General features: G+C 45.4%; 4 protein-coding genes and 3 pseudogenes across 13 annotated transcripts in view; 3 read left to right on the top strand and 4 right to left on the bottom strand.

Moving 5' to 3' along the window:
* The window catches only part of Prr14 (proline rich 14), a 16,553-nt gene extending 6,863 nt beyond the window's left edge, over window positions 1-9,690 (bottom strand). For 4 of the 6 annotated variants that reach the window (XM_087593496.1, XM_087593434.1, XM_087593494.1 and 1 more), the window contains exons 1-2: window positions 8,764-9,690; window positions 6,129-6,194 (exon numbers count right to left, since the gene is read on the bottom strand). The gene's annotated coding sequence lies outside the window, so the exon portion shown is untranslated. Of the gene's footprint in view, window positions 1-1,990; window positions 2,133-3,342; window positions 3,513-6,128; window positions 6,195-8,763 lie in introns of all 6 variants that reach the window. The other 2 variants (XM_087593455.1, XM_087593445.1) reach the window with 2 other exon arrangements.
* Zfp689 (zinc finger protein 689) lies at window positions 9,192-16,573 on the top strand. Its single transcript, NM_173330.2, has 3 exons — window positions 9,192-9,671; window positions 9,862-9,975; window positions 13,448-16,573. Exons 1-3 carry the CDS (start codon window positions 9,467-9,469, stop codon window positions 14,629-14,631), a joined length of 1,503 nt encoding a protein of 500 aa, NP_775452.1. The 5' UTR covers window positions 9,192-9,466; the 3' UTR covers window positions 14,632-16,573.
* A 20,240-nt stretch (window positions 16,574-36,813) lies between these two features.
* Window positions 36,814-36,995, bottom strand: LOC147996976 (ATP synthase subunit ATP5MPL, mitochondrial pseudogene; annotated as a pseudogene).
* A 2,425-nt stretch (window positions 36,996-39,420) lies between these two features.
* Zfp688 (zinc finger protein 688) lies at window positions 39,421-43,090 on the top strand. 4 transcript variants are annotated; one of them, XM_087557277.1, is made up of 4 exons: window positions 39,449-39,674; window positions 39,787-39,837; window positions 39,968-40,081; window positions 41,834-42,532. In XM_087557277.1, exons 1-4 carry the CDS (start codon window positions 39,479-39,481, stop codon window positions 42,349-42,351), a joined length of 879 nt encoding a protein of 292 aa, XP_087413403.1. In that variant the 5' UTR covers window positions 39,449-39,478; the 3' UTR covers window positions 42,352-42,532. The 4 variants fall into 4 exon arrangements, with proteins under 4 accessions (NP_001388699.1, NP_001388700.1, XP_087413403.1 ...); NM_001401770.1 differs by lacking the exon at window positions 39,787-39,837 and having other exon boundaries at window positions 39,421-39,674; window positions 41,834-43,090; XM_087557205.1 differs by having other exon boundaries at window positions 39,449-39,863.
* Window positions 43,091-58,735: 15,645 nt separating this feature from the next.
* Odc1-ps5 (ornithine decarboxylase 1, pseudogene 5) lies at window positions 58,736-60,361 on the bottom strand (annotated as a pseudogene).
* A 4,220-nt stretch (window positions 60,362-64,581) lies between these two features.
* LOC103695040 (eukaryotic translation initiation factor 1 pseudogene) lies at window positions 64,582-66,985 on the bottom strand (annotated as a pseudogene). Its single transcript, XR_015652597.1, has one exon. The product of XR_015652597.1 is annotated as a eukaryotic translation initiation factor 1 pseudogene (transcript).
* Window positions 66,986-69,286: 2,301 nt separating this feature from the next.
* The window catches only part of Zfp764 (zinc finger protein 764), a 4,168-nt gene continuing 3,138 nt past the window's right edge, over window positions 69,287-70,316 (top strand). Inside the window, exons 1-2 of the mRNA NM_001408810.1 lie at window positions 69,287-69,699; window positions 69,855-69,968. Of these exons, the coding sequence (NP_001395739.1) occupies window positions 69,516-69,699; window positions 69,855-69,968 (298 nt within the window). The 5' untranslated portion in view covers window positions 69,287-69,515. The remainder of the gene's footprint in view (window positions 69,700-69,854; window positions 69,969-70,316) is intronic.

Raw genomic sequence — 70,316 nt, 5'->3', positions numbered from 1 at the left:
GAAGTCCTAGAGAGCTGCTGGTCTTCAGTCTGTGTTAGAATCCAGAAGTAGGTTCTAACATCAGTGAAGGGATGGCTCAGGAACAGGACAGATGAAGTCCTTCTCCCGTGTCCTTTTATGTAGGCTGCCACTAGAAGGAGTGGCCCAGATGGAGGGAGTCTTATAACTCAATGTAACCAAGAAAAAATCCCTTAAAAGAGGTTGTTGTTGTTTGGAGACATGCCTGGCTTGGGTTTTAGTTAGTTCTAAATGTAGTCAGGTTGATAACCAAGATTAGCCATCCCGTGTGCCATTATGTATATAGGGGCATGTATGTGTCATTGCGCATGTATGGAGATCAGAAGACAACATGTAAGAGTTGTTTCTCTCCTACCATGTGGGTCCCAGGGAGAAGACTCAGGTTGTCAGGCTTGGTGGCAAGCACATTTACTCACTGAGCTGTCTCCTTCAAGGTGACAAAATGTTAATGAGTGAGGAACTTGATTTTTCAGCAAAGGGTGAAAAAGATGGTCCCACACTGGCAGTGGTGGTGCACTGCTTTAGCTCCAGCACTTGGGAAGCAGAGGCAGGGGAATAGAGTCTGAGGACAGCCTGGGCTACACAGCGAAACCGTGTCTCAGAACAAAAAAGATTTATGACATATTTTTTTCCTTTTTTTTTTTTCCCCGGAGCTGGGGACCGAACCCAGGGCCTTACACTTGCTAGGCAAGCGGTCTACCACTGAGCTAAATCCCCAACCCCGACATATTTTTGTTAAATACACTTTAGAGCTGGGGAGATAGCTATCTCAGTGGTGAGAACACCTGCAGCCCTTGCAGAGGACCTATGTTGGATCCCCAGTGCCTACATGGTTGCTTACAACGCTCTGTAACTTTGAGTTCCAGGGGATCTGGTGCTGTCTTCTACCCTCTGTACTAGACATTCTTGGGCACACACATACACATGGGCAAAACAGACGTGTAAAGAAAAGCACACTTTTAAAAGTATACTTTTGAGGAATTAAGTTTTTTGGCAATTTCACATGTATATAATGCATTCTGGCTACTGTCTCCCTAATCCTCTTACATCTTCTCCCACACTTAACTGGTCCTTTGTACCTGTCACTTTCTCAGTGACTCTCGAAGCCCTTCTATGCCAGGCTATTCCGGGCCCATTTTTTTTTAAAATTTATTTATTTCATGTGAATACCCTGTTGCTATCTTCAGACACACCAGAAGAGGGCATCAGATCCCATTACAGATGGCTGTGAGCCACCATGTGGTTGCTGGGAATTGAACTCAGGACCTCTGGAAGAGCAGTCAGTGCTCTTAACCACTGAGCCATCTCTCCAGCCCTCCAGGCCCATTCTTTTTTTTTTTTTTTGGTTCTTTTTTTTGGAGCTGGGGACCGAACCCAGGGCCTTGTGCTTCCTAGGTAAGCGCTCTACCACTGAGCTAAATCCTCAGCCCCCCTCCAGGCCCATTCTTGTGCAGGACAAATACACCTTCCTAAGGAAGAGTTTCCTTTGTTAGCAGCACAGACCTAAGTACTCACTTTTCATGAATGTTAGCTGAAAAAACACACACAGAGGAGAAAAACCCACACAAAACTCCAGTCGTTGTAGTCATACAAAGACGATGGCATGGAGGCAAGCAACTATTTTGCCAAATTTGTCCTGTTTGCATAATGAAAGCTCCAAGGGAGAAAGGAGATGCAGATGTTTTTGTCTGTTTGTTTTGGACAGAATCTCATGTAGCCCAGGCTGGCCCTAAATTTGGCATGTAGTGAAAGTTGACCTTGACTTGCTGATTTTCTCCATCTCCCGTTCAAATGCTAGGATTACAGGCATGTGCCACCAGAGCCTGGGAGACAGCGCCTAGCTGTGGAGCTATATTAGCCAGGGTTCTCTAGAAGAACAGAACTGATGAGTGAATGTCTATGCAGTGGCTATTCTTGGCTGTCAATTACATCTGTAATTAACTAAACCCCCCAAATGGAGGGGCATACCTACCTGTGAGGGATTTTTGTTGAATCTGAAGTTGAAAGATGTACTTCTAATCCAGATATTTGAAATAGGTCGATGCACTTTTAATCCAGATCTTTTGAGCTTTGAAAATCCACTTCTAATCTGGGCCATGCCGTCTGCTAGAAAACTATATATGGACAAGGAAGAAGGAAGCTTGCTCTCTTTGCCTGTTTGCTCTAGCCTCACTAACAAATCTATTCTTTCATTGGCACTAGAGCCTACTTCTTAGGAATTCTGGTGTCTACTGCAGACCTGCTGAGACATCCAGCCTCCATAATTACTGGATTCTTGGACCTTCTATTCATAGGCAGTCATTGTTGGATTAGCTGGGACCACAGCCTGCAAGTTATTCATACATATTCATTCTATAAAGATGTACAAGATTATATGTTCGTATAGTACATATTCATCCTATAAGCTGTTTCTCTGGAGAACCCGAATACAGTCTTTGTATATAGAAAGAGGATTTATTAAAACAGCAATGACTGTCATAACAGAAGGTTGAAGAATCCAGTAGTTGCTCAGAGCTGGATGTCTCTGCTAATTTCATTTAGTGTCCACAGTATTCACAGTGTTCAGTCGAAATTAGGTTCTATTTTGGATACTGCTAGATAACATCTCGCTGTACATTTTATTTTGATAATACGATCATCTATTGATGGGCCCTAGGTTGACTCCGTCTTCTTCTGTTTCACATAATGCTGCTAAGGACATAGATATAAGGATCCTTCCGAGATTCTGTATCCAGCTCCCCTCCCCCACTCCAAAGGCTCTCCCTGTTTGTCCCAAGATGGCCTTGACTCAAGATTTTCCTGTCTCAGCCTCCAGAATGCTGTGATTACAGGCATGGGATACCATGTCCTGTTCTTGTGATGTATTCTCAGTAGAGGAATTTCAGGGTAGATGCCAGCAAAATGGTAGAGGAACCTCAGAGGGTAGTGGTACTTACTTATGGGACTGATGACCTAAGTTGGATCCCTGAATCCCACAAGGTAATAGAAAAGTTCTTCTATGTCTAACCCCCAAAACAAAACAAAACACACCAAAACACACCAAAACACACATGCATACACACATGTTGTAAAAATATAAAAAATAAAAATGTTTTCTTTTATTCCGCTCTAGGTCTAGCACTGCAGTGCCCCATATTGCCAGAAGCACACACCCCAGTTACGTGGTAGCCCAGTGTCTTGCCGCCACACATCTCTTACACTTAAAGTTAGTACAAGAAAGAACACACAACATGATAACCTCAGATCCAATCGATAAGATATAATTGCCCACCTAAACATACAAAGCCCTGTACACATCCATCCCTTAAGAACATTCATAACAACCTGTAAAGGTGCAGCGTGAAATCTTAACGTCAGCCTCCACGTTCTCTCTGGGCGGCTTCTCAGCCGTCACTCCTCCGTTTCCATCTCCTCCTCTTCCTACAAACTTTTCTCCTGCCCATCCTTCCTTCTTGTCCGATGACAGGCCTCGTTCTATCCTGTACCTGCCTCACCTGTATTTTACAAATTAAATGGGGAGAAGGTTCTGGTGAAGTCACCTGAGTCCTGAGTACATGACTAGGCAGCCTTCCTTGAGGCAGTGGAATTAAAAAACAAAAACAACAAAAAAACCAAAAACAACAAAAACCAAAATCACTTTAGAAAAAGAATCTCAGGGTAAGCCAGTATGAAACAGAGTCAAAGTTTATAAAAGATAGAAAGGTACCCAGGAGAATTATAAGGCACAGCTGAAAGAGGAGGAAAGTCACACAGTGGCCACACACAGCCCAAGGGGTTGCTGAGAAGCCTTTCACCAGTCTTGGCAAATGAAGTCATAGGTCATTGCTGAGGTCTGTTGACATCTGAGAAGTAAAAACTGGATTGAGGCGTGTGGGGACTGGCATGGATCTGGAGGACGGCTCGGCAGTAGGAGCACTGGTTGTTCTTGAGAGGACCTGAGTTCAGTTCCCAGCACTCATGTCAGCTCCAGACTCAGGATATCTGATGCCCTCTTCTGGCCTCCCCAGGCACTGCATGAATGTGAGTGGTGCACAGTGTAGCCTTTATCCTTTATTTTTCCTTTATTCACTACATTGTGAGTTATCCCTGGGTTCTTCTCCTGTCTCCTAACAATATCTTCTCCTGGCTAAACTGCCATCTGGTCTCCTACTCTCTGACCCTACTCAGAAGAAGTGTCCTGGGTCCTTCTCCTGCCTACTTCCCTACTTCCTACTGCCCAACCATCTTTTTATATCCAAACCTGTTCCCAGAATTCTAAGAGGCAACTGACACAGGAGAGCACAGGGTCCTTTAAAGGGCCAGGCACATAAAATAAATCACACTACAGCACAGACAAACATACACAAAAAAAATTAACTAAGTTGGATTTGAATCAGAGATCCTACCTTTGCCTCCTGGGTGTACATGACCTTGGCTGGGATATATCTACATAAAAGAAATAATGTCTCCCTGTTTTGGCAACTGTGTGTTAAAGAACTTTTTTTTTTCTTTTTTTTTCGGCGCTGGGTACCGAACCCAGGGCCTTGCGCTTCCTAGGCAAGCGCTCTACCACTGAGCTAAATCCCCAACCCCTAAAGAACTTTTATTTGCCTGATGTAACTGTCTTCTCCAAAGCTTACAGCTTCTAGCCTCCATACAGTGTTATTCAGGCCTAGAATGTTTTCAGCCTCTGAGACTTACTGCTGAATATGCTCACCCTTTCTTGTTCTTTCTGACCTCTGTTGGCTGGTTCAACTTAGCTGCTCTGGCTCAAATCCCTTTCTAGCTGACTGAATTGCTCTGCTTGGTCACAAACTAACTCTGGCAATCTGGTTCTAGTCGTCTCTCGCTCTCCCTGCAACCTGTCTATAACTGCCCCTGTAGAACTGTCTTCTCTCTCTGCCCTGCTTTCTTAAGTCACCTCTCCTTTCTGCCTTGTTCTGTTGTGAGTTGGGCGTATCCTATCTCTGACTCATTCTGTCAAATCTTTCTCTGACTCATCACTGTCCCTCAATTAAAAGTCACTTTCAAACATGGGTGCTTCTTTCTACTATCTAACTTTACCTTCACTGTTTAGCATTCAAGCTGTGTGCTAAGGGCATGTCTGTATTCCAGCCAGGGTAACCTTGGCTGGATTAAAATCCCTCTACAACTGTGATGGTTTGAATAAGAATGGCTGCTACAAACTGAAGTGTTTGAATGGTTATCCCATAGGGAGTGGCACTATTAGGTGGTGTGGCCTTGTGAGAGGAAGTATGTCACTGTTATGGTGGGCTTTGAGGTCTCATATGCTCAATTTTATACCCAGTGTGCTACAGTCTTTCCCTGCTGCCTTTGGATGAAGAAGTAGAACTCTCAACTACTTCTCCAGCACCATGTCTGCCTGCATGTTGCTATGCTTCCTGCCATGATGTCAATGAACTAACCTTCTGGAACTGTAAGCCAGCCCCAGTTAAATGTTTTCTTTTATAGGAGTTGCCATGGTCATGGTGCCTCTTCACAGCAATAAAACCTAAACTAAGACAGAGACTTTTGGGGTTGGGGATTTAGTTCAGTGGTAGAACGCTTGCCTAGCAAGCGCAAGGCCCCGGGTTCGGTCCCCAGCTCCGAAAAAAAGAAAAAGAAAAAAAAAAAAAAAAAGACAGAGACTTTTATAGCAGATCTTTTTTTTTTTTTTGGTTCTTTTTTTCGGAGCTGGGGACCGAACCCAGGGCCTTGCGCTTCCTAGGCAAGCGCTCTACCACTGAGCTAAATCCCCAACCCCTTATAGCAGATCTTAATTCTTGCATCTCAGTTAACTAGAGGCTTCGGTCAGACTCAGATGTGAGGACTTTTGTATTCCCTGTGCAGCAGGCTGCAGGAGCTGTCAAAATGGCAGAAATTCCTTCCTGCCCCAGCCTGCAGCCTGTCAGGTAGCTCCACAGGAGCTGTCCACGGTGGCCGTGGCGGTGGCGGCAACTCCTTTCCTGCCTCAGCCTGCAGCTGTCTCAGGAGCTGTCCACGGTGATGGTTCCTCCTTTCCAGCCTCCCCAAGCACCTCAGCTGTGATGACCCCTCAGTCATAGCTGCCACAGGAAGGTCTCATCCTAACCTACAGGCCTGATGCAGAGGGTAGGGGGTGAAAAACTTACCAATCTCCGAGCAGGAAATCCCACCAGTCCTCACTCTGGAAATCTCTGCCCTGAAAAGCTCTGCCCCTAAAAAAATAAAAAATCCAGTATCAGCCCTGCCCTTTGTTCAAGTCGCTGCTGTCCTCTCCTGGGAGTAGAGGCAGCCATTCCTGAGTTTGTCCCTCCACACTTTGGACCCTTCCAACAAATCTCTTTTATGATTTGGTGTGACTCTCTTATCAGAGGAAGCAAAGAAGAGAAGGAGGGAAGACTGGAAAAAATAGCATGAGGCTGTGGTTCCTCAGCTCAGGCGGGGAAACCCTGTCCTAGGAGCTGTAACACCTCTGCTGAGGACGCTTCCTCTCAGAGCTGTGTAGTTCCCAGGATACCCTGTTGTCTGAGCAGGAACACTTCACCATTTCCTCCTGTTGTATCCTGACCCAGTTGTCATTGTCATCGCCGTCTTCATCTTCTTCCTTAAATAGAAAACTGCTGCTTCTCCTGTATCAGATGGGGCTTCTGGATAAAGATCCCCACATAAGTCTGTGCTCTTCGGGGTTCCCACAGCTGCCCAACTCGCTACCCAATAAGGACACTTTCTTTCTTTTTTCTATTTCTTTTTTGGCCTTTTCAGTTTCTTTCTACATCATCCTGGCTATTCTCAAAATCACTATGTAGACCAGGTTGGCCTCAAAAAAGAGATCCAAACTCTTGTTTTATAAAAGCAAGAGTAAGATATAAAACCAGAAAGAGACTCAAAACCTTGGTGAAATCAGATGTGGTAGTGCATGCGTGAGTTCCTGTCCTGACCCCCTTCAATGAGGAACGATAGGATGGACTAAACCCTTTCCTCCCCAGCTGGGTTTTGGTCATGGTGTTTGGTCACAGCAATAGAAACCATGACTAAGATACCTAGTTTGCAGAGTGCCCTGGGTTTCATCCCAGCACCAAATAAAACTGGGGATGCTGAATTTGAGCATGCAGGAGTTAAGAGGTAGAAGAACCAGGAGTTCTTGGTCATCCACAGCTACATAGTGAGTGTTGAGGCTAGCCTGGACAACATGAGGCCCTATCTGGAAAAGAAGAAAAGGCGATTATTGTTTTCATTAATAAGTAGTTTTTCTACTACTCCCTAGGACTGATATTGCTTGTCCTTGTCTGGGTTTATTGTGCAGTGACCCCTCAGGCAAAGGTCAGAGTTCAGGCAGTCTGTAAAATCAAAGGATGTTAACATCTAAGCTTGCATTTCTAGGCATTGGCAGTCACTGAGCATGAACGGTGGACTGAATATTTTAAAATATATTTATTTTGTGAATATGGGTGCTTTGCCTGACTGTATATCCGTGTACTACAGTTGTACCTACTACTGCTGGAAGATACAGTGTCAGATTTTTGGCTTAGAACTCCAGATGATTGTTAGCCATCATGTGAGTGCTGGATACAGACCTTGGGTCCTCTGTGAGAACAAGTGCTCCTAAGCACTGAGCAGTTCTCCCGCTGTGGAGAAATCAGACAAGGCTTTCCTCCCAACAGAGTTGCTAGTGCCACAGAGATGATATTCCATGTTTGGATCTCAGTCTAGTCACATATTTTGAGCAAGCTGATCCAGTATGTGGGGGTTTTGTTGTTCATTTGTTTTCTTAAGGCAGGTTGTTTTTGAGATAGTCCTGGGGGACCTGGAACTCACTCTGTAGACCAGGATGTCCTCAAATTCAAGAGATCCACCTGCCTTTGCCTCCCAAGTGCTGGGAACCAGAGGTGTGTGCCACCACGCCCAGCCTTCTTACCATTTTTGTTATAGTTCTCTTTGGGAGGGGTAGTACAGATAATCAGATCCAGGGCTTTGCACTGTGGCACAGTGGTAATTATTCTCATAAGGTCTCTGGACATTAGGTGTCAGACACATCGACTCTAGTATTCCAGGTGTTCAGTTGGCTCTCGAAGGCACAGACTCTTGGCGTGGCCTCTTGTGTGAATCATCTCCACACTCTGAACAGTCTTCCTTGTTGGTCTTCTGGTATTTATTCAGAAAGGAGCAAAGGGCTTGGTTTCATACCCAGTCCTGGTTGTTTGTTTTTAAAAATATCTTTATAGAATGTTGGGTCCCATGCATGCTAGGCAAATGCCCTACCACTGGGCTATATACTTTTCATTTAAAAACAGGGTCTATGGACTGGAGAGGTGGCTCAGCGGTTAAGAGCACTGACTGCTCTTCCAGAGGTTCTGAGTTCAAATCCCAGCAACCACATGGTGGCTCACAACCATCTGTAATGGGATCTGATGCCCTCTTCTGGTGTGTCTGAAGATAGCTACAGTGTACTCACATATAATAAATAAATAAATCTTAAAAAAAATTAAAAACAGGGTCTATGTTGTCCATGCTATCCTGGACCGTGTTGATGACACAGCTGTATTATTTAGGAAAGCAACAGTATTGAGGTGATTTCCCTGCTTCCTTACAAATAAAAGGATCAGCTAGCCATTTGCCTTTTGTTCCCTCTGGTAGCTTAAATGTGCATTTCGCTGTACAAAAAAAGGGTAAGCCCAACGCTATTAGTCTCACCACCATACAACAAGCAAACAGCCTTGGAAGGTAGGTCATTCATTTCTATAGACTACTTAGGAGCTGCCCAAGGTACAAGATCAGTCAACTTACCATTCTAGTCATTCAGTTTTACCAGATGTGCCCTTTATGCATCAAAACATTTTCATTGCTCCCTTCTCAATTCCTGGCTGTGACAACTTTATCATCATGGGATGCTGCTGTTCAAAAATCCATGTTGACATTGTGTGACTTTCCCTAGGAAGACATATAGAAATGTCTTCTCCAACTAGGGCAAACAAACATTGGAGAACACAAGAGTCTTCTACTCATAACACATCTCACAACCTGCTTAAAAACACACCATCCACCTTCTTGCCCTTAAGAATCCGTTGGCTTCATTCAAATGGGCCGCCTTCGCGGATACCCAATCAGAATGCCCGGTCTTCAGCCACCGACCAATAAATGAATGCAATAGATAGGAGGAAAGTAGGCATGAAGCCATCTCACCGCGCCATTACATTTTAGGGCAGGGAGGTTAAGAAGTCGGCATGGCGTTTGGGTCAATAAAATCGATAGCTGGAACCTGCCTGTGTTTTAGGCAGCGGTGGTGCAGGAGCGGCGCCGCCATCTTCCCCGAAGGCATCTTCCGGTGCTTCTCACCCAAGTTCCAGCAGGAGTTCCCTGAATAACGGGGCGGTCTGTGTCTGGCCGCCCGGCCCCTCAGGCAGCCGATTCAGATTTCCTCCCGGCCGAAGGCCGGGCTTCTAAGTCTCGGGGTACGCGGTGCCCGGGGCAAGGCCGGGGAGCAGGTCCAATGGCGCCGCCTTCGGCCCCGCTGCTTGAGCAGGCACCCGGAGAGGTTGGACCTACTCGGAGAAGGGGCAGGAGACCAAGGGCCTTGAAGTTCGCGGATGTGGCCGTGTACTTCTCCTCGGAGGAGTGGGGGCGTCTGCGGCCCGCGCAGAGGACTCTGTACCGGGATGTGATGCGCGAGACCTACGGCCTCCTGGGCGCGCTCGGTGAGGCCCGGCCCAATCTGCTTACGCGGGGCCTAAGGGATGATGGAGCTTGAGGGCGGGGTAGAGTGGGGGCAGGGATCCCGGGGTCCTGACCTGCGATCGGTTTGTTCGGGGTTGGGACACAGCATCGGCATATATTCTTTAGCATCATCTCTCGAGGCCAGCCCGCTGACTGGTTCTCCTTCCCCAGGATGCGCAGGTCCCAAACCAGCTCTCATCACCTGGTTGGAACGAAATACTGATGATTGGGAACCCGCAGCCCTAGATCCGCAGGAGTACCGGAGATGGGTAACATTCCAGAGAAGTGAGTGAAAAATACCCACGGAGACCATGCTGCCCTCCTGTGTAATGCCCTGAACTGTCGACCCAATCTAAAATTTTGATCTGATGAGAGTTAACCAGGTTGCTTGTACTGTGGGCAAGCGAACTACAGGCGTTACTCCATTGACATAAATGAATTACTGGGCTTTGAAAAAGATACTGCTTCCCAGGATCAGAGACTTAGCCTCCATTGAACTCCTCCAATTTCCATTGGTCCTGGGAAGACTAGAGCCCTTAACCACTGAGACATCTCTCTAGCCCCTGGTTCACTCTTGACTTTAAAAAAGAAAATGCCCCGTTAATATGAATGTGCATCTAGGGTTGTGAACTACTGGATGAATTACAGTCCAAGGTTTAACCCCGTTCACAACTCTCTCAAAGTGCCTCATGACCAGCGGCTGCATATTTGGGAGTTGTCTTGGTCAGAGGTTTCTATGTTGTGTTAAACACCGTGACCAAGAGCAGCTTGGGGAGGAGAGGGTTGATTTCATTTACATTTTCATGCAACAGTCGAAGGAAGTCAGGGCAGGACAGGAGTGTGAAGGCAAGAACTGAAGCCGAAAGCCATGAGAAAGGCTGCCTCCTGGCTTGCTCCCCTACCTTCTTACACACCCCGGAGCATCTGCCTAGGAATGGCACCACCCACGGTGGGCTGGGCCCTCCCACATCAATCTTAATCAATCACTAATTTAGAAAATGTACAGCAGGCCAGTCTGGTGAAGGCATTTTTCTCCATTTAGGTTCCCCTTTCCCAAATGAATCTAGCTTGGTTCACGTTGACATAAAACAAGCCAGCACAATTGACCCTTTGTCAGCTTGACACACAAACACATCCCTGTTCACCATAACCTTTGTTTCCTGTTCATTTCAAGATCTCAATCCAAACACTCTAAAAGTTGGGTCTCCTTAAAACAGCTAAAGCCTCTTTCAAAGTTTCTCTAAATTATTCAAAATCTCTCTCTCTCTCTCTCTCTTTTTTTTTTTTTTTTTTTTTCTGGAGCTGGGGACCGAACCCAGGGCCTTGCGCTTGCTAGGCAAGCGCTCTACCACTGAGCTAAATCCCCAACCCCTTCAAAATCTCTTTAAAATTAACTATGGGTTCCTGTAAAACAAACAAACAAAAAAGTCACATACTTTTTTTATTCCAAGAAGTAATAAGCAGGACACAGCTACAGTAAAATCAAACCCGAAGTCTAACTGAAGCTCAGTGTCAGACTTCTCAGACTGGGTGACCTTCTAAGCTCCAGAGGGCTTGCCAATGACACTTGTCTGCCGTCCACTGCACACAGAGCACGTTTCCTAAGCTCAAACTAGCTCCACTCTACTGTGAGTGGTGGTCATCTGTGGTAACGCTAGCTCCAAAACACGGGAGCAACAGGTTCACCAGTAGCCTCTCTCGGGATCTCTTTAGAGACACTGACCCTGCCACACGGTGCCAAGCCTTAATTTTTCTCCAGGACCCCTTCAATCCTGAGGTTTCTTTTTCAACTGAGGCTATACATTCACTAATAGTCCGGGCTTTTCTGTCACAGAACCAAGCCTCAGTTGTTCTCCATGACCCTTTATGCCTTCAAAACTAATACAACCAGGGAAACTTACACATAAGTAAGTTCAGCTGCCAACACGAGCTACAGCCCTGCCCCCATCATGAACCACAGCTTCTGTGTGCTGATCCAGAGAAGGTACTCCCAGATGTATCATCCTTACTGATCCTGGTGGGTTTTGTTTTGTTTTTTAAATTGTGCCAATTTCTTAGATCCAGCTGATGGTATCAATTGTCCCAGTTAAGCAAAGGTTTCCCTTTAGTGGTTTCTAATAAAATATATCACATAAATGGCCTTGAAAGAATCTTAGAGCATCTCAAACTTCACTGGGCAACTTTAGAAGCTATGCATCAGCCATCTGCACTGTTCTCAGCTTTATCTTCTAAGTTCCCACAGAATAGCCCACAGAGCCTTGAGCACTCAAAAGCTTTTCCAGCTCAAAACTTGCCATCACACTCCTCCCCAAAACAAATGGTAAGGTTTATCACAGTAATACCCCACTCCTGGTACCAGTTTCTGTATTTGTTCGGGCTTCTATTGCTGTGGCAAGAACATCACACTCCTCCCCAAAACAGATAGTAAGGTTTGTCACAGCAATACCCCACTCCTGGTACCAGTTTCTGTGTTAGTTAGGGTTTCTATTGCTGTGGCAAACACCATGACCAAAAGCAGCTTGGGGAGGAAAGGGTTTTTCACTTCCACTTCCACATCACAGTATATCATCAAAGGAAGTCCAGGGCAGGCACTGAAGCAGAGACCATGGCTTACTGACTTGCTTCTTTTAGTTTGCTAAGCCTGCTTTCTTAGCTGTCCAGAAATGGCACCAAAAATGGGCTGAGTACTCCCACATCAATCACTGATTTAGAAACTGCTCCACAGGCCAACCTGGTGAAGGCATTTCCTCCACTGAGGTTCCCTCTTCCCAGGTGACCCCAGCTGTGTCCAGTTGACATAAAGGCAGTACAGGAGTGCTTCTAAAAATGCAGCTTCTGGGCTGGAGTAGTAGTTAAGAACACCTGCAGCTTTCCCAGAAGCTCTGAGTTTGGGTCCCAGAGCCCACATTGGGGCAGCTATCTTGTATGTAGGAAAGGTATGGGGAAACCATGTATATTTGTGCTGCATCATAAAATTCTGTAAGGAAGGCTTGGAGTGCTGCTCACTGGGTAGAGTGCTTGCCTCACACTCACACAACTCAGGGTTTGCTCCCCAGTGCTGCATGTAAAGAAGGTGTGGTGCCTTCTTGTATTGTTAGCCCTTGGGGAGTGGAAGCAGCAGGATAAGAAAGAAGCTCAGGGTCACCCTCAGTTACACAGTGGGTTGGAGGCCAGTCTAGGATACATGAGACCCTGACTGAAAAAACAAAAACCCAGAACGTTGGGAGAAACAAAATTTCTACAAAGTAGGGACAAAGGTTTCTGTGTACCCCTGAGGTACCCCCCCCAGTACTAAAAACGTTCAAGGGTTTTCTTTGTCTTTCCATCTTAGTAAAGCCTCAGGTGTGCTGTGTAGCCAAGGATGCACCATGGGCCATTACATGTGGTGCAGGAGGCAGGCAAGCACTCTGTCAACCAAGCCAAACCCTTAGCCCCCAAAACACTGTTTTAAAAGACAGTTTGGGGGCTGGGGATTTAGCTGAGTGGTAGAGCGCTTGCCTAGCAAACACAAGTCCCTGGGTTCGGTCCCCAGCTCCGAAAAAAAGAACCAAAAAAAAAAAAAAAAAAAAAAGACAGTTTGATATCCTTTACAAAAGTTTATGTGAATGCTTGAGGGGCTCTAAATACTCCCACAGCACACTTAGCTGCCTCTCAAACTAATAATTAACAGGCACTCGGTGTATTGGTCTTGGTTAATAACATTGTTAATAGGCAAGCATAGAAGTCCAGTGTTTGCTAATTCTCTGTTTTCTGGTAGAAACCAGGACCAGGCAGAAGAATGAAGAGAAGGAAGTATTCCCACCTAAGGATGTACCCCGAAAGGGGAAGCGAGGGCGGAAGCCCAGCAAACCCCGGCTGATTGCCAGGCAGACATCCGGCGGCCCCATCTGCCCTGACTGTGGCTGTACCTTCCCTGACCTCCCCGCCCTGGAGAGCCACAAGTGCGCCCAGAATCTGAAGAAACCCTACCCCTGCCCGGATTGTGGGCGCCGCTTTTCCTACCCATCCCTGTTGGTCAGTCACAGGCGGGCACACTCTGGTGAGTGCCCTTACGTTTGTGACCAGTGTGGCAAACGTTTTTCCCAGAGGAAAAACCTGTCTCAGCACCAAGTCATACACACAGGAGAGAAGCCCTACCACTGCCCTGACTGTGGCCGCTGCTTTCGACGGAGCCGGTCCTTGGCCAATCACCGGACCACGCACACCGGTGAGAAGCCTCATCAGTGCCCTAGTTGCGGGCGTCGCTTCGCCTATCCATCTCTGCTCGCTATCCACCAACGGACACACACAGGAGAGAAGCCCTACACCTGCCTAGAATGCAGCCGTCGTTTCCGCCAGCGCACTGCCCTGGTCATCCACCAGCGCATCCACACTGGAGAGAAGCCTTACCCGTGTCCTGACTGTGAGCGGCGTTTCTCCTCTTCCTCTCGCCTGGTTAGCCACCGGCGTGTGCACTCTGGGGAGCGGCCCTATGCCTGTGAGCACTGTGAAGCCCGCTTCTCTCAGCGCAGCACCCTGCTCCAGCACCAGCTTTTGCACACAGGGGAGAAACCCTACCCCTGCCCAGACTGTGGCCGTGCCTTCCGAAGGAGCGGCTCCTTGGCCATCCATCGCAGCACCCACACGGAAGAGAAGCTGCACGCCTGCGATGACTGTGGCCGCCGCTTTGCCTATCCCTCGCTGCTGGCCAGTCATCGGCGTGTGCACTCAGGAGAGCGGCCCTATGCCTGTGACCTTTGCTCCAAACGCTTTGCCCAGTGGAGCCACTTGGCTCAGCACCAGCTTCTGCACACTGGGGAAAAGCCTTTCCCTTGCCTTGAGTGTGGCAGGTGCTTCCGCCAGAGGTGGTCCCTGGCTGTCCACAAGTGCTGCCCCAACACCCACAATGGCAGCCCTAGACCACTTATAGGAGGGCCCAATCAGAGGAGCAGTGCTCTTTAGCATGACAAAGATTATGGAAAGTCACTTTATGGGGGCGTGCAAAACTCAGAGGAGAAGACCTAAAGCCCTGGCCCCCTGCTCCACACCCTGAACTCCACCACACTGGCTGCCCTATAGCATGTCTGAAACAGTTATCAGGAGACATGATGCCATTTGATTAAAGTTTTCCGAGCTAACTTGTCTTAAAATAATGTGGGTGTGTTCTTCCCGCAGTCTCTTTTAGGGCCTTCTTTGTGTATACAGATTACCTTCAGTCAGGAGAATCTCATTTATAGAGGCAGAATCTTCCCTGCTCTGCCTCTATCTCCATATCATGTGGAAAACCTGAGTTTGGCTCCATATTTGCAACACTTCTGCCAAGTGATTGGCTATTTCTGAAAACTGACTGGAGTTCACTCCCTCCTTGTGGGTGGCGTTCAGTTTTGGAAGGCTGCTTATTGCGTTCTCCATGGTAAACCCTGTCTACAGTGCATTCAGTATTCTACCCACAGGAGCTCGTAGGAAACCTAATCACTTTATTTTGTGCCCAGGTTGTGTGTGTGTGTGTGTGTGTGTGAGGGGGGGGTGTTCCCCCACTTGTGGGGTTCAGTGATTCCCCCACTGTAGTCTTCTGAGTAATTGGAGCTACCACATCTAGTCAATGGTTCTTTTTTTAAGGAGTATGTATATATTTGAACTATTTTTATGTTTTGCCTACATGTATATCTATATGCCATGGTTGGTCCTGGTACCCAAAGGAGGACAGATGAGAGCATCAGAAACCCTGGAACTGGAGTTACAGATGGTTGTGAACCACCATGTGCTGGGAATTGAATCCCAGGTCTTCTGGAAGAGCAGCCAGAGCTCTTAACCACTGAGCCATTTCTCCAGCTCCTAGTCATTCTTGGAGGAGTGGTTCTTAGTTCCCACAAGTGAAATCTGTCTCTTCTTAGGGATCATACAGAAACAACAGAGTATCACACTCTGCACTGTGTACCCCTCCAGTCTTAACTACTCTAGGTTACACTGATTTGGGGGTGATTCCACTGTGATTGTTGGGTTTCAGACCTCTAAGATTTATTTATTGTGTATATAATGCTTTGCCTGCATGGGCAGAAAAGAGCACCAGATCTCATTTCAGATGGTTATGAGTTACCATGTGCTTGCTGAGAATTGAACTCAGGACCTTGGGAGAAGCAGTTAGTGCTCATAACCTCTGAGCCATCTCTCCAGTCCCAGTTTCAGACCTCTAAACACTCTTACCTTTCTTTTTAAAGATGTAATAAAACCAAATCTTCACCACTTTTGGAAAGTTGATTCAGGCTGGGTATCCAGCACAGTACACTGAGAGGTTTATTTAAGAAAAAATGGGGGGTGGAGAGACGGCTCAGCGGTTGAGAGTACCCACTGCTCTTCCAGAGGTCCTGGGTACAGTTCCCAGCAACCACATGGTGGCTCACAACCATCTGTAGGGAGATCCGATGCCCTCTTCTGGTGTGTCTGAAGAGAGTGACAGGGTACTCATATATAATAAATAAATCTTAAAAAAAGAAAGAAAGAAAGAAAGAAGGGGTTGGTATCAAGCAGCAAGAGGGGGAGATGGAACTGGTAGATGTGAGTTTCCTACAGTTGACTAATGGCCGGAAAAATGACACCCACCTGGCTAGGTGCTCAGTAAAACTTTACTACCTTTCGCCTTGGGCAGCTGTACCAAAGTGGTATTTCCAAACGTGACTTATCTTTCAACAGCTGAACTGGGTCATCCTCCCGCATTTGCTTCTTCCTGTGGTGCATCTGCTCTCAGCTCTAAGTGGGGGCAGATGGGAAACATTAATTTGTAATTACCTCTGTTTAGGTGTTTAGCAAGTTGATGTAACCACTTGTTTGTTTCTTCATGGATAATGAGTACCCCCTGGTCAGGGGCAGTGCCAGATAGGATTTCATTAAAATATTTAATGGAAGATTTCTGCTCCTTCTGGAATTGCTCTTCACAAAACATGAATCTAACTCTTTGAGAAGAAATTTAATCTTGTGATGGAGATTGAACCCCTTAGACCAAGAACCTGCCTTTCCTTAGCCAAGACCTTGGATGTGTGGGAAGCCTCCAGTGTTAGGACAGTTTCTGTAGGGGTTGGTGATTTAGCTCAGTGGTAGAGTGCTTGCCTAGCAAGCGCAATGCCCTGGGTTCGGTCCCCAGCTCCGAGGGAAAAAAAAAAAAAGGACAGTTTCTGTTACCATCTGCTAGCGAAGTAGTTCCTCAGACAGGAATTTTACAGTTGCTTCTGGGTCCAGGTTGTAACATAAAATGAAAGCTATTGTAGCTAACTTCCATCATGTCCATGGAGAGCAGAGATGGGAACTGTGTAAACTTCCTAAGGTTCTTCATTGCCAGGGTCCATTCCAAATGTGATTCTGGTACTTTAGTCAGTGAGGATACCATCATGTTTCTAACAATCTCCTCTCTATAAACAATATGGGAAAAATCACACTGCTGGTGAGGAGGGCTGTGGTCCATGCACGATTCCTTTCTTAGCCCTAACCTCAGTTGCTCCTCCAATATTTCAGATGTCAGATATTCTTGGCAATGAGTACCTATTGTTCACCGAAGGACCACAAAAAGAAACTATCCACACCCCGCTGCCCTCTCCCAGTCCCCCAATGGACCTACTAAGTGTCCTTGTTTCCCACTGCCCTCTCCCAGTCCCCCAGTAGACCTACTAAGTGTCCTTGTTTCCCACTGCCCTCTCCCAGTCCCCCAGTGGACCTACTAAGTGTACTTGTTTCCATCAATTCTTGGGAGAGTCCTTCATGTGTGAGGTTCCTCAGTGAAGCAACATTGGGTTTTGTCCATCTCTACACCCTCTTGTATACTCTTCTGGGGTCTCTATCCTGCCTTGATCATTCAGTCCCTGGACAAAAGAGATACATTTATTATTTACAATAAGCCTTAAACAGCACAAGAGCTGGGCAGATATCTACTCTCTATGCTATTAGAATCTACTTTCCTATTGATAACCCCTAGTTATTACTATGTTTCATCTGGGATGCTCTTTACTCCAATTGGCCAGCCCTCGGGGATATGTTTTCATGACTCCTAACCCATGGTAGCTTCCCCATTCACCTCTTCCTCCCTCATGGTTCTCCTCTGGTCCCCCCTCCCAGCTTGGGAACCCTAAACCCTGTCTATATCTTTTCTGACCAACTATTGGATGTTGGCATCTTTATACACCAATCAGAAATAACTTGATGTCTTTATACACCAATCAGAAATAACTTGGGAGCAAGGTGATATAGCACCACTTGGGTCTGTGGAAGAACTCGAACAGGTCTTGGGGACCAGTATTAACATTAGAATACCAGCAGCATCAGGCCACTCTTCTAGATTTCTGAGGGTCCTCTTGTCTTGCACACATATACTCTAGCCTATAAACATACTAACATCTGTCTTTAAAACAAGAGTTATCCTTCTGGCCTGTCTCCATTTAGTTTCTGATAAATTTCGTATGCGACAGTGCATCCTGTTTTCTACACACTACATTCATGCATGCACTGTGGTCTGCAGCCAAATGTAGTGGTTGTAGGCATACATTTTTGCAACCTACTTTTAATAAATGTTTAACCTCTCCTCTTGCCCACTACCCACCAGAGGTAGTAGAAGAGAAAAGTTATTAGGATATGGTAGAAGCATGATTTTTTTTTTAAATTACATACAACAGACCTGTTCAGCAATAGTTCTCTGGGGGTGGGGCAAGCTCAATCTTCTTTGCCATCAGTTCATTCTCATAGCAAACACCAAATACAAACCAGCAGCTGCAGTCCAGTCCTCTGAGCAGGAAGACACCAGGCACAAACCAGCAGCTGTAGTTCAATCCTGAAGAAACCACAAGGTTCGCCAACTGGCCCAAGGCCACTGAAGTGGCAAAAAGCCACAGGAACCTTACAAGAACTTCACTGGCAAGTTTCTCTCAATGGCTATATTACAAGACTTCAACATTGCTATCTATGTAAGGCAAACCAATACATGTGTACGTGTGTTGTTACTGAAGAATCGTGAAGCAGAGCAAACCAAACAAATGCTTGAGCTCCCACTGTCTGTGGGGCCAAATATTTCTTCATCATGGGCCCTCCCATGTGTCTGCTTTAGCAGAACATCCTTTCCCACGAGTCTGCTTCAGGAAAACATCATTTGACATAACTGACTTTCCAGACACACCAGAAGTTTCCACTTCAAGTAGTAGTACACTGAAGAGGCTTTTCCTGTGTGCCATGCACTGTGTTTAGCACAGTGCATCTAATGTTTAAGAACACTAAGAAAAGACAGGTATGGTGGTGGATGGACTGCTGCAATCCCGACACTCCCAGCTACTTTGAGAGACAGAAGGAGAAGAACCATCAGTTTAAATCCAGCCTGGGCTATATAATAAAACTCTTGTCTCAAAGTGGGGGTGGGGTGGGGAGGGTGGCTAGGGGGAGGGAGTAGTGATATGGGTCCTGGGTTCCATCCCCAGTTCTGGAAAAACTGAAACAAAGTACATTTAGGAGATGTTCTTCTATGCTGTCTCCACACCTCTGAGTTTGGGGGAAAAAAAGCAAGGCCCTGCCCTCAGCAAGTCTCACACTTGAGCCATTCACAGGTCTAGAATGTCGGGTTCCCACCTGTATCTTTAATTTTTTTCAAATCTTATTATTATTTTTTTTTTGGAGCTGAGGACCGAACCCAGGGCCTTGCACTTGCTAGGCAAGTGCTCTACCACTGAGCTAAATCCCCAACACCTCAAATCTTACTATTAATGATAGTTCTTAACTGCATTAACCTTCCTTATAGCCCACCACCCACTGAAAGACCACCGGCATGGGGAAACCCCCAACTCAAATCTTGAGACAACGCAACCCCCAAGAACTCACGAGAAACCAGTCTTGATGTAATAAACAAGAGGTGTATTTGAGGAACCAGAGCTCTGGGGACGACACGTATCTCACACAGGAGACAGAGGAGTCGACCCCGAGCCCAATTAGGGGAAGGGATTTATTGGGAAAATTACATAGGTAGTTGGCAACAGTCACACAAAGCAATTTCATTGGTTTGTAACTTGGGCTCAGTTCAACTCTAGGCCACCCTCCTTCTGGGGCAAGCTGACCCTAATTCTCATTTTTCTCAGGACTGTTGAGACAGGCCTTATCGAGGCCAGATGGTTTGTGGTGGCTATAGCCAGGCTACATCCCCAAAACATGTTATGTTATTCTTTGCTGTGAGGTGCACTTGTCCTCACAGCAGGGTCAGTGGGGGATAGTTTAAAATCTTTATTCTTTCACCACCAGAGGTAGTGGATAAGAAAGGATATGGGGAAGCAGACCTGTTTAGAAAGGGTCTTTGGAGCAACTCCCATCTGTGTTGTCTGGAAATCAGCAGTTCCGTTCACAGGTCAGCAGGCAATGGCAGCTCGATCTACTCACAAACACCTCACAGATACACCAGTAATCCAGGTTAGCAACAGCAGTGACACAACCTAGCAGAGACAGCCAGGCCTCAGCCTCGGTTTGAGTCAGCAGGAGGGACCAGCAGGAACACTGGGACAAGTTCTTGGCTGTGCCTCTCTCAGGGAAACAAGGTCACTCCATCGAGTCCTATGTATGCCCTCCAAACAATACGTGTCCTCTATGTGCTTTGCCTCAGCACGGGTCTTGCCTTAGTTAGCACGTGCATCCAATCAGCCTGAGTCCCTGGAGCCCTGACAAATGCAGCTCAACTATACAATGTAAGGTGGACCAATACATGCGTGTTGATAGCAAAGAATCCTTCATCACATGTCCTTTCGCATGTTCGCTTTCGTAGAACATCCTCTCTCCTGTGTCTGCTTCAGTGAAGCATTCCTTCACGAGTCTGCCTCAGTCTTTCACCTGTGTCCACATCAGGAACACACTCCTTCACATGTTTGCCCCAGCAAAACAGCATCTGACACAACAGACTCTCCAAAGGACCCTTAAGTTTCCACTTCACCCACCTTTCTATTTTCTGTCATGCTTGGAATTAACCCAGCACCTTGTGCAAACTAGGAGGGCATTCTATACCTGAGACTCATCCTTAACTCTGAGTGAAGGGAGGCTATGAAGGCTGTGGATCTCCCCAGCTTGACAAGGGCACTGCAGCCCACCTACTAGGTGACCAGGCATTGGTTGAGATCTCAGGGATTCTTGGGCATCGGGTCCATCGAAAAGCTCCCAAGTGCTGCTACCTTCTACAGGCACAGGGGACTATGGATCAGGTGCCCGCAGCAAAGAGCCAACTTGGCAATGTGGGTTGTTAAAGCCTGAACCTTCCGATGAAAGCTCACCCTTAAGACTAGTACTCAGCCTGCTCCTGGGAGTGACTTTTGAATTTTTAGAATATTTTATGCGGGACTGGAGAGATGGCTCAGTTGTTGAGAACACTGGCTGCTCTTTCAGAGAACTTAAGTTCAATTCCCAGCACCTACATGGTTACTCCTACTGTTAACTCCAGTTCTAGGGGACCTGATCCCCTCTTCCGGCCTCCACGGGTACTGCATGTATATGGTGCACAAACATACATGTAGACCAAACACACACATATAAAAATAATAAAACATTTCCTGGGTAGTGGTGGTACATGCCTTTAACCCCACCACTCTGGAAGCAGAGGCAGGCGGATCTTTGTGAGTTCAAGGCCAGTCTGGTCTACAAAGTGGGTCCAGGACAACCAGGGCTACACAGAGAAACCCTGTCTGAAAAAAAAGGAGAACAGAGAACAACGAGAACAGTTCTGTGTGCTGAGATTCTTGGCTCATGCTGTGCTAACTTGACTGGATATCCTAATGAAACTTATTGCTCACAGGGGTCAGAGTACGGGCACTGTGGTCTAAGAGGCTAAGGGTCAACAACATGGGGACACGGTCATGTAGCTGGTCACTACGTCGTGGGTAGTTTGTACAAGTTGTCACAAATCACTACTGGGAGAGTTAAGCACATCTTTGTATAACTCACTGAAGAGGAAGGGCACCTCAATGTCAATGTTTCTGCTCCCCTCCCCAGACTCCAGTCTTACGTAGATAGCGTTGTTGAGTTCTGCTTGTAATACAGCCATTGAGAGAAACTTGCCAATGAAGTTCTTGTGAGGTTCCCTCCATATGCCTTTCCCTTTGTTGGTTTTAAACTGTATTTTAAACTGGCTGGGGTGACATATGCCTGCAACCCCAGAATTTGAAATGCAAAGACAGAAGACCCTGTTTTCAAAAGTAAAATCGAACAAAACCACAAGAAAATAACTGAGAATAAGAAGAAAGAGGAGGAAATGATAAAGAAGAAAACACACACACTCACACACACACACACACACACACACACACACTCTCTCTCTCACACACACACACACACTCTCTCTCACACACACACACTCACACTCACACACACTCACACACGCACACACACTCACACACGCACGCACACACACAAAGGGGAGAAATAGATGGGAAGGAAGGGAGAGGGGCAAGACAGGAGCGAGGAACAGTTTATCAGGAAATGGCAGGTCCAACAAACCCATTTTCCCATCCTAGTAGTTGGTGTTCTGTGCCCAGCGTCTGTCTGGATTCCTCCATGTCGCAAACAACAAAGGTGGGTTTTGTTGTCTTCAGATCTCTAACCTCCCTGCTAGAAGGGATTTCCACTTAACAGACTCAGAATCTGAAGCTCGGTGATGTTCAACAAGCTGCTCAAGGCCACATGTCTGGTTACTCTGAGGGCCTGGATCTCAAGTCAGATCTGGCATCCTATTACCTGACATTAGCACCGAGAGAGAGGTGAGCATTCCTTCCAGGCACAAACGCCTTCTCCTTCCAGGCACACTCAGGGGTCTGTCCAGATTCCTCTGGCCAAAATTAATCCATTAATGGCCTGTCCTTTTCTTTTTTGAGACACAGTCAAAAAGAGTCCATGCTGGCCTTGAGCTCATGATCCTTCTGCTTCATCTTCAGAAGGGCTGAGATTATAGATGTGAACCACCAAGCCCAGCTTGCCCCAAATTTGTAGCTAGTTTTCCAGCCCTGGGCCTTTCAAGTCCCTTGCCATCCAGCCAAACCCTGGCTATGGGGGTGGTGAGCACATCTGGCTATTTCTCCTAAGCAAAGTGCCCTACGAGGTGCTCCTGAGAGCACAATCATCCTTCAGGAATATTCCAGAGCGTTGCAGTGCTGCAGCTGTCCCCTTTAGATGGTGCCTGCACAACGTTCACATCTGCCTGTCAGCCAAACCTAGCATCCCTTCTGTCACTAGCTCGTAGAATGTCCTCCATAAAGCCTGGGCTGGGAGCAAAGAGGCAAAGTGTAGCATTAGTAGAAAGTATGAATTTGGACCGCATGTATCTTACTTGTAGGCACATGTTCAGAACATGTTTGGGCATATACATACATACATATATATATATATATATATGTGTACTGATGTTACTGGTTGTGTGTGTGTGTGTGTGTGTGTGTAGGTGTGCTGAGTACTGAACTTAGAGCTTCACATACGCTAGGCAAGCACTCTACCACTGAGCTATATTTCCATCCCTTACTACTTCCATTTAATAAATGAAGTCCCTTTTCTGCTCACCAAATGTGGTGGTTTGAATATGTTCGGCCCGCGGGATGTAGCACTATTAAGAGATGTGGTCTTGTCTGTGGGAGGGAGGGGAAGGGAGGATTTGAGGTCTCTATGCTCAAGCTCCATCCAGCCCAGTGTGTTCCAGACCTTCCTCCTGGCTGCCTTCAGATCAAGATGTAGAACTCTCAGCTCCTTCTCCAGCACCACGTCTGCCTGCATGTCCTGCAGTGATGATAATGGAGGGAATCTCTGTGAGCCAGCCCCAGTTAAACGTTGTTCTTTGTAGGAGTTGCCTTGGTCATGGTATCTCTTCACAGCAATGAAACCCTAAGTAAGACAGGAGTAACCCTAACTAAGACACCAACTGGATTGGCCCCAGCCCCATGACAGACAGTTCAGGTTGTATGGAACTCTGTGGCCTGTGGTCAAGCATTCAATTTCCACTAAGCCTTGACATCTGAGAGTGGTATTTCAAAAGGAGAGTAATTTGCAGATGATGGGGTCTTGTTGCCAGATCCTAAGGGCCTCCACTGTAATTCCCTTACAGAGGGCGAATGAAGGTTCCACACAGCATCTTCTTTTGCCCATAACACCTTAGATACCCTTGTATTTGCTGGATCCTGTGGTTCAAGTGGCAGAAGGGGAGGCACAGAAGTGCAGAGTTGTTGCAGAGCCTTCTACTCTGGGTCCTGTTCAAAATCAGCAGTTGGGTTGCAGAGACCTTAGAAGTTAAGAATATTCATTGCTCTTGCAGTTGGATCCCCAGTGCCCATGTCAGGTGACTCCAGTTCCAACACTTCTGGTCTCTTGGGCTCCCAAACACAAATGCACATACCTAGATGCAGAAGCATAAGCTTAATCAGAAACAAGAGAAGCAACTTTCCCTCCTCCTCAGTAGATAGAACAGGGTAGTTGTCTTAAAGTCCTGCTCATAAGCCTGTTGTTGCTTTGCATTTTGGACGGCTCTGTGTTGTAGAAGTCCAAAGTGTTGCTCATAGGCCTCTTGTGGTTAAGTGCTGAATGGTTCTAGTCTAGGTCTTTCTGACTGGCAAGGGAAGGTAATGGCTGGTTCATGCTCTTTTCTTTGCTCTTTTTTGGGTCAGTGGCCAAGGTTTTCAGAAGACTTCCCCTGCTCACCTCTGAGCTTTGTCAGTTTTGATGGGATCCACAGTCTTTTGTTTCCTGTGGAAATTTAAACACATCTGCATCCCCAATGCAAAACACTCCATTCAGATGTCAACACAACCGTATAGTATACAGGCCGATTTAACCTCACAGCTTTTTTCTATATCCCAGTGTCTCTCAGCTGTGTTATTCCTTTCTCATTAACGTTCAGAAAATTTAGAGTTAACAGAACACCATTTAGTCCATCCCTGGGAATCTTGATTCTTTCTTTTTGCTTATAAGCATTTCTTTTAAGGTGCAATCAGACCTTTCTACAACTGCTTGTCCTGTAGCATTGTGTGATATACCTCTAATGGCTTTCTATTGTAATATGTAGAAAATTACTTCATCTTACTGATGATATATGCAGGGGCAATGTCAGTCTTGAACATGTATCCACATACTAGCCATTACTTCCAGTAAATGTGTAATTACACAATCAGCCTTCTCAGAACTCAAAGCGGTTGCCCCTTGAAACCCTGAGTAGGCATTCGTGGTATGGTATGCAAACTGTCGTTTTCCAGATTCTGCAAAACGAGACACATTCCTCTGCCAGCCTTCATTCCTTCTGGTACCTTTAGGGTCACTTCCAGTGGGTAACGGAGGTTGGCTACACAAAAAAAATGAGTAGGACATTTTCTTGGCCTGTTGCTAGGTGACTGAAATCATTTTCTTTAAACTTTTACTCTTACTATGGTGTTTTCATGGAAACTTTGAGGCTTCAAACACATTTTCTGTAAATAATTGGTCAATTTCTTAATTTCCCTGTGCCAATGAAGCTGGCAAGCCTGTCTGAGACCTGATGTGATATAAACGGAAAGTTTCTATTTCCGATTACCTGCTGCAGTTGCATAAATGACGGGGTTAGTTCTGAATTACCAGCAGTTTCTATTTGTTCTTTTTTGTTGTTGTTGTTCTTCCCCCCCCCCCCCCCCCCCCCCCGGAGCTGGGGACCGAACCCAGGGCCTTGCGCTTCCTAGGCAAGTGCTCTACCACTGAGCTAAATCCCCAACCCAGCAGTTTCTATTTGTAAAACAACTCTTTCTGCATATGGAGAGTCAGTAATTATATTCAGAGATTCAACCCACTGGAGAGATGGCCCAGTGGTTAAGAGCACTGATTGTTCTTCCAGAGGGCCTGAGTTCAATTCCCAGCAACCACGTGGTGGCTCACAACCATCTGTAATGGGACTTGATAACCGCTTTTGGTGTGTGTTTGAAGTCAGCAACAGTATTTTCATACACATAAAATAAAGTCTAAAAAACAACAAGAGGAAAAAGAGAGTAAGGAAAATCTAACAAGACTATAAGGGTTTCATACAACCCTGACTGTGGAACTGAAGTATATAGGCTTTGGATCACTTTGGTTATTTTGTCTGACTCTAAGCCTGTCATTTCCAACTTACTTGCATCAGTATAGAATGTAGGCATTTCAGGAATTGGCATTCCCTTTACTACCCGTAGAAGAATGTAAGTAGCTCTGTTTTATAAACTGAAGAGTCTTGCTTTTGGGATATTTGCTGTTTATTTCTCCCCAATAGTTGCTACAAGCTCTTCCCCAGTCTTCATTGATTACCCACAATGAAGTAATTTTGGCATTGGTATACAGCGCTATAATTTCTTGTGAGTCAATTCCTGACAATCGACATAGTCCTATTCTTCCCTTTATAACTAAATCAGAAACCTTATCCATATAAGACATTAACTTTTTACTTTGTGTGCTAAGATCTATTCTAAAATATTATCTTCCCTTTGCATAATGGGCCCAATAGAATGAGTTGAAGGCAAAAATAAGCAAAACACAGTCCAGTTTAGGATCTATGGAATCCATCTTGCAGCCTCTTTTCTACTAAAGTTAACTCATTCTCTGCTTCCTTTGTTAGCTATTGTCACGGTTTGTATATGCTCAGCCCAGGGAGTGGCACTATTAGTAGGTGTGGCCTTAATGGAGTAGGTGTGTCACTGTGGATGTGGGCTTTAAGACCCTCATCCTAGCTTCCTGGAAGCCAGTCTTACACTACCAGCCTTCAGATGAAGATGTAGAGCTCTCAGCTCCCCTCTGTAGGCCAGCCCCAATTAAATGTCATTTATAAGACTTGCCTTGGTCATGGTGTCTGTTCACAGCACTAAACCCTAACTAAGACATCTATCTTGGATTGTTTAAGTCTGAATCTCCTTGTAATGTTTGAAACAATGTAATTAACTCTTGAATAGTTAATCCAATATGGGCCATAGCCAATTAATATCTTCCATTAATTTTTTTTTCTTTTCTTTTTTTCGGAGCTGGGGACCGAACCCAGGGCCTTGTGCTCGCTAGGCAAGCGCTCTACCACTGAGCTAAATCCCCAACCCCTCTTCCATTAATTTTTGAAAAACATTAGGAGTCACAATTGATCCCTTCTGATCTGTATCTTCTGTGGTTGAATTTTCTACTGATATATTTTATAACCTTGATAGTGAATAGAATCTCCTGTATTTTTTCAGAAGTTTTCAACAAGGCAACATTGTGTTTTTTTGTCCCAACTAAATATATTCTTTAAAGTATCTGCATCAGAATCAGCCAACAAAATATCACCCATATAATGGTAAACAATGGACTGAGGAAATTGCCTATGAATTATTTCTAGCAGTTGTTGCACAAAACGTTGACATAGAGCTGGACTAGTTAACATTCCTTATGAAAGAACTGTCGGGGCTGGGGATTTAGCTCAGTGGTAGAGCGCTTACCTAGGAAGCGCAAGGCCCTGGGTTCGGTCCCCAGCTCCGAAAAAAAAAACCAAAAAAAAAAAAACCAAAAAAAAAAAAAAAAAAAAAAGAAAGAACTGTCCACTGATAACTTTGTACAGGTCGAGGATTATTATGCATAGGTGCTATGAAGGCAACTTTTTCTTTATCCTCTTCTTTCAAGGGGATAGTAAAAAAAGCAGTCTTTAAAACAAATTACTATTATAGGCCACAACTTAGATAATAAAAGAAGTTAAAAGAACTTCAGGTTGTAAGGGAACCATGGGTTGGATTACTTTATTCAATGCTCTGAAATCTGTTAACATTTTCCATTTCCCCCAATTTCTTTATTTATAACAAATACAGGGAAATTCCACAGTCTGGTAGAGTCTGCTGTATGTAGCTCTCGTACCTGCTGTTCTGTAATTTTTCTTTAGTTAAGGGCCACTGATCTACTCACATAGGCTTATTAGTCAACAATTTAAATTGTTTAATTTAAGGGCCATTGGTATAATTTCAGCAGTGGAATATATGTTTGGAAACTCAATCCCTGATATGTCCTGTGTTTGGACAACTTGCACAGTCTGTGGTTGTTCTGGATGACATTTTTCAACACCTTCCTCAGAAACATCTTCCACTTCACCCCTTTTAGGGATTGTCTCTGGTATTGAGGGAATGTTAATCTGAGTTCCCCAGTGCTGTAATAAATCTGATCCCCATAAATGTATGGCTACATCAACCACATAAGGCCTTAACTTTCGTATTGGCCGATGGTCCCACACATTTAAGCCATCACACACTTTGTTTTATTGGAGATAAATTTCCAATTCCTAGAAGCTATGAATAAACCTTTTGGTTCTTTTTTTTTTTTTTTTTTTTTTGTTTTTTTTGTGAATAAACCTTTTGAAGTGGCCATTCTCAATTCCAAGATTTGTGTGAAACAATAGTTACATCAGCTCCTGTACACTCCAAACTGTCTATTTCGGTGTTATCCACTTGCAACTTTAATTATAGCCTCTGATCATTAATAACGGCTTGCCAGAACACATATTTTCCAGTCCTTCCAAACCCTCCTGATATTTCTATTGGAGCAGCGGTGCCTTTGATGTAGGGAAACAGTAACAGCTAAGCAATCCTACCACCTGTGTTGACTGCATTTTTAATGTAAGCCATTATTTTAATTTCTTCTTTGAAATCTTCATCTATAATTCCCGGATGCACAATGAGTCCTTGGGAAGTCAAGCTGTTCCTTCCCAAGACCATCCCTACTGTCCCTGAGGGCAAAGGGCCATAAACTGCATAACCAGTAGTTGTTTTATAACACTGAATAAGAGGTACAATGAGGCAGGTCCAAATTCACACCCTTGTGTCATTCAAATCTGTGATTGCTAAAATTTGCGATCCATGCAGGGATGGTATTATCATTTTCTTTGATGGAGGTAGTTCTAATGATTAGTAGACACGAGGGGATAAGACAGGGGCTATGCTATCTGCTCAGCATGTCCATTTCTTTACTTAAACTTCCTTCTATAGTGTGTGCATGCATGTGTGTGTGAATGTGTGTGAATGTGTGTGTGTAAGTGTGAGTGTGTGTGTGAATGTGTGTGAATGTGTGTGAATGTGTGTGAATGTGTGTGTATGTGTGTGTGAGTGAATGTGTGTATGTATGTGTGTGTGTGAGTGAATGTGTGTATGTGTGTGTGTGAGTGAATGTGTGTATGTGTGTGTGTGAGTGAATGTGTGTATGTATGTGTGTATGTGTGTGTGTCTGTGTATGTGTGTGTGTCTCTGTGTGTATGTGAGTGTGTGTGTGTGTGTTATGCATATGGATCCGAGATCAATTATAAGACTCCATGCTCTATTTCCATCATGTAGATACAGGAATTATCTAGTTATTTTTGCTGTTTTGTTTATGTAACCTATGCTGGCCATGAACTCATTATGTAGCCCAGGCTAGCTTCAAGCTTAAGGTATTTTTTCTTGCTTCAGTTTCCCAACTGCTAGGATACAGGCACCACCACACCCATGCTTAACCATGTTGTCAGTCTCAATTCACATTCTGGAACCATGATCAGACCTGATCTAAAATTTTATTGATCACTTAACCCTCAGAAGCTTCACAGTGAAGCTTATGTCATCTTTAAAAGAGATTAATTTCACATGTATGAGCATTTGTATGTATGTATGTATGTATGTATGTATGTGTATGTATGTACACCATGTGTATGCAGGGTAGCTGGTTTTTGCTATTTTGTGGGTTCTTCTTTTTTCCACTCTTCTTTTCCATTTCACTCCATTTATTTTCTCAGTTTCACCCCCTAACACTAGATAGAAAAAAGGAGGATAAATGGGAAGGAGGGAGGGAGGGAGGGAAGAAGAAGAGAGACACACACAGGGAGAGACAGAGAGAGACAGAGAGAGACAGAGAGAGACAGAGAGAGAGAGAGAGAGAGAGAGAGAGAGAGAGAGAGAGAGAGAGAGAGAGAGTTCTTGAAGTAAGGAAACTTAAGGGTTCTGTGGAAAGTTGGTTGGATGATGTTTTGCTGAGACAAACACGTGAAGGAACATTTTGTTAAAGTGGACACAGGTGTGAAAGGCTCAGGCAGACTCGTGAAGGAAGGTTTTGCTGAAGCAGATACAGGACAGAGGATGTTCTGCTAAAGCAACCACATGAAGGGACACGTGATGAGTGATTCTTTGCTAACGACACACATGTCTGCCTTACATTTTGTAGTTGAGCTGCATTTGTTAGGACTCCATAGAGAGAAACACACCAAAACAAACAACCAACAAACAAAAAACCTTCTGGTGGTGTGCTGCAGTCTGTTGCTGTTTCCAAGGACTTGGGCTGATTGGATGCTAAGGCAAGACGTGTGCTGAGACAAAACACGTGCTAAGACAAAAGCTGTGCTCAGGCAAGACTCTGAGGCAAGAGCTATGCTGAGGCAAGGCACATGGAGGACACGTGATGTTTGGAGGGTATAAATGGGACTCCACAGAGTGACAGAGACAGAGCTTGGTTTGCTGGTACAGCTAGCTGTGCAATGCTTGTGGGTCTCGTATCCCTGAGAGAAGCACAACCAAGAAATTCTCCTGGTGTGTCTGTTTGTCCCTCCTGCTGACTTGAGCAGAGGCTGAGGCCTGGCTGTCTCTGCTAGGTCATGTCACTGCTGTTGCTAACTCAACTCTACTGAACTGCACTGCTGGAGCATTCGTGATGGATCCTACTGTTGTATCCGTGAGGTGTTTTCAAGTGGATGGAGCTTTTGATGCCTGCTAAGCTGTGAACTGAACTGCCAATTTCTAGACAACACAGACAGGAGTTGCCTCAAACAGCCTTTCTAAGCAGGTCCACACTTCTCCCATATCCTTTCTTTTCTGCTACCTCTGATCGGTTACAAGGAAGGTTAAAGAACTTCTTTTTTTTTTTTTTGGTTCTCTTTTTTGGAGCTGGGGACGGAACCCAGGGCCTTGCGCTTCCTAGGTAAGCGCTCTACCACTGAGCTAAATCCTTAGCCCCGTTAAAGCACTTCTTAAGAACCATCATTAAAAATAGGATTTGAAAAAAATTAAGGTTACAGATCCCTGAATCTAATTTTTCCCCTTGTTTTTTCTTTGACCGTGACTGCTTACAAACCACAACCAACACATCTAAATGATCATTAAATAGCAGTCCTACCTCTCGGGACCCCAGCATTTATATACCCTCTGAAAGGTTCCCAGAATTCCATATGCTACACAGTACAGAAACTCTTCCTCTGAAACCTCTTGAGTCAAGCCCTCAGTATAACTGTCTTCCATATTCCTACTAGAATGTTCCATTAAGTCCCACTTAAGGCATTCCACTGCTTTCCAAATCCAAAGTCCCCAAATGCTCATTCCTCCAAACAAAAACATGTCAGGCCAATCACAGCAATACCCCAGTCCCTGGTGCCAACTTCTGTCTTAGATTCCTGTTGCTATAAAGAAACACCATGGTCAAAGCAACTCTTGTAAAAAAAAAAATTAAACTGGTGCTGGCTTACATTTAGAGGTTCAGTCCACTATCATCATGGTGGAATGTGTGGTAGTATCCAGGTAGACATGGTGCTGGTGCAGCTGAGAGTTCACCATCTTGATCAGAAGGCAGCCAGAAGGGAACTCTCACTCCACAGTGGGTGAAGCTTGAGCACAGAGACCTTAAAGTCCACCCAACAGTGATACACTTCCTCCGACAAGGCTATACCCACTCCAACAAGGCTATACCTCCTAATAGAGTCATTCTCGATGGGCCAAGTTCATTCAAACCACCACACTTTACAATATCTTGTCTGACTCGGCTCAGCTTCTCCTGGTTCAGCTGTCACCAGCTAACTTCTCTTGCCCAATCCACTTTGAACTGCCTCCTGTTTTCACAGTGCTCCATCTCTTCTCTTCTCTTCTCTAGCCTGACTTAGTCTTCTTTCTTCCAGCACCACTGTCTTCTTTAATCCTACTCTCCCACCCTACTCTTCCCTGACCCTATTCCAATCCTACTCAATTCCTTTCAGCCTCTGTTAGCTTTTTTATATCCTCTCCTGTTCCCAGAAGTCCAAGAGGTAACCAGCATCGAAGGGCATAGGGTTAACTGTGGATCCTTTAAAGGGTCAGGCACACAAAATAAATCGCTCTACATCCCCTCCCCCACTTGTTTCAGCTACTAATCGTGAGTTTTGAAGCTGATTTTTCCATTCTTCCCAATGTACTTTCCAGGGTTCTCAGGTGTCTGATGTGATCTTTGCGTTGATCTCTCAGGAGCATCTGATGCACAATGAGATAAGAACTTAACAGAGATACTTTTCTTTCCTGTGACTTGGTTGCCAGTTCCTGAATCTTTTATATTCCTGGACTGTCTTGTCTACTAGCATCTTGTGTTCTGAGCCCCCTTACTGAAGTCTTACAATCTTTGCTCACAGCTCCATGAACCTTTGGCTTGCAGCCCGGCTTTGGCATGCAGGATGCGATATTTAGCATAGTCTGTCTTAAAGTCCTGCTCATAGGCCTGTGGTTGCTCTGCATTGTGAATGGCTCTGACCTGTTATCTTTTACATTTTAAAATTAATTAAGTTATTATTGTGTGGGTGTACATAATGTGTCTGGGGTATGTGTGGAGGTGAAAGAACAACTTTGTGAGGTTGGTTCTCTTTCTATCTTTTTGTTTTTGTCGAGACACATCCTCACTAAGTAGCCTTGACTGGACTGAAACTTAGATTGTAGACCAGGCTAGCTTTGAAACCATAGAAATCTGATGGCCTCAACTCTGGATTCCTGGGAATAAATCATGCACCACCACATCTTTTCACTATTACATAAGTTCTAGGATTGAACTCAAGTCACCAGGCTTGCACAAAAACACTTTACCTACTGAGTTATGGTATGTTTCAGCTTTCAGTGCTGTAAAGGGACACCATGACCAAGGCAACTCTTATAAAAGACAACATTTAATTGGAGCTGGCTTACTGGTTTGGAGGTTCAGTCCATTATCATCATGTTAGGAAGCATGGCAGTGTTCAGGCAGGCATGGTGTAGGAGGAGCTGAGAGATGGAACATCTTGTTCCAAAGGCAAACAGGAGAAGACTGTTTCCAAGCAACTAGGAGGAAAGTCTCAAAGCCCACCCCATGATGGCCAGGCCTCTGACAAGACCACACCTACTCTAACAAAGCCACACCTCCTAATAGTGCCACTCCCTGGGCCAAGCATATTCAAACCACCACAGTCATCTAATCCCTTCTCACCAATGTCATAGTACATACACTTGCTGCCAGTCCTGACAATCTACATTTGATCTCTGGAACCCACATGATGGAAAGAGAAAACTGTCTCTTCCAAGGTGTCCTCCAACTACCATACATTTATGACTACACAGGTATATACACATACATAAAATAAATAAACAAAATTTGGAGGGTTATTAAACCCCTTTTTTTCAGAGGCTTGGGAAGGGCTGAAGATATCTACCTGATTTGTGGTCCTCACAGGGCAGGTCTTTGAAGCCTCCTCACTGCTAAAAACAAACTTTTTGTAGGGGGAAGGATGAGCATGCTGCTTAGCATTTGTCTTAGTCAGGGTTTTACTGCTGTGAACAGACACCATGACCAAGGCAACTCTTATAAGGACAACATTTAACTGGGGCTGGCTTACAGGTTCAGAGTTCAGTCCATTATCATCAAGGCACCAGCGTGGCAGCATCCAGGCAGGCATAGTGCAGGAGGAGGTGAGAGTTCTACATCTTCATCTGAAGGCTGCTAGCAGAACACTCATTTCGAGGCAGCTAGGATAAGGGTCTTAAAGGCCACACCCACAGTGACACACCTACTCCAACAAGGCCACACCTACTAATAGTGCCACCCCCTGGGCCAAGCATAAACAAACCATCCCAGCATTGAACCCAGGAACTAAGCAAGTGCTCTCTCACTGAACCACACACCATCTCTCCCCTGCTTTCCCTCTCTCTCCCCCCATCTTTCACTCTCCCTGCTCGCCCTTTCTCCCTGCACCCTCTCTCCAGGGTAAACGTAACTGACCATGCCATCTTTGTTGAATCCTCTTACCAACCTCAAGGCCCAGGCCACCCAGCTTTTAAAAGATACCCACTATAATGGGGTATCGCTTTAATTCCAGTGTTCAGGAGGCTGAGGCAGGTGGATCTCTGTGAGTTCAAGGCCATTCCAGCTTACGTGTGAGTTCCAGATCAGCACCAGAGCTATATAGTGAGACCCTGTCAGAAAAAAATAGTATGATTATTATTTGTAGATCCCCCACTGTGCTACAGAACACCAGAACTGTTTCTTATGTGTGTTCACGTGTGTTGTACATACACATGGAGGCTAACAATGTAGTATCTTTCTTCAGTCAGTCTTCAACTTTATTGTGTACAAATTTAAGCCTTTGAAATAATAAACTTATTTATCTTTCTATAGACACCAGTACTCTACTTCTTAGAAAATTGTTACAGCCAGAATTGGTGGCACATACCTTTAATAGCAGGAGCACAGGCAGAGGCAAAGGCAGGAAGATCTCTATGAGTTCATATTCAGCTTGGTCTACATAGTGAGTTCTAGGACAGTCAGGGCTACATAGAAGTACATATGTGTAGTGGGATTTATTTTGAGTGCCTGGCCCTTTAAAGGACTCTATGCCCTTCAATATTAGTTGCCTCTTTGACTTCTGGGACCAGGAGGATATAAAAAGCCATCAGACTGAGCGCTGAGAGTAGCACTGGGAAGAAAGCAAAAGTAGGGTCCAGCTGGCAGAGCAGGAGGATTGTGACCCACCCCAACGGTTGATGTTCTAGAGTGAAGCACACACAGCCTTCCTCCCAGCTATTAGCTGTTGCCGTCTTTATTTATCAATCAGAACTAACTGGGGAAGGTTCCCATAAGCTAAGTGCAGACCCTCTTGTGCAAACTGTTTTGGGGATCCAAATAGTCTTAGAATACAAGCAGCTACAGATTGGAGTAGGGTCAGAGGGTAGAGTTAGAGAGGACAGTTGGTGCAGGAAGAAAGAAGTGTCAGTAGTGTAAAAAATAAATCCGTTTTTCTTCTAGGCCCTTGCTCCTGGAATGAGGACTCTGAGACTAATACTTTGTTAATAAATGCCTCGGCCGTAAGCTTTGGCTCATAACTTACGTAACCCATTCAAACTATTCCTCATCTTCCATGTGGAGTCACCTCTCCTCAGCTTCATGCATCCAATCCGGGGTGAATATCCTCTTTATTCTAAGCTTAGTTCAGCTACATGGCTGGTTTATGGCTGTCTCCTCAGTGTTCCTAGGCAAATCTTTCACACCTCTCACTATTTCCCAGAATCCTCTCTTCCTGCCGGTGTCCCACCTCCTATTTGCTACCTCAGCTCATTGGCCAATGGCTTTATCATTGACAGGTTATGATTAAAAGACATTCTCTCTTCAGAGTAGGGCTAGAGACAAGAAGAGATTGGGCGGAGTGAAAATAAGAGTCGACAAATGTGGCATCTAGTCAGAGTGGATGAAAAGCACAGAACTTATACCTGGCACCCTCCACAAATGGCCACCGTTTGGATGAAGGAGTAGGACTTGTGCATTCAAACACAGCAACAGAGCACATTCCAACCTGGGCTAAGAAAGTGCCAAGACTGCCTGCGACCTCAGCCAAATCTGAGTCAGCTGTCATCAGTAACAGGGGACACTGAGAGTCCTGTGGCCTTCACAGAGGCTCGGGCTGGGATGGGGTAGGGAAATGGTTGGAGGAATGGATGTCTTGGGACAATTTTACAGATTATGTGTTGCTTAAAAATGTAACTGACACAGAGCCCAGAAAACTGTCGTGTTTCTGGAAAAGTCTCTGTTGAACTTGCCAACACACTTCCTGTTGTGGTCTGGCCAATGCTGAATGCACCTCAATGATGTTAAAGGGCTTTGCAGAATTCCAGCTCTCTGCACGTTTATACACATGTGGTTCAGTTTTCAAATGCGTTCTGAACTGAGTGCTTCTGACGACAAAAAGAGGAGGCACTAGTGTCCAATTTTAAAAAATTGGTTTTTTTCTTCTTTTTTTTTTTAATGTGTTAAGAATTTTATACTTAAAAAAGTACCTGTAGCTTTCGGGTGGGGGGGAACTTTTCTAGGTTGGGGATTGTGGAATTTAAATGTTACACACAAACCCTGCCTAATGGCAAGGCAAACGTATCTTTTTCGAAGATGTATAAATTCTGAAGAGAAAAAAAGAGGGTATGGTTCTAGGATCTGGATGAACCATCGTGAGAAAGGTTAGTCATAATCAAGTGAGCAGAAAGATGCTGAAGTTGAGCAGACCTCTGTCACAGCAATCAGGGCACACCTGGGCGCCATGGGCACAGCGGGGAACTTTCTGGCCAGGTCACCGTGGCTGGTGCTCAGCTGCACTGAGATGCAGTGGAGCTGCTGCACGGAAGCTTGCTGCTGTCCTGAGCGCCTGCGGGATAAAATGTAAAGTAGGAGGAATGGGGCAGGGCACTACTAGGTTACTGTGTTACAGATCCAGTTTATTGACTGGCAGCTTAAATTCACGGGACACCATTTTCCCTTTGTGTATTTTTGTTTTGTTATATTTTCATATAGTCTGATTAGCCAAAAGGAATATTCACTTCAAGATCTAAAAGTAGAACTCATAACATTTTTTCCCTAAACTTTGACTTTTAAAACAACAAAAACTACCACATGAGATGAATAAGAAAATTCATTAGAAGGTTCTCTGGGTGGTTTTTGGTGTGAACAAGGACATTAGCTTCATAGACTATAAAACAGAGTTGGTTGGAACTGATGTACAGAACTACATTTTTAAACTTTACTTGTGTTTAATTCTGTGCAGTTTCAGTTCTCTAAAATAAACACATAAACGTGTAATGTTCCAGATTGCAAGGTGAAATGTAGCATTTGTAAGATACTCTTGTCAATATCAACTGGTAGGATTTTGATTTTTTTTTGGTGCTTCTCAGATACATTATTTTTCCTGTTTTTTTTTTTTTTTCTCCCCCTTCAGAGCTGAGGACTGAACCTAGGGCCTTTCGCTTGCTAAGCAAGTGCTCTACCACTGAGCTAAATCCCCAACCCCCTCAGATACATTTATTAATGCCACATTGTAAACAGTACTTAGGTAACTGTACAGCGATGTTCTGTGTTCCCACCTACACACCTTGCTTAAGCTCAGCCGATGTATTCATCTTGAGTGAACTCGGGGAGCAGTTAGTGATGGCCATGGGCGTGCGCAGGACTGGAGCCTTTCAGAGCTTTACTTCTCTTATCAGCACTCCTGATTTCATAACCGATGAGGGTCATTAACTCCATTCCTACCCAAGTTTCCTGGTAAACCTGGGTATAGTCAGGCTTCATGGGGACCCAGACTTTTTAATAAAGCTTTGAAGCATCTCAGCAGGATCAAGGCCACAGGCAACACCAGATTCCGCAGCAGAATGGGGAAAAGGATTTGTATGGTTTTAATTGGTTAAAATGATCTCATTTCAACATCCACTGCTACAGATGAATAATGTAAGTTCAGATTTAATGAGAGGTGGGGAGATGGTACATGTAATTTTTTTTTTTTTTTGGTTCTTTTTTTCGGAGCTGGGGACCGAACCCAGGGCCTTGCGCTTCCTAGGTAAGCGCTCTACCACTGAGCTAAATCCCCAGCCCCAATAATTTTTTTGCAAGTATCGAGAGTTCTGTATGTTTTGAAAAGGTTAATTTAATGTTTGGGTGCCAGGAAGTGAGTTTTCTCAGAGTCTATTGCTGGCAGTGGGCAAGCCTCATGATATCAGCACGGAGCATTAACCACACCTTACTAATAGCAAGGCAAATAACTTTGAAATAGTGTTAGACAAAAAACAAAAACAAACAAACAAAAGAACCCCAAGATGACAGTGAAGGTAAATTGAGCTAGCAGAGCGAGAAGACAGTTGGCGACAGTTGAGCCGGGAGAAGCTCTGTGGAGTCAGAGAGAGAAGATGTTGTAAGGAGACAGACGAACCCATAAAGAGCTCACACAAAGTGGTGAACAAAGAGAATAAAGGAAAAACCCATAAAGCTACAAATATGCTAAAACTCAATTTAATTTTAAAGAAGAGGGTTAAATGAGTATTGTTTTCTTTTTGACACAGTCTCATTATATAACCCAGACTGGTCTCCAACTCTTCCCGCCTGGGTCTTTGAGTGCTGGACTTACACGAGCCCACCTCCACCGCTGGCTTCACATACATATTAACAAACTTGGCAAAAAATTAAATGTAATTTAAAACTTTACCTCATCCAATTCCAACTTCACTAAGAGTAGTTCCTAAGCAGCACACCTCACAATCCTTCAAAACTGTGGCTGGCCCCTCCTTTCCTCTCCACCCTATGGCTGCTGTAAGATGCTCCCACAGGAGCTGTCAAAATGGTGGCTCCTGTCAGAACGGCAGCACCTCTACACCTCTTCAGCCTGCAGCCATCACAGGAGCTGTCCACGGTGGCACATCCCTTTTCTCATCTCAGGAGAAGCTGTCCCCACAGGAGAGGTGCATCGTGGTGACACCTTTCCTGCCTCAATCTACAACCTTGATGAACACTCCTCTGTGGGAACTGTCCCACAGTAGCTGTCCACAGTGGCAGCACCTCCTCCCCAGCCTCCCCAAACAGTTCCACAGAGATGGCACCTCTGTCAAAGCTACCTATAGCAAGGAAAGACTTCCCACCCTAACCCATGGGCCCAATGCAGGGAAAGGGGTGTGTGTGAAAAAAAAAAAAAAGGCCACTAATCACTGAGCAGGAAAAAAAAACAAAACAAAAGCCCACCAATCTCTGAGCTACCCAAGATCAGGACTTGAAATCCCACCAATCTTTACTCTAGAAATCTCTGCCCTGAAAAGCTCCATCCCCTAAGAAATCCTATATAAGGCCTGCCCTCTGTTCAGTTCCCCATTGTCTGTTCCAAGAAGCAGAGTGCTGCCATCTCTGCGCTTATCCCTCCACACGCTGGACTCTCCAGCTTGTGGTTTCTGAGCTTCTATGTCTCAGAATACCCTTCCCTTAGGAGACTGCCCCACCTCAGAGCTGTGTGGTTCCTGGGTTTCCGGTCCCAGAATACTCTTGGATGAAAGATCCAAGCAGGAACACATTAAGCACATCTAGTAGCCTGTATCTTCAGTACAGAGACTAAGTGAGCAGAACCACAGGTTCAAGTATTCTGAACTTCTCTGAAGACACAAACTAGGTTTCTGAAATGAAATACCCAGGTTTTCCCAGGCTCTAGAGGCTGACCACCAGATTCCAGTTACATCAACAGGACGCACATTGGGAGACTAGGAAGACACTATCTCAGGGACCAGGGAAATCCAGGTCCTCAAAATTGTTTAAGATGTCCTACTATTCCTGAACCAATTGCAGCATTGCAATTGTAATTGCACACAGAGGTCTGTGAGGCGGCGGGTAATCCATATTTTTTGAAGGACTCTCCTTCCTATACATAGAAACCAACCAACGCCAACCCTCCTGAAGGGGGCATTGTATTTAAGGGCAAATGGGGCGCTGCGGGCAATAGAAGTCTGAAAGACACCGTATGTATTAAGCTGCAGAAATGGCGCCTCAGTGACTGCAATGGCAGCTGAAGCTAGGCGGTCGCCATGTTTTCTGAAGGTATCTTTCGGGTCCTTTCACCCGAGTCGTGTCTTTGTGTGAGCGGCTGTGGAGTAGAGCATTACTAGTCTCCACCAGAGTTCTGCAATCCCTAGCGGCCAATGACTGATTGCCGGTTCTTTCAGCACCGGTTGCTAGCAACCGTGACCAAGGGGCGTGGCAGGGGCGTGGCTTCCCGCAGTTGCAGAGGCCGGAAGCGGAAGGCTGGGGCAGCCAAGCCGCTGCCCGGGCAGGATCCCTGATGTCGCCACCCCCAGCCCCACTACTGGTTCCGATGCCTGGGGAGATCTGGCCTGGTTTCAGGAAGCCTGAGCTTGTGAGCTTCGCGGACGTAGCCGTGTATTTCTCCCCGCAGGAGTGGGGGTGTCTGCGGCCCGCGCAGAGAGCCCTGTACCGGGAGGTGATGCGCGAGACCTACGGCCTCCTGGGCGCGCTCGGTGAGGCCCCGGGTCAGAGCCCCGCCCCCCCCATCCTCCTGGGGGTTCACCGGGGAGATGCTGTAGACCGATCAAGTGGATTGTGAGCCCTCATCCCGCACTTTTCCACCAGCAGCATCAGTCACCTTCCATTCTCAGGGCTTTCTCGGGAGTCTCCATTCAGGCAAGAGCATCGCAAACCCTGCCCAGGTTAATTTGAGCATAAGTTCCGAGGAGGTGCCCTCACCCTAGTGGGATGCTATCTGCCCCGGCCAGCCTCTCAGGCCAGCACTGTGACCCCTGTTCTCTCTCAGGGTTCCCGGGCCCCAAACCAGCCCTCATCTCTTGGATGGAACAGGAGAGTGAGGCTTGGAGCCCCGCCGCCCAGGATCCTGAGGAGGGGGAAAGCCTGGGAGGAGCTCCGAGAGGTGAGGGATTGGCCCAAGTCCTCCCGAAACTTGTTTGTCCGGGGGTTTCTTCTCTAGTAAACCTTTCTTTCAGATTCCCCATTCCAGCATCCCTACAGAATTTAAAGAGCCAACATGTTCCTATACTAAAGGAAAGAAAGCCTACCTGTTAAGAGTTTTGAAAATTCGGGAGAACTGTCCTATTAAAAACAGAATAGGGGGTCTGGAGAGATGGCTCACCAATCAAGAGCAACTGCTGTTCTTCCTGAGTATCTGGGTTCAATCCCCAGCACCCACATGGCAGCTTACAGCTGTCTGTAACTCCAGTTCTAGGGGCTGGAATGCACTAGACCCTCACACAGACCCAAATGTAGGCAAAACACCAATGTATATAAAAATAAATAAATGAATCTTAAAAAAAGAAAGAACAGAGTAGGAGAATCTAGAACTCAAAGGATTTGTAGGTTTCTGGATGTTTGCTAAAATACTACTCATTTCCCCCTTTTCAAAACAAACTAAGGCTGGTCACGGTGGCTCACACCTTTAATCCCAGCATTCCCGGGGCAGAGGCAGGTGGATTCAAGGCCAATTGAGGCTACATATAGTGAGACTTTGTCTGAGGCCCCCCAAACCCCTGAAATGCCCTTAAAAATAGAACCAGTTTCAGGTCTGCCTATCATATTTCTCAAACAAGGCAAAGTGGTACACGAGAAACATGCCCACCTGGGTAACGGCAGCTTGGCTGTTCTCCTATCACTACCCTGAATGGAAGAAACCTGACGAAAATACAGTGCCTCATCTAGAAAAGAACCACTCTACCAAAATCAATTACAAAAGACACCAGTACATATTGTTTATTGAGCATTTACTAAGTGATCAATAAGCATGTGTGTATTTAATCAAATAATTCTGTGAAGTCAAGAAACCATTATTTCTCCCATTTGACACATGAGGAAGGGAATCTTAACTGACTTCCATCAAGGCCTTCGTGTCAGTCACTGGGCAGTATACGTCGATGCTCCCCGGGTAACAGCTAGGGTAATCAGTGCAGAAGTGTTAGGTTTTACTGAAACTCTTTCCCTAAGATTCATCTTTATTATTTTTCATTCTGTGTCAGTGTATGTGCCTTCATAGGGGCAGCTGCCCAAGGAGGCCAGAGGCCCGAGATTCCCCGGTGCTGAAGTTACAGTGGTTGTGAGATGCCCAGTGTGGGTTTGGGAAGTAAACTAGGTCCTTTGGGAGGATGGTGAGTTCTTAGGAGCCCTCTGAGCCATCTCTCCAGCCCATTTTGTTTTATTTTTGCTGTGTCGATTTTTTTCATTTTTAAGACAGGTAGCCCTGGCTGGCCATTTAGACCAGGTTGTCTTTAAACTGACAGAAATCTACCTGCCTTTCTTTCTAAAGTGCTAGGGTTAAAGGTGAACAACCACCATACCCTACTCTCCCATGTTTGAGACGAGGTCCCATTGTGTAGGCCACGCCAGCCTCAAACTTAGGCCACCTCGCTGTCCCACCTTTTCCAAATGCCGGGTTACAGCCACTTCCCTAGGGGGCAAATGAGGGGTTTTTTTTGGTTTGGCTTTTTGTTTTTTTGTGACAGATTTTTCTATGTACCCCTGGCTGTCCTGGAACTCACTCTGTAGACCAGGACGGCCTCGGGACTCAAAGAGATCCTGTCTGGCTCTGCCCCTGAAGTGCTGGGATTAGAGGCATGAGCCACCACTGCCCAGTGACAAGTGAGTTTCTTAAATGCAATCAATTTCTGTTTCCCAGGAGATACTCCAAATGAGGGAGCACGGGGCTGCAAGGAAGGAGGTGAGAGGCCGGCAGACATTCCTGCTCAGCTGCAACCTAAAGAGGTGGATAAACACAAGACTCATCCCATGGCTACCAAGGCCTCTGCAGGGGCGCGGCCACCTACCAAAGCTGCCCCAGACCAGATAGCAGCAGGCGTACAACCTCCTGCTCAGGTACCCAACACAGATATACAGCCCAGCCAGCGACGCCATGTGTGTGTGGACTGTGGACGCCGGTTTACCTACCCGTCTTTACTGATCAGCCACCGTCGCATGCACTCTGGTGAGCGACCCTTCCCCTGTCCAGAATGTGGTGTTCGCTTCAAGAGGAAGTTCGCAGTGAAAGCACATCAATGGATCCACCGTTCCTGCTCAGGGGGTCGCCGAGGCCGAAGGCCTGGGATCCGGGCTGTGCCTGGAGCCCCAGTCCGAGGAGACCGGGATCCACCAGTGCTCTTTCGGCACTATCCAGACATCTTTGAGGAGTGTGGGTGAGTTCAACAGCTGCCTTCGTCTGGAGGTCTGGAGCGGAGCGTGAACTTGGCACTGAGAGTCAACTGAGTCAAGACTTGGGAATTGAAATACACCTGTTTGACTTCTCAAGGATTGCTTGTAAAATTGTGAAAAGAAAATTTCCTGTAAAAATCCCTACAGATTAAACCTGACACCTGCCCAACCCCCAGTGTTTTGTGTTTAAAAAAATGGGGTCTGGGCTAGAGATGTGAGTTGGTTCAGTGCTGTTTTAGTCAGGGTCACAAGAGGAACAGAACAGAATGGATGAACTTGCACACTCACATATATGGTATAGAATAGGTAAAAGGCAAAGAAAAAGGCAAGAGGAGGAGCTAACTTTGAAATTGCCTTTTGATCCTGATTCCTTCCAGAAGGGGCTGCCCTACAACAAGGGGCCCTGTAAAGGTAACTTTTATTCCCTTGTAGTAACTGTCGGTTGGAGGCTTCAGCCTCTGTCTGCTAGCCTAGGCCTCGTCCTGAAAGCTTCTACCCTCTGTACAGTCTAATCCAGGCCTAGAATGTTTTCAGCCTCTGAGACTTGTTGCTGAGTAAGCTCACCCTTCCTAGTGCTTTCTGAGCACTGGCCGATTCAACTCAGCTGTTCTGCCCCAAACTCCTTTTCAAGCTGACTGTTGAAGTTAGGTCCTTGTCCTGTCTCCGAGCTCCGTGTTCCCAGAAATAAGACTCAGACTCAAATTAAATTTATAAATACCTTGGTCACATAGCTTGGTTCTCACTGGATCATAACTAAAGACAGCTCACTTATTGACTGGTCACCTGTACTCAGGTACTGTGTCCACCTCCTCATGTCTTTTCTGGCTCTCCTCCCACCTTCTCTCCCAGAATTCTTTCTCTTCCCGATATTCCACCCTATCTACGGATTACTGATTCAAACTAGCCTCTCTCTCTCTGTCTCCCTCTTTTTATCTATCTATCTATCTATCTATCTATCTATCTATCTATCTATCTATCTCTATCTATCTATCATCTACCTATCTGTCTGTCTGTCTGTCTATCTATCTATCTATCTATCTATCTATCTATCTATCTATCTATGTTATTGCTGTCTTCAGACACCAGAAGAGGGCATCAGATCCCATTACAGATGGTTGTGAGCCACCATGTGGTTGCTGGGAATTGAACTCAGGACCTCTGGAAGGGCAGCCTGTGCTCTGAGCCATCTCTCCAGCCCCACTTCTCTTAGTTGTTTGACCTCATACAAACTCTAACAATTTGTGTTGTGGTGAATATTCTTTGGGGGTTTCTACCCCACCTTAGATCATTTAGTTCCCAAATAAAAGACACAAGCCTTTTGTATTTATAATAAGCCTTAAAGCACCAGAGCTGGGCAGATATCAGCCCTCTATGCTATTTTGTCTGCTTCCCTGTCAGTAACCCTGAGATATGACTGCCATGTTCTGCCTGGGCCACTCCCGTTTCAACAAGCTAAACCTCATGGTCATGGTCTCCTGATCTACCTACCCCATGGAGACTTCTTCCTTCTCTTCTGAGACCTTATGCCGGGGAACTTTGCTCTGCCTGCTCTCTCTGCCCAGCCCAGGCTGTAGGCATCTTTATTGACCAATCATGGATAACTTGGGGTCAAGGATTATATGACAAAAACTGGTATACATGAGGATCTTCTCGTCCTTGGGGATCTCCTTGCCAGGGGGCAACAAAATCTTGAGTACAACCTCCTAAAATCTGTTCTAATCTTCCGGCTCCTTCTCATTTTCCGGCTTGTTCTGTCTTCACCTGTGTCTAGCTTGTTCTCTCTCTGCAACATGCCTCTTCGATGTCAAGATACCTAATTTCTTCTTGTTCTTTCTCCTTTGTGCAAGACTACTTAACAAATCATGACCAACAACAATGACCAACAACCAACAACCCACATTCTTGGGGTCCTACCATTTATTTATGTTCTAAAAAATCCTTAGAACTCCAAATGTCACACAATTGGGAAAAATATCTGCAGCTGGAAAAATTACGCCCCTGCTAGAACATGAGGCACATGACAGTCAGCTGCTGGGGACACATGAAGCAGCCCCATATCCCACACCTGGGGTTAAATGAGAACATGTTCTTATAGTATTTCTGTGCTTGTTTTTTTTTTTTTTTTTTTTTTTTTTTTTTTTTTTAAGAGACCAAATGCCAAAATTGTCACTACAGTTCCCACACTCTGTCTGAAGCCATTAATTGTGGTGTGTGTATTGGGGAATTATCAATGAAGTGAGCACTTTTCAGGTCAGTGGCCAAGGCTTTCAGGAGACCTCTCCTGCTCTTTCCACTGGAGCAGCTTTGCCCTTGATGTAGGGAAAACAGCAGCAGCTGAGCAGTCCTACCGCCCATGTTAAACTGCATCTCTTCTTACATAATTTTAGTTTCTCACTTGAGATCTTCATCTATAATTCCTGGATGACAATGAGTCCTTGGGGAATCAATTCACTCCTTCCCAGGACCATCCCCTCTGTCCCCGAGGGCAAAGGACCATAAACTCCAGTAGATATAACATTGAATTTGGGGATAGTCAGATGTTTATCTGGCCAGCTCTAGAGCAGCACTGCCAGCTGCAGCCTGCATGCCCCTGGAAGCCTAGGCCTTCTTAGAGAAGCCTTGTTCACTCTTTGATTGCAAATGAGCATACTTCCCACAGTTAGAGCGCCAAGCATTTTGAGATCTGAGACCTTTAGTGACTTGGTCACAGTTTCTTTGCAAATGACTGCATTTCCTGAAATTGAAGAACCCGATGTTTTGATATCAGAGATCTATCTCTAGCTCGTAGCTTCACCTATGGTATTAGCATGCGACACGTTAGGACCAATATTGGTTGTATCCCGTATCCACTCTGCAATAGGTGCTGCCTGTTCCTTTAATGGTCTAATAGTTTCATTTGGTATTTGCATTTTCAAATGCTAAGGTCTCTATCACCAACAGGGAGCCCAGCAGTAAAGACAGGAAGAATACTAATCAAGCAGCTGACTCTAGTCTCTGCACCTCCCCAGTGACATACTTGTAATTCACTGCCCTCCCTGAGCTACTGAGGTTTGCTCTGTCGCTATGTACTGTAATGATAAATTCTATATCCCAATGTCTAATTGCCTCAAGAGGTGGAGATCCTTATGTATACCAGCTTTTATTGTATAACACCCCCCCAAGTTATCTGTGATTAGTTACTAAAGATGCCGACAGCCTATAGATGGGCAGAAGAGACATAAGTAGGGCTTCTGTTCCCAGGCTCGGGGTCTGAGGCAGAGACCATGAGGAGGACAGAGAGTGAAGAAGAGAGAGGAGGACTCTATGGGGAGGTGGACTGTGAGAACATGGCCATGAGGGTTGGCCAGGCTGAGTAGGAGCAACTGGGATAGAACATGGCAAGTCGGGGGCTGGAGAGATGGCTCAGTGGTTAAGAGCACTGTCTGCTTTTCCAGAGGTCCTGAGTTCAATTCCCAGCAACCACATGGTGGCTCACAATCATCTGTAATGAGATCTGATGCCCTCTTCTGGTGTGTCTGAAGACAGTTACAGTGTACTTATATATAATAAATAAATAAATCTTAAAAAAAAAAGAACATGGCAAGTCATATCTCGGGATTATTGACAGAGAAGCAGAATAGCATAGAGGGCTGACATCTGCCCAGCTTTGGTGCTTTTAGGGCTTATGATATAAATATTTGTGTCTCTTATTTGGGAGCTAAGTGATCAAAGGTAAATAATATTTACTTCAAGACTGAGCCTCAGCTCCCTATCTGAACAAATGAAGATAAATGATAACTACATTCAACAGTTGCTGTCAAAATCTGAAACTTCAATGAGACACTACATACTGGGCACAGTAAACATGCAATGAGCATTTGTGTAACAAGTGAGTTATTGTCAACAAGTTACACCTTACAGCACGGAAAGGGGTATTGGGAAGTCAGCTCAGTAGTCATTTCTTTTCTTCTCACAACCGATGATTGCCTGTGCTCTCCCCCTGGGCCACACCCCGGCCCCCCCTAGCATCTTTTACTTTTTATTTTGAGGTAAGGGATTGTATGACACTGTTCCTGGAGAGCCGTGAACAAGTGTCTGCTCACAGCAGAGAGGGAACCGACAGCAGAACAAAGTCAGGATTCTACCAAAGTCCAAGCTGGCGAACAGACGAGCTCATTAGGGTCACTTACAGGAATGTGACTGAGGGATCTCTTACAGGAGCAGAATGAATCAAAAGCAACTGCATTACCAACAGTTCACCTCAGCACAGCGGAGACAGCCTGAAGCCTGGGACTCTGGAGCTGAGCTCTCTATGAGCTGTAAGCAGCTGGACAGGTGGGGAAGTCTCTTCCTGTTCACCGTTACGGTTCCTACCGGAAACGATGGGCTTCTCCCGGGACTGGGAATGATGGGCTTCTCCTGGGGGACTCGTGAATTGTTTCCTTTCTTAGTCTTAAGGAGTCCCTGTTTATAGAGTGCTTCCATTTAGGACGCCCTGAATCTTATGGAACCCCCCTTTAGAACTCCTGAGACATAATATTCATATGTATGTATGTATGTATGTATGTGTATATATATATTTATGTATACATATATATCCAGAGATATTATAATATAGTATATAATGTTCATCCAATCCCTCCCATGCACCTCAAATCCATAGCCACGTTTTTTTTCTTTCTTTCTTTCTTTCTTTCTTTCTTTCTCTCTCTCTCTCTTTCTTTCTTTCTTTCGATAGTTTTACTGTGTCAAACTGGCTGTCCTGGACTCACTCTGTAAACCAGGTTGGCCTTGAACTCAAAGAGATCCATTTGCCTGTTGCCTACTAAGTGCTGAGGATAAAGGTGTGCGCCACAACCACCTGACTACCACTTTTTTCTTTAACTGGGGTGTGTGTGTGTGTGTATGTTGTATGTATGTATGTATATACATATATTAGGTATATACATATATAAGGAATATATCTGTTGGGACTGGGCTCCACCACTCTGCATTTTGATTGGTTGTGGTTTTCTATAATCTTCTCCATCTGCTGTAAAGAATAGTTTTCTCCATGAAGAGTAAGAACCATAATTATCTCTAAGGCTCTGGGTCACCCCTGTTCATCAACTCACAGGAGGGCTTCTCAGCCTGGTGTTGGGTTTTTTGTTAGATGGTCCATGGCTCTCTGGAGGAGCATAGTTAGCCCACCCGGGAAAGTTTCATTCAAACCATTTGTGCACACATATAGACACAGACTTCCCTGTATTCTAGGTATCTTTAAGTTAATACTTAATAGATGAATTCTTATGACATTTTCAGACTCCTCCTTCCTCTGTGTGTATCCCCCTCTCTCCTGTCTAATTAGAGCCCCACCCCCACCCACATCTGCCCTTCCCCACTGTACTCTGCTACCCCCTGTCTACTGCTCCCCAACCCCAGCCATGGTCCCTTTTTATTTTCCTGGTTAATGAAGTTACTCCAGGTTACACAGTTACCTGATGATTTGGAACCTCAGATCAGAGAAGATGACATTTGTCATTCTGGGTCTTAATCGATTTCCTTACACAATATAATTGATCTTTTCTATCCTATCCATCATGTGAAAGTCACGTTTTTCTGTATCCAGCAGATTGGTGTTCCACAGTGTGTGTGTGTCACCTTTCCATTTCCCACTGTTAAGTTCAAGAGCATTTGGATGGTTGCCACTTTCAATAACCATGGCTGAGCAAGTGCAGGATGCGGTGGTGCATTTTTTTAACCCCAGCATTAGGAAGGCAGAGGCAGGAGGATCTCTGAGAGTTTGAGGCCAGCCTGGTCTACATGGTATACATAGTGAATTCCAGGACATTTGGGTTGCATAGAGAAACTGTGTCTCAGAAACATACACACACACACACACACACACACACACACACACACACACACACACAGGGAAAGAAAGGAATGCATGTGGAATAGCATCTTGAGCCTCTGGGCATATGCCAGGGGGTGTTAGAGCTGTGTCATGTGATTTTTAGCTTTTTAGCTAATTTCTAGGTGGACCAGACCAGTTTGCAAACCATTGACAGTGAATGTGGATCCCATTTCCTTATGTCCTTTCCAGCATTTGTTGCTGGTTTTTTTTTGTTGATTTTTGCCATCCCGAGAGGGGTATGACAAAATCTCAAAGTTGTTTTGACTTTCATTTCTGCATTTGCTAGGGGCAATGAACAGTGTTTGAGATATTTCTTAGCCACTCGTAGTTCTTCTCTTGAAAAAGCTCTGTTCAGAGGCCACATCCAAATTTTTTTCTTTATTTTTATTTACTTTACATCTGAATCACCATACACACCCCTTCTTCATTCCCAATTCCACCCTTACAAACCCCTTCCCCCATTGCTTCTTCCCCTTTTCCTGAGAGAAGGGGAGCCCTCTTGGGTACTACTCTACCCCGAGGTATCTAGTCCCAGCAGGACTAGGCACACCCTCTCCCACTGAGGCCCAACCATGCAGTCCAGGTAGGAGAAGGGGATCTGTTGTGCTGATTGTGGACACTGCTTCAGGTGGAGAGCAATTGCAGCTATAGGCCATGGTGAGGGGTCTGATGTGGGAACCAAACTCTGGTTCTTTGGAAGAACAGCAAGGGCTCTTAACCCCTGACCCATCTCCTCAACACACTCTTTTTAAGAGACATGTTGGTATCTGTTGCCCTGAACTCAGAAGATCCTTCTCCTGTAGCCTCCAGGTGAGCGACACTACAGTGGATGTTAAGTTCACTTCTGCTGTCCTCACATCTCGATGAGTTCCTGCCAAGATGCCTGGCTGTGAGTCAGGTCCTGGGGAGTCTGGCAGGAGGATCCCAAGTCCAGTGCCATTTGTGCTAGTGTCCCCAAACACACACAACCAACAGCCAGGGCCTGGAGACATGACTCAGTGGCTGAGTATGGACTGCTCACCTAGTGGTCCTGCATTCAATCTGCAACATGTCAGAAGTCACTCTTGCTCCAGGCTAGAGCCTCTGTGAGCACAAACTAACTATAATTAATCATAATAGTAAGAGAAAAGAACAAAAATAGAAAAAAATAGAATCTTTAGAAGACTGCTATCAGTAAAGTATTTTCTATAGCCCAGAAATCAAATTTAATCCCCGGTACCCACATACAAAAAGCTGTGTGGCAGAGATAAGATTATTCCTGGAGCTCACTGCCAAGCTTGGCCAACCTAATTAATCAGCTCTAGAGCAATGAGAGACCTTGTCTCAGACAAGGCAGGCATGGCTCCTGAGAGGGAATCTGAGGTGGTCTTCTGGCCTCCACGAGTACATGCCACATACACATGCACCCACATACTCTCACATATGCTTTCACAAGGTATTTTTGAATCTTCACACATGCGGATGTCATGAAAAATCTGGAGAGTTGATTCTCTGTTGCCTGGGTAATTAAAGTGGAAGGCTGGCTATTGTCCAGATAGCCCTGTGAGCTTGGTGAGAAGTGGTGGGTTCCTTTACCGGCAGGGTTTCTCCCTCTCTGACCTTGTCTGGGCAGCACAGTATTCCTATACCCTCTATGTGCAGAATGTCACATAGCCCTTAGTGACATTATAGGTTCAGCTTCCTTTCTCCTGAGAAGAATTCCTCCAGCAAGCACCTGTGGTTCCCTGGAAGGCCTCCTCATGCTAATGAGGCATCTCAGGATCTTAACCATCAGCCGGTGACAGTTGGCCACGCTGCGTATCTCTACTCCCATCTCCACACCATATAACTGTACGGATGTTTCTGATGCTAAGGTCCTGTTCCCCAATTGGTTCTTGATTGATCAAGATACCAGCGACCAATGACTGAGGATGGGGCAGGACACTTAGAGTTACTCAAGAGGAGGATGCAGGGAGAATCTGGAGCACTCGGGAAGAAGGAGGAGGCAGGAGCAGCAGGAGGTAAAGCCAGCCAGCCGTTTGAGTTTTTGGTTGGAGTGGCCAATGGCCACTCTATCTGATTGTGCCTGTGGTGGCAGGGGAGGTTTAGGAGTGCCCAGTTGTTGAGTTTGCAAAGGCATTTTAAGATTACCTGGTGCGCAGGTGTGTGGGCAGGGTGGCAAAAATTACATGCTACAGATGGCGTGCAACATGGTAGTTGAGAATCCACATTAATTTAGGAAATCTCAAATGGATCACACATAACACACACACACACACACACACACACACACACACACACAATGATATAGTTTAATTGGGGGGAGAACTGGCTTCTCGGTGGAGCAGAGTTGTGTGGCTCCAGCACACCAAACTGGAACACAGGAACACAGCCACTGGTGGTGGGGATGAACCCTGGGCTCTTTTGAAAGGATTCTAGCAGCCTCATAGAGCCTTAGCCGAGATGATTCAAGCCCCTGCTGTGCAAAGAAACAGGCCAGCTGCTCTAAGACAGCTGCCTGCTCCATACAGCAAAATATCAAAGGATAGATTCAAAATTTGTGATTTAATTGTGTTTAAGGATAGAAGGGAATTCAGATTTTGCCTGAGTCCTTTGGGGAGTTTTTCCTTCGGATTGGAACTGACACAAACATCTTAAGATGAGAGACAGAGACAGTTGGTAGAGGCAGCAAATGTAAGCTCCACAGAAGAGAAGATTGAGGCATTCAATCTTAAAAAATTTAGATTTCCTAGCCTATCTCAGACAGTAGAAATTAAGGCCTCAAGAATTATATAAAGAGAGAACCTGAAAATATGCTTATACAGCACATAGACAGAGATAACAAAACATTGAGGCATTCAATCTTAAATAATTAGGTGGAAGGCAGGGGATAGATTGTCTAGCCCATCTCAGACAGTTGAAATTTAGGCCTTGAGAATTATATAAAGAATGAAGGTCAGGGCAGGGGCAGCAGAAGCACTGTCTCATAAGTTTACATTTATTCCGAGTGCTTTATTTGCTTTGTTTTATTTATCACAATAAGTGTGGTTTTGAGTTTGGTGGTTATATTAAAATTCCTCTGGGAGAAAGGTCAAGTTAAATATTTAATGATTCCTGGTTACTGGAACAAGGACTTGTTATGTTGGAAGAGAGGCTCAGTATTTGTGCTGACAGAAAAGAAGAAGAGGCTCTGGACCCCTTTCAGGGTCACACGGATCAGATAAGACAGGGGAGACCCCTGAAGAACCAGGAAAACTCAAGAGAATCAAACAGGACAGGTGAAGGCTCTTCATGCCATCCTTCAAGTGGCATGAATGAAGGCTTATTACAATTATTAATAAAATTAACTCATAAAAAAAGACAGCTGTCTTTCACCTGCTCAAACAAGGAGCAGAATTTCATTCTTAACCGATCTGTGCACCCTGCACAATCCATATGGATATCTGAATGGCACTAAATTCATATATTACAGAATGGACAGCTTCAGCAGGATTCATCCTCAGAGATGCTGAACTGACCTGCTTGACCCCTGCATCCGGTTGCTGCCTAAAACAGCTTTGGATATTGCTGCCGATTCCAGGTCACCTCACCTCATCCAACCTTTCAGATGGATCTGGTCAGAACTTCAGTCGGGCTCTGAACCTTCCAAATATGTAGAGACTGAATAACAGATGCTAAAGCTAGCTTTCTAAAGTCTAACCAGTTTTCCTAATTCTCCTGCCTCTCCCATCCCTTCAGAAAACCTCTCATCACCCATATTCAGCAGGAAGAAGCTATGGAGAGTCATCAGCCTAATTCCCTGGGGATGGGTGTCATTTTGAGGGATGATTTGGAAATGGTCATAATTTTAAACAGGGAGGGAATAGATGGGATGAACTCCTAAATTTTATTCTTGAAAAAAGGATTGAGTAGCCATAATCTTAAATGATAGAAATCTTTATCATGGATACAGATTATAGCTATAATTTCTTACATTGGTATAGAATTTATATTGATACAGGTTTTAAGTTTTCATTGGTATGAATTTATATATTAATACAAAATTTGAGATTAATATTGTTGCTCTTAGATAGGCTTATGCAATTCATTTAAGGATATAAGGCTTAAATTGTTTTAAGATGATTAAGCAACACAAGTTAAGGGCCGGATAACAAACTCATGGTTATGTTAGATTCTGATTTAATTATAATAAAGTGCTTTCAACTTACTCAAATGGCTAAGAGTAGCTAAGGTTTAACAGCTCAAAATAAATTACTTAGTCTTCAAAAACATCAGAAATCCACATAATGTGGCATTTAATGTTATTTCATTATTAAGAATCACTTGACAATGAGACATGTCTGCTCCAGACAGTTTCCCTATTCTCTTTCAAAGAAAAATTGAGCATCTTTACCTCCAGGTGAGATTGCTTATCATGGCAAGGTAGCCATGGGGCAGAAATTGCCTATTTCATCTGAAGACAAAATACTGTCTGGGAAAAGGACACACTATGCAGAATAGTCGACTGATAGCTCTGCCATGACAGGGTCCTTCATGATCCTGCTTTGCAAAGCTCTGTCAGATAATTCTGGACCCAAAGGCTGAAAACAGGTGCTCGAACATTATAAGAAATAAGGAGGGCTGTCCAAGTAGTCAGCTGTCTCTGCAATTGTTTAAGTTTGAGAAGCTGTGTTTGATGCTTTCTATATATTTCTCTCTATATTTCTCTATATCCAGGAAATGTTTAAGTTGTTCTCGGATTTCTGACAGGGTTGAAGACTGGTGATAGTCTCATAATCAAACTCAAGTTGTTTAACATTGAGACAGAGGTTATAGAATGAAAGACATGGTTTTCAGATGGTGTTACTGGCTAAGATCTAAACATAATCCAGGAATAGAATCCTAATTCTTTGTTAGGAATGATAGTAGAGTACTTTATCTAATTGACAAACAAGATGGACTGGACGTTACTTGTGTGTCATACTTTGTAATTTACATGATTGTTGTGGTTTTGTTCCAGGGAAATGAGTTTTTTGTGGCTGTTGTTTTATTGGACAGAAAAGGTAATCTGTAGGGATGGTTCTGATGCTAAGGTCCTGTTCCTCAATTGGTTCTTGATCGATCAAGATACCAGCAACCAATGACTGAGGATGGGGCGGGACACTTAGAGTTGCTTAGGAAAATGACACAGGGAGAATCTGGGGCACTGGGGAAGAAGGAGGAGGCAGGAGCAGCAGGAGGTAAAGCCAGCCAGCCATGTGAGATTTTGGTTGGAGTGGCCAATGACCACTCTACTATCTGATTGTGCCTGTGGTGGCAGGGGAGGTTTAGGAGTGCCCAGTCAGATTAACTGGTGTGTGTGTGTGTGTGTGTGTGTGTGTGTGTGTGTGTGTGTGTGTGCATGTGTGTGTAAAACTGGGTGGGGGCTGGTAGTGCAGTTCACCTGGAGCTAAAAGTAAAACCTACACACTACATATAGCCCTTGACTCAACCTTAGTAATGTTCACCTGTCCCTCCAAAGCTGGCTCTGGTATGCCATTATTACAGTTTGTATTCATGGGCCATCTGAAACCCTCTTCATCCACCCTGTTCCATTCATCCTCTTGGGCCATTGGCTAATAACTGCAGGGTAGAAGAAAGACTCATAGTTCTCTGCGCTAGGTTCTATATCAAATTCAGGTCATCAGATTTGCACAGCAAGCATATTTACCCTCTGAGCCATCTTCACAACCTAAACTTATAATTTTAAAACTTGTATTTTCTGTCTGAAGTTTTTTTTACAAAAACACTGAGAAACACAGGTAGTCACTACCACTGTATTATACACATTCTAAAATTGAAACCTGGAGTTTATGCTCAACATCATATCGTTGTTATTTTGTGTATGTGTGTGCCAAGGATTGTATCCAGGAGCCTCATGAACTCTGAACTCTGAACTCTGCAGTGTATTGCTGAATGCCCTCTGTCTGGGTTTGTAGGAAATGAGTCATCAAAAGGGCTGGAGAGAGGACTCAATGGTTAAAGCACTTTTCTTGCAGAAGACCTGAGTGACCATGAGATCCCCTGTGATATCAGATCAACCTTCATGGGATTGCAGCTAACATTTATTTTATTGATTAATGGCCCCAAAGCCCAGGGTAGTGATGCTGGCGACTCATTTGTCAAACAGAAGCCATGAAGAATTTCCTTTAAATAAAAAGATGAAGGCTGTGGACTTCATATAGGAAAAAAAAACACGTGAGGTTAAGATCAAGGACAGCCAACAACTATGACAACACTCACTTCTAAACTCAGCACTCAAGAGGCCCAGGCAGGAGTATCAAGATTGTGAGGCCAGGGGCTATCAAGATGGGTCAGAAGGTAAGAGCGCCTGCTTTTCCTGCAGAAGACCCAGAGTCAATTCCCACCACCCATAAGATGGTTCACAATCATCTCTACAGTTCCAGGGGATCTGATGTAGTCTCCTGACCTCTTTAGGCACCAAGCATACACTTGGTAGACTCACACACATGTAGGCAAAGTACCCATAAAGTAAATGACTAAATCTAATTAAAATAGACCAGACAGCCCTCTGCAGCAGGTAATGGAAGGCTTCTCTGTCTCCGACCATGACTATTAACAACCACAACCAACCCTCCTAAAGGACCAACAACCACCAACTCCACCCCTTGGGGTCCTGGCATTTATGCCCGCTCTGAAAAATTCTAGGAATTCCAAACACTGCACACTTGCAGAAACTGTCGTCATCGTCGTCGTCATCATCGTCATCATCATCGTCATCATCACCAGCAGCAGCAGCAGCAGCAGCAGCAGCAGCAGCAGCAGCAGCAGCAGCAGCTACAACTGTGGAGCTGTAGTCTGAGTGATGTCTCCATGGGCTCAGATATTTGAACGTCTGCTTCATGGTTGGTGGACAGTTTAGAAAGGATTAGAGGCATGGCCTTGCTGGAGGAGGCTTGTCACTGAGGGTGGGGGTTTCAAAGGCTAAGTCACATCCAGTCTCACTCTCCCTGCCTCCATCCTGCTGATCAAATGTAAGCTCTCAGCTACTGATTCAGTGCCTGGTACCTGCCTGCTGCCACACTCCTCACCATGATGATAATGGACAAACCTCTGAAACTCTAAGCCAGCTCCCAATCAAATGATCTGTTTTATAAGTCACACTGGTTATGGAGTCTCTTTAACAGTATTAGAACAGTGAGGGGCAAATCAACATAAAAGCAAGGAGGTCAAGCAAAGGACAGAAGGTGAGAGGAGCAACTGCCTTCTGAAATACTTTTATCCAGGCTCCTACCAGGAGGTGCTGCTCCCACCTAGGGGCACCTCTCCACATCAATCATGGCAAGACTTCCTGGAGACTTGACACTGATACCAACTACAATAAATACCTGGCTAGTGTCCATGAAACTCTGGGTTCCGTGTCTGAATGACTTCAGACATTGGGTGTGGTTGACACACCTGTGATTCCAGCTCTCAGGAAGTGAAGGAGGGACTCTCAAGGCCATGCTTTGCTACAGAGCAAGTTCAACACCAGCTTGGGTGACATGAAGAATAAGTTGTCGTTGATGATGATGTTGTTCTTGTTGAGCACAAGGACTCGTGGCTGTTACCGCAGCATTTGGATATGTGATGTAGGGGTTCACAGACAACTGGGACTATTTAGGGAGACCTGGTGGGCGTCGGAAGCAAGTGCTGAGGGTAAGGCTCATGCATAGGCCTTGAAACCCTCATGTCACAAACAAAATAAGCAAGAGAAAAACAAGATAAGAATAAGATACTGGATTCCTCGGTATTGTTTTCGATACAGCTGAGACCTTCCCATCAGCTCAAGAATCATGTACTCCTTCCTTGTCTACTTTAGAGGGGTTAGGCCTAGAAGACCAGTGAAACTGCTTTTGGCTAGTTTGTGAGTTCTTTCTTCCACCCTTTCGCCCCTCTTTTCTTCCTCCCTTTCAATCCTATAACTCTAGATAAGAGGGAAAAAAAGGATAGAGGGGAAAGGAACGAGATCACTGAATAAAGCAATGGGTCAGAAAGGGGGTGACATTATTGGTAAACTACTTCCTGCTGATTAGAGGTGTCAACTTCCTTGGGGAAAATTTGATCTTCACCATCAGGATATCTAATTTCTTCTTGTTCTTTCTCCTTTGTACATGACTACTTAACAAATCTTGACCAACAACAACCAAAAACCAACCAACAGCCAACACTTTCAGGGTTTATTTATATACCCTCCAAAAAGTCCCAAGAACTCCAAATCACACACAATTGAAGCCAGTATCTACATCTGGTAAAATCAGCCCCCTGCTAGCGCACAGGGCAAATCATGGTCAGCTGCTGGGGACACCTGAAGCATCTCCATATCCCACACTCGGGGTTAAATGAGAACACTTTATTATACTATTTCTGTGTCTTTTAAAGAAACCAAAATGCCAACATTGTCACTACAGTTCCCACACTCTGTCTGAAGCCATTAATTGTGGTGTGTGTATTGGGGAATTATCAATGAAGTGAGCACTTTTCAGGTCAGTGGCCAAGGCTTTCAGGAGACCTCTCCTGCTCTTTCCACTGGAGCAGCTTTGCCCTTGATGTAGGGAACACAGCAGCAGCTGAGCAGTCCTACCGCCCATGTTAAACTGCATCTCTTTTTACATAATTTTAGTTTCTCACTTGAGATCTTCATCTATAATTCCTGGATGACAATGAGTCCTTGGGGAATCAATCCACTCCTTCCCAAGACCATCCCCACTGTCCCCGAGGGCAAAGGGATATCTTATAACATTGAATTTGGGGGTAGAGTCAGACGTTTATCTGTGGCCAGCTCTAGAGCAACACTGCCAGCTGTCGCCTGCATTAGACCTGCACTGCTTAGTTGAGATTTGGGGTCTACATGTTCCTCCTTGGCTGACGGGGAAAACAGCTCATCATTTTTCCTGGGGGACCTCAAGCCAGGCCCCAAGGCTGTTTCCCGATGCTAAGAAATGACCCTGAATATCTCTCTTCGCCTACACTCACTGGTCCAGTGGTAAACCCTAACTTATCGCCTGCACACTGCCTAGGCCTCCTTTCTGGTTTATATTTAGGAAAACCATTGCCCTTAGAGAAGCCTGGTTCACACTTTTGTTGTAAATGAGCATGTTCCCCACAGTTAAAGCACCAAGCATTTTGAAAGCTGAGACTTTGAGTGGATTGGTCACAGTCTCTTTGGGAATGACTGTACTTCCCGCAATTGAAGAAATAGGCGTTTTGATATCAGAGACCTCTAGCTAGAGCTTGACCTATATGACATTAGCATGCTTACCTCTGCCCCCGAGTGTTAGGACTAAAGGTATGTGTCACCTTCACAAGGCTGCCATATTTTCTTCAACTGTTGTTATGTCTGTGACTGTCTGTCTGTCTATCTGCCTATCCACTTACCTACCTATCTATACAAATATATTAGGAATATGTATATATAAACAATACATATTATATTTTATATATTCTAAATACCTCTGTTTGATCTGTATAATGTTACTTGTGTGCGTTTCAGGATTCATTGGTATTAGAAAACCAATCAGTGTGCTCTTCTGTGGAAAAGACTATGTTACCTCTCAGCACTCCTTAGCTGCCCACAGTCCTTTATCTAGGCTTGGGTCCTCGTGGGCATTCCTCTTTCTTTCTTTCTTCCTTCCTCCCTTTCTTTCTTTCTTTCTTTCTTTCTTTCTTTCTTTCTTTCTTTCTTTCTTTCTTTTTCTCCTCTTTCTCCTCCTCCTCCTCCTCCTCCTTTCTTGCTGTTGTTGAATTTATTGTAGGAAGTTGGCTGTCAAATGCTGTATCATGCTTCCAACTGTTACTAGGTGGTGATGCAGGTGAAATCAAAGGTTGAGGGGACAGTCAGGGGTTCTGCAGGCAAGGTTCAAGGAGCCTCAGATGCCCTCCTAAGAAGTGGCCAGGCCAACAGGTCACTAGGCAGATGACGTTCCCTAACAGACTCTGGACACCAAGTTCACAGCCAGCTGAAAACACTTGGGGTGGGCTAGGCAACCTGATGTTGTACAGAGAGGGCTCAGCCTTGTGCCATCTGCTTCTCCTCTCTGCTGTGCTGGGCTAGACTCCTGCTGTGACACAGCAGCCTGTGCAGAAGTTTGTGCCTTCTTTAAGGGATATTTGCAAACATTCCCCGATGCCCAATTATTTCAAGATACTTCATTTTCAAAATGGGTCACAACCTAGGCTTTTGGCCCATTCTGCCCATGTACAAGCTACAAATGCTTGCTCAGCAGCCGAGGGGCCCTCGTTAGTATCAGGTCTGAAAAGTGAATAAAAATCCATATAAAATATTCAAAGTTTCCATCGAAACCCAGTAACACCCCCCCCCATCTCCTAGCCTTTCATACTGCATTGGTGCCAACCCTACTCTTTTTTTTTTTTTTCTTTTTTTCAGAGCTGGGGACCGAACCCAGGGCCTTGCACTTGCTAGGCAAGTGTTCTACTGCTGAGCTAAATCCCCAACCCCGCCAACCCTACTCTTACAGAGAGATTCCAAACTAGCAGTGATTAAGTTAAATGGTTCCCCCAAATGCTTTAACTCAAGCTAAACTTGCAGGAAAGAGCTACAAGAATGGCATCTGCACATTGATACTGGCAGAAGCACAGGCTGCAGGGTGACGGTCCATCTCACTCTCCTGGGCACAAGCATGGGCAGAGTGCCAACATCCTGCTCCTCCACTTCTGTTGGGAAGCCCTGACTCTGAATCTGCTTCATGAGTTGCCACCGTGACATTACATAGTAGATGTTTGGCCTCTGGAACCCATTGAAGATAGAAGCCGCAGCAACAGTGTATGCACCCATGTTCTCAAACAGCATCCAATCACCCACATGCATTTCAGGCAGGTTACAGGGCTCTATGATCTGATGAAGGCCATCACAGGTTGGTCCCCAGATGCTGGATGAGTAATACTTCTCATACTTCTCTCTCTGTTCACATGTGCATGATCATAAGGAACGCAGTTAAATGATGCTTGCACTCCACCATTCACACAATACATGAAGGTTTGCTCATTGACTCATCTTCATTGTCAGAGCTGGGCCGCTCCTGCCACAGGGTACTTTTGGCAATGATGTTGACTGCAAGGGTGAAAGCTGACATGAAATAGTATCTGCCTGGCTCAGCTATGATTCTCACGCCAGGGTCTGGTGGGAAGCACCTGTCCAGGGCTGGGCGGATGACACTGTGATCCCTTCAAATTTAAACTTTGTATCTCAGATCCAGGAGAGCCACCGCCATTATCAAGCAGATATATGCTGACACCAACAAAGACACAGCAGGCGTCTGACACTGCCTGCGGGAAGGTCTCAGGGTCAGTACATCTATTGTCCACATGGAAGCAGATGCCAATGACGTCAATATTTAGCTCTTTTGCCTGTCCCATGAGAAGCCTGCTGGTTTTGAGTGTCGCACCAAACTTAACCCTGAGGTGACAAACTGCTTTGGAACCGTCAGTGGCAATCCGCAAAACCAACTTTGCCTCTGGATGTGCTCTGGTGACTTTCGTCAATTCAATCTCACTGTCAAAAGTCATCCTGTATGGTAGAGCGCTTACCTAGGAAGCGCAAGGCCCTGGGTTCGGTCCCCAGCTCCGAAAAAAAAAAAAAAAAAAAGAACCAAAAAAAAAAAAAAAGTCATCATGTGGACTCCATTACTGGCAGCATACTTGATCTGAGACACTTGTTTACAAGGATTTGCATAGGTAAACCTCTCTGCAGGCACCCCAAGCCCCCGCCCCAACTGTATTTCAGTCTTGCTTGCACAGTCAATCCTGTTCCAATGGCAGGCAGGGCGCTTACTGTGGCTCTGCTGTCATTACACTTGACTGTGTAAAAGGGAGTCACACAGGGAAGAGCTTTTAGCCACCTCAGATGCTACTTTAGAATGTCTCCGAGGTCCACAGCATAGACAGCATCCTTATCGTCAGAGGAAGAAACTTCATTGATCTTTTGGTCCAGAATGTCCTTAGCAGTAAAGCCTTCATCAAGGATGTGGCGTTCAAACTCTTCCTTGGTAAAGCTGCTCATGGCTCTCGAGCCTGCCATGACCCCGACCCGAGGTGGCGCGGAGCTGCTGGCTGAGGGACTGGCCGAGCCTTCCCCTTTCTATGTTAGTGTGTCTATTGGTGTCATCCTTACGAACTGTCACGTTTAAGCTGTCATATTGGCGAGACTTCATGAGTTTAACTTCTCTGACATTTCTAGGATATTCAATCTCAACTAAATGCCCTGTTACTCTGGCACTGACTCTCTTCCTGCCATGCTGCCTTCCTCAATGTTCCTTGACCCTCAGGTACAGGAACTGTGTTGTAGATGAATCCACTGGGACTGGGTTCCACCACTCTGCATTTTGATTGGTTATTGTTTTTTTGTAATGGTCTCTATCTGCTGCCAGGAGCGGTTTTCCTACATGAGGGGTGAGAATCACATTATCTGTGGGTATTAAACACAAGTACTTAGAATGCAGCTAGGAATTATGCTGGTTTGGTAAAGTGACACTCTCCTCCCACATCCATGTCTGCACTAGTCCTGGATGGCTGGCTAGGTTGCCAGGGTCAGGCATGATTCCTCTCTTGTTGAGTAGACCTACATGCAATTAGCGAAGTGTTGGTTACTGCCTAATGTGTGCTACTACTGCTCCTTTGGGGTTATTGGGCCTGCCGGTCATTGCTGTGGTTTACAGAAGTCATTCCTGGGCAGAAAGGACTATTAGTTGCTTCCTTCCTGTATAAGTTTGCATGGTGCCTTCTGGTAGTCTTCAGGGAAGAAGGGTTCAGGTCAGATCCAGCTTGGGTCCCTGGATCCTTTGTTTGAAGTGCATGGTGTCTTCAGAAATAGGGACTTACCTTTCACCTCTAGGGGGCGAGCAAGGGCAGAAGCATTAGCCTATACTGTTTTTTGGGAGTCTCTGGGTCACTCCTGTTCAACAACTCACAGGAGGGCTTCTCAGCCTGGTGTTGGGTTTTTTTGTTAGATGGTCCATGGCTCTCTGGAGGAGCATAGTTAGCCCACCCGGGAAAGTTTCATTCAAACCCTTTGTGTGCACATATAGACACAGACTTCCCTGTATCCTAGGTATCTTTAAGTTAATATTTAATAGATGAATTCTTATGACATTTTCAGACTCCTCCTTCCTCTGTGTGTATCCCCCTCTCTCCTGTCTAATTAGAGCCCCACCCCCACCCACATCTGCCCTTCCCCACTGTACCCTGCTACCCCCTGTCTACTGCTCCCCAACCCCAGCCATGGTCCCTTTTTACTTTCCTGGTTAATGAAGTTACTCCAGGTTACATGCTCATACCTGATGATTTGGAGGTAGGAACCTCAGTGACATTTGTTTTTCTGGTTCTTAGTTGATGTAAGACCAAGAAGCATTTAGCTATGTAAGCAAGCCCGGGTCCTCTCACAGTCTGTTGGATCCTATATATACTCCCTTAAGTGTCCTCCACAGGACTTGCCTTCGCATGTGAGTCTGTCTCGGCTGACATCACTCTGCCAATCATCCTGAGTCCATGGAAGCTGCAAGAAGCAGAAACCACCAGAAGTTTTTTGGTGCATTGATCTCTATGGCATCCTGACAAATGGAGCTCAGCTACACAATGTCTGTAAGACAGACCAATAAATGCCTGTAGTTATGGAAGAATCCTTCTTCATGTGTCCTTTCACATGCTTGCTTTAGCAAAACATCCTTTCAACTCTGTCAATTCCAGTGAAATGTTCCTTCACATGTTGGTCCCGGGACAACACCATCCACCACAACAGACTTTCTGAAGAACTGTTAAGTTTTCACTTCAAAGTGCAAACCCTTTCTTTTCTCACCGTCCTCATGTAGACCTCCAGCAGAAGGTGTGACTCAGATTAAAGGTTTGCCTCAAGATCTGGACTAAAGGTGTTTGTCCTCCAGCCTCAGGATCGAGATCGATAGCCTGTGTCCTCCAGCCTCAGGAACTGGGTCACAGGTGTGCTCTCCACTTCTCAGATCAAGTTGACAATGAGAAGAGCCACCACAATCCACCCCTTGACACAAATCATATCTCTTGTCCAAACGAAAACAATAACCAGGTCATAAATAACATGATAAAACTAACCCTGTACAACTGCAAGGGCACTGTAGATATAGAAAAGGTCAATGTCCTTTACATCATTTAATAGCTCAAACTTAAATATGATTACTACTGGTAAAGAAAACACAGATATCTGTACAAATTCATTCTCAACAAAAAAATAAAACAGAAGCACTCATGGCATTACAATCCTCATGCCTGTAACTAATAATGCAGCCTTAGCTGGTGTTTATAACTACCTTCCTCTACTACCCTTTCTGTATCTCCTCTACCCTCTACCAGCACCTCAGCAGGTCTTGACTCTTTTCCTGGAGGTGTGACCCATAGCTTCAGTCCTGATGCATCTGTGCCCTTTGTCATTCTGCTTGGATTAGACTGATGTCATTTCCATTGACTTTAATCACAGGGCCTGGTAGCACTAAGAGATGCCCTGGATGCCTAAAGGATCCCCTGCGCTCCAGACCTAATCCTTCTTACCTCCATTGTGGGGAGACAATCCAATTTCCCCATGGTAATCTGGCTCTCTCACCCTCCTAACACTATTATTCCTCTCTCAGTCTATTGGTTTAAGGGCATTAGAAACCCCAAATAATCAGGGGGAGTCTGAGCTTCCAGTTCAATGGAATGTTTGTTGTGGTTCCTGACAGCAGCACTCCCTGATCTCAAACCAAAATTTCTGGGCCAGCAGAACTTAGGGTTGTGAGGACAGGAAGCAAAAATTTTCCTAGTGGGTCACTAGGAGAGAAAGTAAGTGGAACTATTCCCTTTTCCATCCCTTGATTCCTGGACTCATAGATCCTGGCTACAGGAGAAACTACCATATATCAGACACTGATTAAAGCATATATTGCATTCTGAAGAACCCTGCCCAGCCCCCCATGTGGCTGCCATCTAATTGTTGCTGTAACTGTGTCTTCAAAAGGCCATTCTATCTATCGGGCCAGCTGCTTCAGATGGTGGATTCCATGATTGTGGGCCCGCTGTCGCACTTCTCTGGCTATGAAATGAGTTCCTTGGTCAAAAGCAATACCGTATGTAATACCATGATAATACCATGATGACAAGGCATTCTGTAGGTCCACAGATTGAAAGCTTACATGTTTCAAAACCTTACTTTAATAGTGTACATAAATGCTTTAACCTCCCTTCTAGCCCACCACCCACCAGAGGTAATGGAAAGGAAAGGTTAGTAAGGCATAGAAGTGTGTGGACCTGCTTAGAAAAAAGTGCCTTGGACTGAATCCAATCTGCATCGTCAGGTTGTCAGCGGTTCAGTTCACACAAATCAGCAGCAGTTCCATCCACTCACAAACACCATTCATGAGTCAGCAACAGCAGTTCGATCCAGAAGAAACCACAAAGCTCTACCCAATGCTGAAGCCTCTGGAACACCATCAGGAGTTCGCTGGTGTGTTTCTCTCATGAAGTCATGACAAACAATGACGAGCAAAGACTGTCAAAGTGACCGAATACCTCACAGCATCGTCAGCAAAAACCAGCATCACTAAAACCCAATGATGACCGACAAAGAGTGGCAAGGCACACCAATACCACAGAGCGTCATTCACTGTCTGTTGGGTTATGTTGATACCATTTCCAAACATCAAGTGTTCTCTCAAGTGTCTGCTCTAGCAAAATATCACATGCCCTTTTCCCAGCCTGCCTCCAGAAAACATCATGTGTCCATTCTCAACAAAACATCCTCCCCCGTGTCTTCTTCAGCAAAAGCATCCTCTCATAAGACAGTTTTCAGAAAAACATCACACGACACAACTGAGTCTCCAAAGAAACCAGAAATTTCCACTTTAACAGATGCTAGTTTCAGCAGAAGCATCACAGGCAGGAAAGCCAAACCCATAACCAGAATACGGACCTACTCTGGCAAGCACAAAACATTGCCCTTTCCATGGAGGAAGTGGTCCAATGTAGTCTGTAGGGTAAAGAATCAAAATGGGAACTCCATCTCACGCTAGTGCTGGGACTGGCAGGCCACATTGCGTCAGTGGTCTCATTTGGCCAACCACACTTGGCAGACTCTCTGGCCCAGAGTTTTCAAATCGTCTCCACCTGACTCACTAAGTTCCTACTTTCTATCTCACACTACCACTGGCTACTCTCTGGTCCCCTCGGCAGTCTCCCAGCCTAAATGACCAGCCCCATCAGCGGCCATCTCTCGAGGCTCTCTGCTGTGGGCTCGGCTCATATTCCCTGCATTCGCCCTCCCCACCCCCACGGTTTTAGTCACAACTCCCAGTAACCCATTAAAATCAAAACTCAATAAGCTTGTAGTTTATCAATCAGATTTATTATCGGTAAATTCTCACTCCACAAAATATCCACACAATAAACTCACAACCAATTGATATTGATATAAACTGCCCACCTAAATAAGACAAATTGTCCTATAAAAATCCATCTCTTATGAACTATTCATAGAGAAATATTCATACCTGTGGCCACTCAAAGCCACACAGAACTGGGTCGTCCTTCTCTGCCTCCATCTTGGTTCTCTTCTTTCCTTCTCTCTCCTCTCTCCAAAATTCTGTGCCTGCCTTACTTTTTCACTGCCCAGTCACAGGCCTTGCCTTATTTTGTGCCTGCCCTCACCTGCATACAGACATCAGTCCACCATAGTCAAGCTGCCACTAGGTTGCTGATTGGTAACCTTGGGGAATGGTGTCATATCTGGGACTCAGTGTTGGTTTCTTCTGTTAGCCGACACGGCATTCAGCAGCAGCAGCTGTAGCCAGGTCAGCCTTGGTGAGTGGAAATTCATGTTGTTGAGCCCATGCATAACCCCCATCTCTGCCACCATGGCCACGTTGTTCATGTGTCCATTGGGCAATGGCAGGAACAGCTCGAGGAAAAACTGACTGTCCACAGAACAGGTCATCCGGTCTACTTTATCTCTTAATTTCTCCTCAGCTAAAGTCACCTTTTGGGGAACATTTACATGGGACACAGATATCTTCACATCCTTTGCCCATTTGGAGAGATCGATCCACACACTTCTTCCCCAGATGTCTTTCTCATCAATTTTCCAGTCATGATCTTTCCAAGTCTCTGACCATTCAGTCAATCCACTGGCTACAGCCCATGAGTCAGTGAACAATCGTTCATCTGGTTACTTCTTCTTTCAAACAAACTGTACTACCACGTGTGCTACCAAAGTTCTACCCTCTGTGAAGATTTCCCTTCACCAGGGTTGTCCCAACACGGGGTTGTAATATTGCAGCTGTCCACTTCTGGGTGGTGCCTGCATAGCCTGCAGAACCATTGGTAACCCAGGTCCTAGTTCTCTTTTCCTCAGTCAACTGATCATAGGGAACATCCGTGAGGCTATAGGTGCAGTTAAGGCTATAGTTTCCCTGAGCCTTAAAATCCCTTCATCAACACGAAACCAGGGAATATCAGGCATCTCCAACTCCTTTTCAGTAGGCTGTCCTCTGATAAACACTTCAGCCAACCAATCAATCAAACGTCTGACACCTCTTTTAACTGTGCAAGCTTCCATATTAAACTTAGAATCTCCACTCTGAGGGTCCATGTCAGTAAACTCAGCCTGATCTAGTTGTGTTCCTCTGTTATTCCATTCCATTATCCCACACCCTTAAGATCCATTCCCACACATTCCCCAGACTTCTGCTGGTATGAATTAGTAAACTCATTAAGCTCCTTAGTACCATAGTGCACTATCTCATGGACTGCACTTTCTACCTCCCCTCTAGGACCCTCAGAATAGCAGTCAGAGCTTGTAACCGCTGAGCCTTCTCTCCAACCCTGACGTTTGCTAATCTTAAGAAATCCCACAAAGCTTTACAGAGGACCCATCAAATCAAAGGTCAATATGAACCGTTATGTCTAAAATATCTTGAGTCAGAGCTGACCACTGCACCAGGGCATCCCTTCCTGCACCTACTTGTGAGCTCACTATAATTTTTGTGGCTGACACTGAAGACTGCTACTAGTAAGCCAAAAAGTTGTTATTATAATACCCATGTATGCTCTGTTATCTCAATGTTCTGAAATTCCCGTGTTCACCTCCCATCCACCAATCCCCTAACCTTACCCAGGGCCAATCAGTTTAAATATTAGCTGATAATACTTTGCCTAGTAAACCAACTACTCCCCTCCTTGCCCTTTAAACTTTTAATGTCTCTTTTCAGTTTATTGCATGAACAAGTTATACTTGCCCAAGTTAAAAGGGGACCCAAATGATTACATTATACAAGCTGTGAGGTTTTTAAACTTGTGAGCCACAAGCACTTAAAACCCATGAACCTTCATCTGATCCTCCTTAGCCTGTCCAGTCTCTGTCAGGAACTGGCATATGTTCTTGTGCTGGTCACCCTGTAGCTGAAATACTTTTCCATATTCTGGATGCTCAATTACAGTACCGTTGCAGGCAGATTTCTTCTTAAATGCCTTCACTAGTTTCTTTTTATCGTAATCATCAGTGATCCCCTGGACAGGGAGTGGTAAGGGTCTTCCTGCCATTTCTCCGTTGAATTCTTTTATGGATATAATCCTCAGTGCCAGCAGGAAGCAGGTCATCACCCTTACTTGCATCAACAAAGGGGTCAAAAGGTGTGGTTCTGGATAACGGACATACGGTACAATTCCTTTTCTTCAGTGGAAACCACCTGCAGGAGGAGGCTGCAGGAGAAGACAGGCAGGGGTGGGAGTGGGGGATCATTGGGAAACGAGAGAGGGAGGCAGCTGAGTCCTCCACTGCAGCTCAGAGTGACTGGGGTGGCCTCAAAACTTTGAACCTGATTTTTCCTATTCTGAGAGCAGAGTAGCACACCAATTAGGCTTGTGAGTCCTTTTTGTGGTCCTGAACATTCGGTGTTAGGTTGTGTGTTCAATAAACTATTCTTGTTTAGCTGAGATCAGTGTAAGTACAAGAAGGCAAAGAAGGAACCCTTCCTTTTCCCATTGCCGTCATGTAGGCCTCCAGCAGGAGGTGTGGCCAAGATAAGAGGTGTGCCTCCAGAGCTGGACTAAAGGTCTTCCAGCCTCGGACCTGGATCACAGCTCTGCCCTCCATGTCTGGATTGTAGCTCATTCCATATATAGTCAAAGTGACAAGAATAGCCATCTCAACCTGCAAATTCCATTTTTTTTTTTTTTTGGTTCTTTTTTTCAGAGCTGGGGACCGAACCCAGGGCCTTGCGGTTCCTAGGTAAGCGCTCTACTACTGAGCTAAATCCCCAACCCCTCCATTTTTCTTTATACAGCAGAATGGTGTTCCACAGTGTATATGTATCACATTTCTATTCGTCACTTTTAAATTGAAGGACATTTGGATTGTTTCCTCTTTCAACAAAATATAGCTAAAGGCATGGTGGTGCAACCTTTTAATCCCAGCATTAGGGAGGCAGAGGCAGGAGGATCTCTGTGAGTTTGAGCGAGGCCTGGTCTACATAGGAAGTTTCAGGATATCTGGGCTATTCAAAGAAAATATGTCTGGAGAAAAATACACAACATACACACACACACACGGAAAGAAACAAGGAAAGAAAAAAAGAAAGGAAGGAAGGAAGAAAAAGAAAGAGAGAAAGAAAGAAAAAGAAAGAAAGAACCTTGACAGCAAGAATCGGTGGAATAGAGTTCTGTGTGTGTTCTGGTTATCAATACTCTGTCAGACAGATGTACAGCTGGCCAAAGATGCTGACGGCAGACCTATCAGAATAACATCTGATCATCCAACGGAAACTTTAAAAGGGCAGATGTACAGTTTTAGAAGTTTAGGTCGAGAATGTCCCAGGTGTCCTGGCTGATCAAAGAACAGCTCTGTGATCTCTGAGCTGTGTCAGGAGCAGCATTCCTTAACTAGTTTGAGAGATGTAGACCAAACTGGTGGAAACAACTGCTTCATTTTCTAGCTTATTTTTTTCCCAAAGACTTATTTATTCTATATAAGTACACTGTAGCTGTCTTCAGACACACCAGAAGAGGGCACCAGATCCCACTACAGTTGGTTGTGAGCCACCATGTGGTTGCCGGGATTTGAACTCAGGACCTCTGGAAGAGCAGTCAGTGCTCTTAACCTCTGAGCCATCTCTCCACCCCCATCTTCTAGCTTATGAATGGTCTTCCCTCCATAGGCTTTCGGTGGCTCCATAATACGCTGACCAAAAGGAAAACACTAAATACCTGTTACTGGTAGGAGACAGTTTCCTGAGTCCAGCAATTGCAGCAACAACCTCCATCTTGCTCACAGGGTGAAAACTGAGTTCAGGTTCCGAGGCTGGAACTAACCAGACCCTGCGACTTCAGGTGTTTCATGTTTGTTTGTTATCCAGGGAAGGACATAAAGAGGGAAGTTCCTGTTATCCCTTGGTCTAAATTAAGGCTCACAAGTCGTAAATGTGCTGTTTGCCCAACCCTTGGTTCCCTTTTTCTATATTTGAGGCCAGTCCAGGAGACCTGACCACAAAAGCTGAATCAAGGATCCTGAAACAAGGTGACCCTGATGAGGTCCAGTCACCAAAGTTAACTTCCTTGTTTAACCCATTGTTCAAAATATAACTGATTAATGCAACAGCCCACCCAAATCCCCTTGCTGTGTGTTCTTGTCCTATGAAAATGTACAATCTCCCCTCTGGGATGCAGTTCAGCTCCCAAACTGGCCACCCACATACGCGCACACAGAAAATAAGGCTTTCATTTTAAAGCTTCTGTCTCTGAAATGAGTTTTCTCGGATTCTATCCCAAACCCAAAATTCACAGACTGCTTTCACCTAGCTCAACTTGAGAGGGCTCTGAAGGTCCAGAATCTGTACCACTCCTTAACCTCATTCTTACGCACACACACGGAGTCCCCGCCCACATAGGCGTGTCTACTCTGGACTTGCTCTTAGACTGGCAGTTGTAGACATTTTAGCCATTTTGGATGAGGGCTAGAAAACAATGACCCAGGAAATCCGGTGACGTAAACCTTGGGCGGGACCCCATAGGAAGCATAGTGCTTAAGACAGCTCACCCCAACACACACACGCACACGCATATACACAAGTACTGTTACGATTTTTATGAGTTCATCGCCAAGTCTTGCTGCTGTACCTGCTTCTATGAGTTTTCAATTTTTACCTACTTTAGGGTGCTCACGGACCTGGTTTCTGTCCCTTCTCAGTCCTCGTACCTGGCCGCGGCAACCTGGGTCCGGGCAGGCGACGCTGAGGGCTCTGGGCTGACTCGGGGGTCTAGGCGGGGAGTTGCCATGGCGCAGCGGATTACCCCTGGAAGGGCCTCGGCACAGCCTGAGTTCTATAAGCCCGGGACTGTGAGCTTCTCAGACGTAGCCGTGTACTTCTCTTCGGAGGAGTGGAGGTGTCTGCAGCCGGCGGAGAGAGCCCTGTACCGGGAGGTGATGCGCGAGACCTACGGTCTTCTGGGCTCTTTCGGTGAGAACCTTCCTGGTCACCTAGAGTAGCGCTGTGCTTTACACTGTGGGTCCTGCAGTGCAGCAGAGGGCCCTGGGCACGGGTCAGGCCTTGGGCGGTACTGACCAAGTGGTCCGTCGTCCCCGACTAGTGGGGTTTGCGATCTTTCCCTCCAGGAATCCGAGGCGCCAAACCAGCGCTCATCTGCTGGGTGGAGGAAGAGACCGAACTGTGGGGACCCCGTGCCCAGGATCCAGAAGTGGCCATGTGCAAGACTGAAGTCCACTCAGGTGAAGGACTGGGTACTCCAGCTTGGGGGAACTTCTGTGTTGCCAGCCTGTGTGTGGTGTCTTCTAGGGACTGCACTTACTGCCCCGTAGTTTCTGCCCTATTTTCCTGTTTCTCGGCCAAACCCATGATAGCTGGCCCTTGGATTCATCTAGAAAAGGGCTGTGATTGTTCCTGCCCAGTGCTCTCACCTCATATCTACTGGGTCAATAGGCTGTATGGGTTGTAGCCCCGCATTCCCACTCCTCCTCTGCCACCACTGTGGCTCTCTTCCGGAGGCTCCTTCAGGTCTTGCTGTCCACCTTTGACAAGTGCTTAGCCCACTGCACGTGGAAATGGGGACCACACAG

This window comes from Rattus norvegicus, chromosome 1, assembly GCF_021556685.1.
Source record: "Rattus norvegicus strain SHRSP/BbbUtx chromosome 1, alternate assembly SHRSP_T2T, whole genome shotgun sequence".
Taxonomy (NCBI): domain Eukaryota; kingdom Metazoa; phylum Chordata; class Mammalia; order Rodentia; family Muridae; genus Rattus; species Rattus norvegicus.
This window is presented reverse-complemented; position numbering and strand designations above follow the sequence as displayed.

Coding starts and splice junctions, on each gene's coding strand:
- Zfp689 (NM_173330.2), top strand. CDS start 9,467: ATGGCGCCGCCTTCGGCCCCGCTGCTTGAGCAGGCACCCGGAGAGGTT. Junction 9,672..9,861: donor CGGCCTCCTGGGCGCGCTCG/GTGAGGCCCGGC, acceptor CTCCTTCCCCAG/GATGCGCAGGTCCCAAACCA. Junction 9,976..13,447: donor ATGGGTAACATTCCAGAGAA/GTGAGTGAAAAA, acceptor GTTTTCTGGTAG/AAACCAGGACCAGGCAGAAG.
- Zfp688 (XM_087557277.1), top strand. CDS start 39,479: ATGTCGCCACCCCCAGCCCCACTACTGGTTCCGATGCCTGGGGAGATC. Junction 39,675..39,786: donor CGGCCTCCTGGGCGCGCTCG/GTGAGGCCCCGG, acceptor CTTTTCCACCAG/CAGCATCAGTCACCTTCCAT. Junction 39,838..39,967: donor TCTCGGGAGTCTCCATTCAG/GCAAGAGCATCG, acceptor GTTCTCTCTCAG/GGTTCCCGGGCCCCAAACCA.